Raw genomic sequence first — 72089 nt, forward strand, 5'->3', positions numbered from 1 at the left:
AGCTAATACACTTCTTAAGTGATAAACTTCTTTCAGTGTTGTTAGAATCCTCTTACAGCAAAGGCAGCTTCATTCTCTTAGCTTCTCAATAGCCCTAAAAGTCTTGTCCTACAAACAGACAAGTTAAGTTCCCTGCAAGGATTGTTTTGCCCAGACATGTTTTGAAAAGCAAAATTAAAAGGAACAGTTTTAAAATGAAGTAGATTACTGTAATTCTTCATTAAGTGACACCAAACTGGGGGCAGCAGTCAATATGCTCTGGGGCAGAGCTGCCACATAAAAAAGAATTAAACAAACTGGAAGAATGAGCTAGCAGGAACCTCATAAAATTCAGTAAGAACAGATGAAAATTACTGCCCTGGGAGTAAATAACCCCTTGCAGTGATATGCCAGACTGGGCAGCAGTATTGATGTGAAAGCCCTAGGGGACAGGGATGGACAATAAGCTAATCACGAGCAGTGTGCTCTGACCAGTACAAAGGCCAGCAATGTCCAGGACTAAAGGGATGGAAGTTTAGCCAATCAGTCAATGGATGGAACTCCCACTCTGTTCTGCCTTCATTAGACAATACTGAGATAATGTGCCCTTTTCCATGCTCTACAGTACAGGAAAGACAAGTTTGGCAGAAGACCACTGGGAGAGACAGGGGTGCAGAACCTGACTTATGAATGGTGAATGGCATGGTTGATGGACTAGAGCTGGTTCAGACTGCTGAATTGAATTCAGTTTCACACCTTTTCTTCATCCACACTTCTATGTCATATGCCATTCGATCAAACTGCCCCTCTGCTGCCATCTGTCACACAGCAACAAAATATAATGGTACTGGTGCTAAGGTCCAACCTCTACTGCTGTACCATCAGCATCTGCCTCTGATATCATGGGATGACACCATAAAATAGGAGGCATTACTTTTGAAGCAGCCCTTTTGTTTCTGAAAAAAATGACTAAATATATTTGGTATATATTTCATGTATTTCATTTTATCTCAGAAATCCTATAGTAAAAGATCCTAAATTACATAGGATCTAGTTCTGCTTGAATGTGCTTAATATCCCAGTTCACTTGTCTCCAGTGCGCTGGCTGTGAAGGCCAAGAAACCCAAGGTTGTGCTCTAGTTTTCACTGTCCATCTCTCTTCTGATGTGAAACCTGCAGCTTTAAGTTAATATGCACTGAAAAAATTTTGATTGCAAACCCTATATAAAAGGGGATATCACATTCACTGCAGCTTTTTCTGGTTCATCAGTCAACTGTGAGCCAAAGGAGCATGCTGCCTTTTCTGGTCCTGCTGTGTTCAATGACATTGGACTGCCATTAATCAAATACAGCTGTCAGAACAAACTTGCAAACTTCAGAGAAAACCAGTCTCATAGCTGACAACAGTCTGACCGCATGCCTTAATAGGAAGCTGTTAACAGAGTATGGGAAACTGTTAATAAAAAGGTGAAGAATTTGAGGCAGATACTGAGTGGTCATGCAGGCAGCCACATCACCATCACCATGCTAAGCTGCCAAGCCTGAGTCTCACTGGTACAAACCAGTTTGCATTTAGTCTTCAACTTTCATAAAAGCATTATGTCCGACTTCTGCACACTGCTCAGGGGAACGGGAAACTATTGCAACATTTATCTCACAGCAAAAGCAGTGAGCAAAATTGACCACATGTCTCAGGATGGAAGCAGCAACCTCAGAAGACTCCCACAGGAGCAAGTAACTCCTCTCGAACACCAGATATTTTAAAGATGAACAATCATCTGCAAGGCCTCTCTCATACATTCCCTTTCCACCAGGTCGTGTGGAGGCCTCTCCCTGCCTGAAGGCACAGGCAGGCTGCTGGTGGTGGCATGGTGACATGCAGGCTTCAGGGTTCAGGCCCTGCTGAGATGGAATGAGGCTCTGCTCAGAAGCATTTTGTGGCAGCCAGGGGAATATCTATCCCCGCTTGGCACTTTCTCACCGCAACACTGCTGCTGCTCCCTCTGGGCTGCAGTTTCAGCAGTTCCCAGCTGTGAAAGGCTGTACCTGTTTTGTTTTGTTTGCTGTTTATTGCATGTGCTTTTGCAAGGGTGTAGCTTGGCAGCAGAGGAGGCCACAGGCTAGTCTTGTCCTTGCAGGAAGGACAGAAGGATTCTGAAAGAGCCCTTCTCAAAGAACTTTCTGCAGGAGTGTGTGGATGGTGGAGAGAGAGGCACAAGGAAATGACCAAGCGAGGAGTGAACCCTCTGGGAGAGGAAATCTTGCCAGCCCATGGGAGGCAGGAGAAAGCAGCCAGGAACCTCTGATGGGAGAGGAGACAGACACAGAACCCAGCTGGGGCGGCACCAAGTCTGCTGCAACCCAGCCAGCCCCTGAGCTGGTGAACTGGAACCAGCCTGGGAGAAAGGACATGACCGCGGAGGCAGGGTGAGAGGATTTGTTTACAGTTCTTTTACTTCTGTTTCCTCTCTGTTCGAGTCACCTGGGGCCCATGGGGCGGCTTGCTCCAGTGTGTGCCTTAAACAGATCAGAATGGCTTTGGGGTGTGGTGGGGTGGGAGGGTGCTTAGCCTGAGGGCAAGGAGCTGCACTGCTGCAGCTAGGACCTGGGAGCTGCACCGTACACGTGCTGGCACCCCAGGGACACATGGAGCTGCAGCCTTACCCACCTCCAGCTTCATTCCACGTGGTCAAATGTGAAAGAGATGGGCACTGTTCTGTGGCAAACTCTACATCTTGTGACCATCAGCAACAGAGCTGGGCATGCAACTCCAGGAGGTTATGTGCACCACATTTTCATTTAAGTAAATAAGCTCGTATTTAGGAATTGCATGTACCATCATGGTGAAAATTTGGGTGAATAACCAAGACCAAACTTAAGTTTTTCGCCTCTTTGCCCACAGCCTCTCGTCTTTGTTCACAGTATGTTTGAGGAGAAGCACCCTATCTGTAACCAAAAACATCTTCAAAACAGTACCTGTATGGTAATAATACAAATAACAATTAAAAATAATCAAAACAAATATAAAGCCAAGTTTAAGCAAAAATTTAAGAAGTAGTTTATGGGAATCCTAAAAAAAGGGAAGTTCAACATGGGAAAAAATATAGGGCTTTGATGTTGCTTACATGGTGGTGTATTATGCTCTTCTGCTTCTTACCTGTCTGTAGTTGTTTTGTTCAGGAGTGAATCCATAAAAAGGAGAATACCAGAATAGTCTTCTGCAGCTGCACAGAGCCTGAACTCTGCATTCATACCTTAGCTGACAGCATTTTTCAGGAGCAAATGGAAAGCTACTTTTACAACCCACTAATTCAAGGCAATTACAATTGCTGCCTCATAGAACTTCATATGGATGCTCAGCAACAGTCTGTGTAGGTGCAAGTAATTAGCAGATTCCCTGCATGCTATGAATTGCTTATGTCTCCAAGGGCTGTAAAATGGAGTGTAGAGAAGAGCTTGCTTGAAAATGAAGTTTTAATTAGATGCATGATAGAATGCGTAGGGAAAAATCATCAACCTAAGTTTTTAGCAGTTCAAATAACCTTAAATTTTAATGAAAGTCTGTATGGGGAAAGAGGGTATCTAGAATATTAGTTATTTGTATTAAACTGGCTCTGAATTAATGGGAAGTGATTTCAATGGATTTTAAATGAAAATAGGTATCTGAAAACAGTTTTAATTTATTTCTTCATAAAAATGCCTTGAATAAATACCTGCCACATTTTTAGGCTGTCAGCTCTAATAAGAGCAGAGTTATAAGATCAAGTGCCACAGAAAATATCTGCAAAGAAGTCCCATTAAAGCAGAATCTGTGAAATATTTGAAAAAGTAATAGGTGCCAGAGAGGTACATTCCGGCATAGCTAGCTTAAAAGAACCAAGACTCCAAGTTTTAAAATACTCAAGCACTGTGAACAAACCTCATTTATAGTAGCTAGAGAAAAATAGAGAGATTTGTGCCAAATCATTTCTGCCTAAGGTACATGTAGTCATTCAAGGACAGTGTTGCAAAAACTAAATATTTGTCTTCCTTGAGACTAGCTATGTGATATTTCCTGCAGAACATTTGCACAAAGAATCTAAAGATCCACTGTTAACTAAAAAATGGTATGACTAATTCTACACATGCAGCTTTTTCAGTCAGGAATACTCTTTTAAATATTAAAGTAATATTTCACAGCTGCAGAGGCAAGTATTTATGAGACTTCCAAGGAAGACTAACTTAAGCTTCAGAAAGAGAGACAAGAGAGGGGAGAGTCTAGAGAGAAAAAGAGAGAAGCCATGCTTTTAAGCTGGGCTCGCAACCTGGGAAAGATCAGCAGGACATGTTTGAGAACAGATTAATTTATCCTTAGCTAATTATCTAGTGAGTTTCAGTTGAACTGCCAGCGCCACTAACAGTCAAGACATATCACAATGGATTGTTCTGTCTGCTTGATAAACTCATTTACTAAACAAGTAGATTTCTGGCACTGTGTGTGCAATAAAATCTAACCAGTCAATAGTGCTGTTACTGATCTCATTCAGATAATTTTCTTCCTTTTTGTTATGGCTTATTCATCCTGCTTCTTGCATCATTCTCTCTAGTTAGAGGAGAAGCCTGGCAGTCAAGCCCAGCATGTTCTTGTTCTTGCTTTTCTGCTCATTATTTATATTGTTTTAGTAAGGCTGACTTCAGTTTACCCATCCGCAAAGTTGTAATAGTATTCGGAAGTCTTTGGGGATCTTTTAAAGTAGAAAATAGTTTTCACAATGAAACCTACACATAGTTAAAAGAGATTTAAGAACTGCAGCATTAAAGAAATACGCTGCATACTCATTAAATTAACTTAATGGAAATTTTCCAGGGGAAGCATATAGTTTAATTCTGATTTCAAATATGTACAAGAAATAGGTCACTCAGAAGAAATCAGTACTATCATAGAATCACAGAACCTAGTCCAACTCCTCAGCAATGAACAGGGACATCACAGCTAGATCAGGTTGCCCAGAGCCTGATCCAGCCTCACTACCAAAGTCTCCATTAACAGGGCATCGTCTACATCTCCGGGCAACTTGTTCCTGTGCCTCACCATACCCACTGTAAAAGACTTTTTTCTTATGTCCAACCTAGATCTACCCTTTTTAAGCTTGAAGCCATTTCCGTTTGTTTTGTCACCACCAAACCCTGCTAAAGAGTCTGTCCCCTTCTTTCTTGCAGTACCCCTTTTAAATACAGAAAGGCTGCTACTGAAGGCCACCTCGCAGCCTTCTCTTCTCCAGGCTGAACAGCCCCAGCTCTCTCAGCCTGTCCTCCTAGGAGAGGTGTTCCATTCCTTGGATCATTTTTGTGACCCTCGTCTGGATGCACTCCAACAGGTCCATGTCTCTCCTGTACTGAGGACTCCGCATCTGGATGCAGCACTACAGGTGAGGCCTCACCAGTGCAGAACAGAGGAGTAGGATCACTTCCCTCACTCTGCCAGCTGTGCTTCTTTGGATGCAGCCTAGGATACGGTTAGTTTTCTGGGCTGCAAGAGCACATTACTGGCCCGTGGCTTCCCACTCACCAGGATCCCAGGATCTTCTTCAGCAGGGCTGCATTCAGTTCTTATGTCCCCCCAGCTCATACTCATTGTGTGGGTTGCCTCTTCCCAGGTGCAAGATCTTAAGTTTAACTGGTTTATTTCTTCCTAAAAAAACCCACAACCCATAGATTCACAGCACCATAAAGCCTTTTCAGGTTATTTTTTGTTCTTGTTGTCTATAAGGTAAAATTTAAAACAATTTGTTTAAACTTGAGATAAAATATAGCTTTATAATGGCAGAATGGAATCAGCAATATTCTGTCTTTTTAGTTTAGCAATATATTAAAACTAAAAAGAAAACATGCAAAAATCACAGCAAAAAGGGTACTTTAGAGAGATAGTTTAATCAGGGCAGTGTTGAGGTTGAGACTCGGAATCTGAATTCCATTTACTCATGTAATTACTAGAACTATACTTCCAAAAATTCTAGTGAGAATTTGAGGCCTATTTATTTACTACAGCAGACTCTGGCTTTTAAATGTGTAGATATAAAAATTTTCCACAAAGAACTTCAGCAGTTACAAGAGGGTTTCCTACACCAATTCCTTCTTTCCTCATTATCTGTTAAAATAAATACCTTTCTAACAGGTAAGAGTGTAGTGCAACATAGGGTTGGAAGAGATCTCAGGAAATAGTATATTATTGTCATTCTGGCCTATCACCATCTCTTGATTTTTAACAGGTACATGTTCTATATGCTGTGAAGAGAGGGAGTATTACAGCTGGTAGAGCAAAGTATTTCAGATGTGCTCCACTGGAAAATTTTAGTGTGATAGGTTTCGTAGGCTGCGGATTTCTCAAAAATTGCTCTTAGTATATTGGGGAAAAAAAATAATTGTGCATTTAAATGAACGTGCATTCCTGGATTAGTACATTTTTAAAAATCCAGCTAATTATTGTTCAGTGAAGTCTGCTCCAAGCTACATCACTTTAAGCCTGGAGAAATGCCAAGGAAATCAGTCCAATAACTCAAGAGTCATGCAGTGTAGAAAAGAGCAGAATTTGGTACATCAAGTTCTTTCTTTCCTGCAAGGACACCTATTTATAGCTCCGTTTTCATCTAGCGGTCCCGACTATCATTTCAATCAAGAAGTCCACTTAGTAAATATCTTTCCCCCAAGCAACATAGTATTCTCTCCAAAGCTAAAGACAAGAGGAAAGACACAGACAAAATAGCAAATACTTTCTGTAGTCTTCTGATTTGCAAATTGTCCTAATTTTTTACAAAAAAAGATGGCCGTTCAGAAAGAAATAAAAACCTAATGAGCAGCTTAAAAATTTCTCTGTGTAAATAGGCTGTAATCTGACTGCTGCTTGATAGCGAAGAATGAATATTTGAATTCATAGTTTGGTTGAGGCAGTGGAGTAAGGAGTGGAGCCGTAATAGAGCGAAGCCCTCAGTTGTACCCACCTACACTACATTGGTTTGATTCACAGAGAATCTGGTATGTACAGATCCTGGATTCTTTTCAAAAGGAAATAGAATGTAAGCTCAAGATATGTCCCAGCCTAATTGGGATGTACAGATTGAAATTAACAGCTGTGTAACTTTGTGAAGCTTATTGCTGTAGGTGCACTGTGCACATTAGATTCAGACAGCCAGAGCAATTTTAGTCTGAAGTAAAATCCCCAGTCTCCATACTCTGTTGATGTTGGGGCTCTCTGCATCATCTCTGAGCTACTGCTTGACACCTGTTGTGCCAAATTTCTTGCCTAGAAATAGCAATATTATCAGTGATTCTGAATAATCTCTCAAGTGTTACAGAGTTAATGCTGCTCTTACAAATCCCTCAGAATTGTGGTTGCTCAGAGGAGAAGTCGCTGTTTAGGCTCAAATTGTGGTCAGAGTCTTTTGTGACATTTCAGTATGCCTTGTGCAAATTTCTTGCTTAGGCATTGCTGGAAGCTAGTGTTGACTATTTTAATATTTTTTTTAGGAGCAGAATACTAGTGTTTCATCACATTACGGGACAACAGTTGCATTTCGTTAGCCTCAGGAGCCATTATCCAGTCTGTTGACATTGTCTTTTAGTTATATATAGCTGATTTCATATCAAACAACGGTGTTACATAACATGCATGTTATATCATTACTCTTTTGTTATTAAAGTTCTCATCTGACCTTGTATATGTGAGTACTTACCTTTCAGCAGGTATAAAGAAAGCTCTCAGTTGAAGCTTTCACCACATTTTCAGGGGCTATGTGTTCATTGCTGTATTAATGCAGCTGGTATGCCACTGGGGTTGGACACCTGTGGTCTGCCACAGTGCTAAGCTGTAGGGAAGTCACAATATCCAAATGGCATTGTAATCATATTGTTTGGGCAAAATATGTCTACATTTTACCAGACCATACAGGCTCATTTACTCCAGAGTCCAATGTTCAGTAGTCACAGTCAGGGAAAATATAATTACATTTTATATCCATACTTCCCTAATATTTCTGTACTACCAGAAATAGCTACTTCAGGTGCCACTTGTTCAGATGCACCATAAAATATGGAATTTTGTCACTTCATACTTTTGCTCATTGGTTTTTACTCTCCTTTTTGACTAAGTTTCTGGCATGGATGTACAGCATCCTCTGACAATGAGTTTCACAGCTTCAGTATAAACACAACAGCAAAAACAGGCAAACAAACCAGCACAAAACTCTACTTCTTTTTAACTGAGTGCATTTTTGTTAAATTTAATGCACCTTCAATCTTTTATTAGGGAAGACAGTAAATAATCATATTCTATTTGCCTTTTCTGATGCATGGTTTTATAATATTCAATCCTACCCCTTCTCAGTCACTTGTTTTCCAAGATGACCTATCTACACAGGAAAGTTGTTACATATTTCATATTACATCCCTTCACCCATTTCTGTATAATCTTTAGTACTTATATATGCTTTTAAGATTATAATATCTTAAGATCTTATCAAATCAAAATAATATTTCAGCTGTAAGTATAGTAAATTACATTATATATGGTAAAACAGTGAGACTTTCTGTTCTGTTTCCCACTTTGCTTTTCTATTACGGAGAACTAATATACTGTTTCCACAGAACTAGATATCATTAATTTACAGTCCAGCCCTGACTTTTATTGTTCAAATAACAGTCTTTTTTGTATATATAATTTTAGGATTACTTTTCTTCACATGCCTTACTTCTGTTCATTTGTTCCAAATTTCCTCTGCTGTTTTATTGCCCAATCACTGTTTTCCACTTCCTCATAGCTTGTTGTTACTGTCCAGAACAACCATAGATTAAAGAGCAAACTTTGTCACCTCAATACCACTTTTTTTCTCAGATCATTTATTAACGTGCCATGAGGACATACCCTTCTCTTCATAGGAATAGGAACCATCTGTAACTGTTCACCACTTCATTGTGACATACATCTCTGGTGTCACACATCTCTGATGTCTCAGTAGGTGAAGATACTGGGATCCTCTCAGCACTGAGTAATTTCATTGCAGGAATTTCATTGCAAAGCCAGTGGTCACCAGACCTGTTCTAGGTTTCACTTAGTCCCCAGGTAACATTGCTTTCTGGTCTCAAACATTCCGCATATTGCCCTTGAATTGTAAAGGAAGATATACAAGACCTGGGGCCTTATCTGGCCGTTGTAGTTTGTTATACTATCAGTATAATGGCTCTGTGAATCAGCTTTCCCTATAAAAGACTGGCATACTTCAAACAGTCTCAAGCGTTTAAGTGTTTGATACAAAGCACGCTTTGAAGTGTTATCATGACAGTAAACACTTACTGCTTTCCTTACTGCATGTGTGTTCAAAGATCATGTGTTACATATACAGTGCAGTGGAGAGAATGGGGACTTTTTGTCCTCCCACACTTGTTTTTAATCTATCACCTGCAAAAATTTTCTGCTTGCTAGAGTATACTCATTTATTTTTGTCTTGGCCTGTGAAGATAGAAACTGGGTTGGAATCTAGAAACCAGTGAGCCTAGTAATGAAAAGCAGATTAGTAGGCATGGAGAATGGGAAAACCGGTTCCCATTTCAGAAAGTTTGCTTAAATATTTTAAAGCTTATAAGTTCCTGTAAGTAGTCTAAACAAACAGTAAACACATACAGTGGATGTATGTACAGGTGATTGAATTAGTTCTTAAGTTTTCTTTCAGATTTGCTATAGACGAACTTTGAAAATGATGATTTAAACACAACACAAGAACTGCATAAAGGTGTTATTTTTTTCTCAAACATACAAACTAGGAGTCTTTAAGAGGCCTTATACACTGGAATAATGTTTTCAAATTAACTATCCAGTAAATAACTGGATGGATTTTAAAACATACAAACAATAGAAGAATTCAAAACCGAGGAAGCTTTCAGTAAGCCTCAAGGACAGAAAGTGAATTACTTATTCACAGCACTTAGTAATTGCTTACCTTTATAAAGAGAAGATCTAGTTCAGGGCTGAAAAGATGTGAAGTGGGAAAGACTGCCCGTAGTCGATTGAGAATATGTATAGAACAGCATGCAGTTGAAGTCACTTCAGCTTCAGCCACATATTGATTTGCCCAGAGACTCCATATATCTGAGCCTCTGAAACTTCATGATATGTATATAAATATATTTTTATTTTTGGGTGTGAAGATATGCATGTTATTATCATATTAATTCTATTTTTAGTGTTTTAAAAACTCAGAATTGGTAGTTGTGTTACTTTACGTATTTATACAGTCACTGATTTTTTTTTTGTTGTTGTTGTTTTTACAAAGGTTTTTAATAGTTAAAATTTCATATCAAGACCGAGGGTGGAATAGCTATATGTCTAACTCTAATTAATTAATTAATTAATTTCCCCTTTTTACTCCATATTCTGAAGTTTATCTTTCAATACAGTTGTACACACACTCAACTGTCTGATAATATGTAGCACTAATGAAATCATCAAATACTATAGAAATTTTGAACTAAACTTATTGTGTGATAATCCACAGCTGTAAAATAATTTTGGTATTATAGTGGTGGTAGTGCAGACTGATAAAATTCTGTCATATAGAAACTCCTAAATGAAAAACATCAAAGTCTGGATGGTAGAACTTTTTAATGCAATCTATAAATGTAGGCTCCACTCTCTGAAAGGCAGGTGGCCATCTCCTTTCATTTCTGTGAGGTATTCATTCAGAAGATAAATGAAAGCATGCTATTTTGAGATACAAATGTAGGACATTTTTCACACAGTTTCTCATTTCAGAGAGTTAAGAGTGTTCTGACTGAGAAGAATGGCATTTTGATATGCTTGCAGATTGTGCCCTCATGGTCCTTTGTCACATCTGCAATTTCTTTGAAGTCCTAAGGGCAAATTTACCTTCTGTTTTACAAGGAAATGAATTTCACATTTTTTTAACTGAATGTTCAGTAAGAACACTAACAGAATTCCCAGAGCTGTGCAGATCAGGAACACAATTGTCTCACTTCACATCAGAATCAAAACAGACAGCTGAAAAGTCCTAAAGATGTGTTGTCTATGTGGCTAAACTGCAGTTCATTCTTGGCTTAACTATCAATGTGTGCCACAGTTATATATGTAACAGAAGGTACAGGTCAGGAGTATTACCCACAAAAGAGAAGATTATGAAAACAGTAAACTTACTTGCGAGAAGCACTACAGGAGCTCATGCAAAAACAGAATATTGATCTTTCAGTTCAATTCATTTTAATTTTTTTTTGTTTGTTTTTGTTTCAGCAAGCTTCCATATAAGCAAATATATAATCATAGATTCACTTGAAATTGAATAGATAATTGATCTAGTCCAATTCCTCTGCAATGAACAGGGACATCTGCAGCTTGGTCCGTTTGCTCAGAGTCTGGTGCAGCCTGACCTTGAGTGTCTTCCGGGACGAGACATCCACCACCTCTCTGGGCAACCTCTGCCACTGCCTCACTACCCTGATTGTAGAAAAACTTATATCCAATCTACATCTCCCCTTCTTTAGTTTGGAACCATTTCCCCTTGTCCTATCACAGCAGACCCTTCTAAAGAGTCTGTTCCCTTTTTCTTTACAGCTCTCCTTTAGGTACTGACAGGCTGTTTTCAGGTTTCCCCAGAACATTCCCTCCTCTGGGCTGAACAGCCCCAGCTCTCTGTCTGTCCTGATTGAATAGGTGTTCCAATAATCGTCGTTACTTTATATACTGAATTCAGTGGCAGTTCAAGGAAATCTGCTTCACAAGTAGTAAAAATTGAGTGGTGGACTGTTTGGAAAACAAGGGAATGAGTCTTTTGATACATAAAGTGGTTGAAACTGTGCTAATTAGGAGACTGGAATTTGCATTACTTTTTATGCCTTAGAAGTGGCACAAGTTTGGAGAGTGATGAATGCAGGATTTTTATATTTTTTTATTTTTTTGTAAAGAATGCAACAATACATTTTATCAGATAAAAGTCAAGTTAGTTTCAACCAGACACCCCTGACAAAGACTCACTGTCCATAGATGAAGTCTGTAAATTTAGCTTCTCTAATTTAAACAGGCAGTGGCAGTGCTTTTCTTTTGCATTTTGTGCAGTACCAGAGCTATAGTCAAGGTTAAAGGCTGTAACTTCTGCTGTGATGTTATTAACAAGAACAAAGAGCAATGTGGATATTACAAACTCTGCTGTCAAACTCCTTTAGTCTTCAGACTGCTCTAATCAGAAACAGTTATAAGAGGGCAGTTAAAGCTGTTGGATGGCGATTTAAAGCCTTGATTAAGGGAGAGAGGGAACTCAATTCAGTGCTTTTGTTTCTCCGCTTTAAGCACCTTTAGAACAAAATGAGTGCAAATAAACTACTTCCAAGGCACAAATTAGATGAGCTAGGGAATTAATGCATCCTGCAATCAGATTTATGTGTGGAATTGTCCACCCACTGCACCATCTCCTTTACTGTATTAACCATCTACATTGCCAAGAGAAACAAGAGAATATGATGAATAATATTGCTGTATTCATTGGCAAAAGAGCTGCACAATTATTCATATTACTGATAAATTCTTTAATCATCTTTTTTTTTTTGTTGTTCAAATTGCTTTGACATGCAGTGCATCTTCTGGATTCTGTAGTTTTCATTACTGAGCCATGATGTGAGAGATCAAGAAATCCATTTTCTTTTAACTGATCCCTGCAAAGGGCTCTCAGGCAAAACTAAAGTGAGCTCTGTGTTTGCTGTTGCTTGATGAGATTTGCATGGTCAATTCTGTAATTAGTAAGTCAGTATTTATTTCTAGTTCTCTGCTTATTTCTCCAAAAAGTTATTATGGAGTTTTGATTTAAATACTGTTTTGCCTGAATGTCAGTTATGCAGAAGTGCTCAGGAGATGATTTAGTTAAACATGTACTACATATAATTAATACTTTTCTACTGCCACTGGATCCTGAGCAAGTACATGAAGCAGAGGGGCATATGTGGTGTGCTTAGCCTTGCCTTGTTCTGTCTGGACCGCTGTTATTTGCAAACACTTTCAAAGTATAAGAATCCTCTCCTGGCTCCAAAATATACATGCTCATAGTGGAAGGAGAGCCTTTGCAAATGACAAGCATGTTTTTTTTTCTGAAATTTCTTAAGCTGACACAATTAATTTCAGTTGCTAAAATCAACTAGAACTTTTCTGGAAAGAAATCATTGTCATATTTACTTCAACGTCACTTGGCAATTTCAACATTCTGTCTATCACAACATCCTTATCTGTGGTTGAAGTGGCTTATCTATGCTGTGCCAAAAACTGTGGAACATTATCTCTACAAGATTTTTACAGAAGATAGCTAAAGTGTAGATCACTTCCCGTCATAAAAAGTACCTCTCTGGGGGATAAAAACAAACTTTCTGATTGTAGTAAGCTTAGTTGAGTGAAAAACTATGGTATAAATACATGCTAGAGTTTCTAATTTCACGTTTTAGATGTGTACTTTCTTTGTGTCTCACACACACCCTATTATGCTGTAGTTTGCTTAAGAAATCCTGTTTGTTTTCTGATGTGGAACTGTACCCCATGACTTGTTAAACATAAAGAGTTGTGATGCTGAATCAAGGAAATTCCAGAGTGTCTGGTTTGGCTGTTAGGGAGTTGCCACGCCATTTCTGTGTAGCTTGAAGATAATGTTATGCTATTGTAAAACACTTATATTACACTTATTTATAGTGTTGCTGACATTTGATTTAAAGCAAAATTTTTGTTAGTTTGGAGTATCTGCATAGCGTACAGCTTTCCCCAGACCCCAAATTTTCATTATTTGACATAGAGGGTATCACAAATGCAACTTAATCCCCACAATAAATGTACCCCTGTCTAGTAAAAGGTACTTGAGCCACTAGACATAGGAATATTTGTAGGGTTCAGTGTTACATTGGGCACCTTCTACTTAGAAAATTCTGCATAACTGCATTGCACAGAAGCCAAGTCTGACTGATCACATTATATAGGTCCCTTTAACACACGAATGCCAGTAGGGTGTTTGCAACATATTGAATAGAAAACTCTGCTTTAGTAACATGATTCTCTTGAAAGCACAGGTCGAAGAAACTCTTTCCTTTGATGAAAAGGGAGGAGCTGTGGGAAGGCACTGAAAATCTGTTAGTACCTGAGTGATAAATCCTCCACGTTCCCTGTACACTTGACTAATGTACATAGTTAGAACACTATTATATGTCCAGTGAGACCAGTTAGCCCAGTTTGCAATGCTGCTTCACCTTGACATGAAACTTTTAGTTGAGACTGGAGAGACAGAAGGGCACTATCTCTAATTGTATGAAAAGAATGAAATAATTCTTACCCATATCCTCTGATTGAACCATAGTTTACAGTGGTTAAACATAACCACAGCTGATTAAACAGCAAGCAAAGTGACATCTAGGAAATCTTTATCAAGCAAGTGTTTAGTTCTACCAGCATGAGAATGAGAGATTTCGGAAGAGAATAGTTGGTCAGAGGTAGCTACTGTACATTTAGAAATGAAATTAATCACTGCAGATATAGTGATGCAGGTAGTATAGTACAGGTTCTATTAAGCTCGCTTCTCTGAAACTGCATCTTAAGATATATGTTGATTTTTGTAAATGTGGGAACTTTGCTGATTACAGGAGAAAGCCCCGCTTTTTGCAATGGAAAGTGAGAACTGAGCAGCATGTGACTGGGAGGAGACCATAGAATGGTGTAGTTCTTCTATCTTTGCATTTTCTTAACTTTAAGCAATCCGCTTCATCTCTGTTTTTAAAACTGAAAACAAACAAGCAAACAAAACCAACAGTGAAAGTCAAGTAACTATGGGGAGTTTCTCAGGACAAATATTTAGTAGCCATTGTCAGAAGCCCTGTGAGAAATTTGCAGCAACAAAATCATAGAAAACAGCTTGCACTGAACAAGTGGTGTAACAACATTTGTCATTAAACTTCTACAATTTTAGGAAAGGGCTTTGATTGATCTTAATTATTTCTCTTTGAAATCACTGAGAGTCTTACACTGATTTTGATGGGAGACAATCTGTCTCCCAGAGTAGCAATGAGTTTTTGGCAATTGGTTTTTAAGATGTTGTCCAATTATTGAATTGTGGCCACTAGGACATCTTTCTGTCCCCTCAATTTTATTTTTTTTTTTAACAAAACTTGTTAGGCCAACCTAGTTTTTGAGTACTACTCTGCAAATATAATGTACTGCATTATTTTCCATATTCCTTTTTCAACACAGAGAACTACAACTCAGGATAATTTCATTAAAGTTTTGTTTTCTGACCCCAACATACAAGGATTAAGTAGACTTTGAACATCAAATTTATCATGGTTAAAAATGTATGGGAACTTAATTGGGGATTTTTAACAGTGTTATGATACTGAGAACCATGTGAAGTGAAACCTACTGCAAGTAAAAAATGTATCTATTCAATTTACAAATATTTTTGACGTGTAGTTTGGGTTAAATGCCACCATGACTTATCCATTGTTGACTGAAGTACAAGGATAGCATTTTTGCTGGTTGAGATAAATATAACTTTCCCATTCTTGTCATCATGACAAATAATCAACATCACCTTTGCTCTAGCAAAGGGCTTATGCATTTAGGTCATCTGAAGAATGCAAGTTCCATCAAATTAAACTATTTACATTCTTAAAGTACAACACGTGAAAGTGCTTTACAGAACTGGACTACAGTAATTACTTTTGATCTCTACCATCTGAAAGAAAGAAGGGAAGTCTGTAACCCCTATCCAGTCCACCAAGGTATCCAGTAAACTTGCAGCACCCTTAACTCTTTCTGTTTGCTGCTGTTTGTTTCTCTGCTAAAACAAGTTCATAGTCTCAAAGAAAGCAGAAATACATTAGATGAAAGCTTTCATTGTTTTATTAAATTTTTACATGAAGAAAATGGGTGCAGTTGTAGTTTCTGTATCCTTCAACTCATTGCAACACAGCATGATTAAAGATTGGCTTAAGTGTAGAGACAGTAATGCCTTTATGGAAGGTTCAGGGAGGTTGCTCTACACTTACACGCTTAAGGACTCTGTGAAATAAGATTAATGTGCTTTTTTTGGTTGTTTTTTTTGTTTTTTTTTTTCCCTTATACTAACTCAGGACCACTGCAGGACAGTTCTTTGCCAAAATAGTGCAATCCTTTCTCTATAGCACACTATATAATAAAATTCATCACATCAAAACAATGTCAGGTGACATGTTAGTTTTTAACTAGCAGTATTAATCAGTGAAGTCTGGGTGTCACAGGCAGAATACGTAAGGCATAACTTCCACACAAATAGCTTAGTTTGTATGTATTATTCTGATAAGGGACTTGATTTAAATTATTTGAGCCCTAAGAAGTTTTAAGGTGTCATGTAGATGGGAAACTTTCAGGTTACCAGGACAGTAGATGTATTACCTTTCTTCTCCTAAAAGTTTAATCACTGTAAAAGAATTAGGTGAGGCTAGAAGAACTTGTTTGGCTGCAAAGCACTGTCAACACTGCTTGTCTTGTTATTTTCCATACTGGACAAAGACAGGCAGGAGTAGATCAAATCTTTTGTTATAGGAACTTACACAGTAGTACAACAATTTTTTTCAGTGGTCTCTTCTTTTCAGGTCAGTTTCTCTCTTCATTTGAAAAGGCACTAGATATTTTTAACATTTGCATTATTTTAATTGTGTAATTTTACACTTACAGGGAATCTGTAGGACCTTTACCTTCTGTTCACCTAATGTAGTGTCCTAGAAATGACATAAGTTTGGGGCAGTTTGAATTAAAAGGAAGAGGGGAAGGGAAGGGAAGAGAAAGGAAGAGAAGGGAAGGGAAGGGAAGGGAAGGGAAGGGAAGGGAAGGGAAGGGAAGGGAAGGGAAGGGAAGGGAAGGGAAGGGAAGGGAAGGGAAGGGAAGGGAAGGGAAGGGAAGGGAAGGGAAGGGAAGGGAAGGGAAGGGAAGGGAAGGGAAGGGAAGGGAAGGGAAGGGAAGGGAAGGGAAGGGAAGGGAAGGGAAGGGAAGGGAAGGGAAGGGAAGGGAAGGGAAGGGAAGGGAAGGGAAGGGAAGGGAAGGGAAGAAAGAACAGAAGCAATTCTCATTTTGCTCATAGTTTAAGCATAAGAGATTAACTTATAGTCACTTGATTAGTCTCCTACTGCTAAAAAATTATATTTGAAAGGTGTGAACTGTAACAATTACTAGAGATTAAATCATATGTATGCTATTCTGTTTTTTTCAGTTTGATCCCCATCATTAACTAATTTATTTGGTAATATTTTGTTCAGTAAAACAAAACAGATTCAGTTCTGGAGTCCCAAACTTTTTGTAGGTACCTGATGCAGGCTTACCTGTCTATCTTACAGGTTTTAGTTTTTGAAATTGCATTCCCTCTTGGAAGGTGTCAATAGCTTATGCTAGATTTGTGTCCTTGAAGTAGTAAAAAGAACACTGTCTGAACAGTTACAGGGCTGCTGATGAAAAGGGTTCAGAAAGAAACACTAACACCCTCATCAGGATAAGAGGCTTTTAAATTTGCCCATGATGCCGCAACTAATACTTGGAGTTATTGCCTTTCATGTTTTGTACTTTAAAATAATGCCCAAAAGATTCTGCTAATGTGGGGGAAGAGTATTCTTTGCTATCTGTTGCCTCTAACTTTATGTAAATTATAGATACCAAAGAAAAGAAGAGGTAGGTTGAACACTAAGACTATAAAGCCCTTGATTCTCACTCACTGCCTTTTAGGGCATATTGTGGAGCACATCTCCCTGGACACAGCATCATTCCATTGTTATCTGTATGTCTGCTCTATCGTTCAGAGAAGAGCTGTGAAGGCATCATTTCTCTGTTATCTACAGAACACAGAGGAGTCTTACTCTGTATCTATCCACAGTTAACAGTATCCCTCAGGCATGGAACTGAGTCAGGCTTCCCCCTGCCCACATTTGAAGTTCCTGTGATGTAGTTAGCTGATGAAGACACAGTAATGTGTTAAAGACCTTGGTCTCTGGGATACCTCTCAAAGAAGACTCCTTGAGGTTCAGTGATCATTCATTGACAGCTGACATAACTGAAAGGAATGAGCATTGTACTCTAGTAGGGGGAAATTCTTAGATGTGCAACTAAGTTGGTCATTCCAAAAGTTATGCCTCTTATCTATTTTTGTGGAAAATAAAAAAGATAAAAAGAGCACAATAAAGCTTCTTGATAAAGAAAATTCTCTGCTACAAAACATGATCTTTCATACAGTTATCACCATCAGCTTTGCATTTTCACCAGTGATGAACAAAAACCTGCATGCCACACTCATAACAATCTGCATGGCCATCCTGAGCGCAGCTTGTCATTCATGTTGTTATCAGCACTGCTGAAAAGCACCACCCACCACCTCACCGTGCTCACATTCATTGTTTGGTCTAAATAAATGTTCAGTGTTGGTGAATCTCAATGTGTGCCATTTTTCTACATGGAGGGATTCAGTGACACCCCTTTGCTTCATGTGCATATCCATGTCAGATGCCATTTGGTCAGTCTGCCCCTTTGTTGCCATCTGTTGCACAGCAACAAAAAGTAACAGAATACTGGAACATTAGGAACATTCAACCTCTACTGCTGTATCACCACCATCTGCCTCTGACACTGTGGGCCAACATAATAAAAAAGGAGGCATAACTTTCTGAGCAACCTTTATAAATGAAGTGCCACTATTAGTAACCTACACAACTATATCCTTATAGTTGTTACATTAGGAGAGGTTTCATTTGCAAAATGAAATCCCATTATGAAGCTAGTAGAAAGTTTCCTCTTTTAATGAGTTGTAAAATTGGCCCCTACTGAAGCATAGTAGATAAACTACTAAAAGCAGGTGACACATAAATTCCATTGAGTTTTTCTGTATTTAATATTATCCTGTTTTATACAATTATTTTTTCTACCATCCGGTGTTACTCTTAATACCAAGAACTTTTGCTTACATTGTAACTTAATCATTCAATCAGGTTTTACTGCCTTTTAATTACTGGTGCTTAGTGGTTACCCAAACACGCTATTCTTTCTCCAGATCTGGGCAGATTTTTTCATTGTGAAACTTCTAAAGTTGATGCCAAGTTCAATACACTGCATCATTCAGCCTTGGAAGACCTTGAGTTCCATCAGCTTTTGGTTCTGCTCCTCATTCCCACTCCTACTTCACACCTGCAAACAAAACAACTAACCTAGCACTGCATTAATTTTAACTCTTCTTGGAAAGGTTTGCTGTGGAAACATCACCTAATACTTCATTAGTAAAGTGGAAAATTGAATTAAACATCCAAGAAAAAAAAACCATACTTCTAATGGCCACTGGCCAAAGAATTCTGTAGCCTTGGCAGCATGAAATTCATGATCCACATTTTGTTCCAGTCTTAAGCAAGATGCTCACAGAAGACTCTTTATGTATTGTTTAAGGAATACAATTGGTCTGAAAAAGCAGTCTGGTAAGATACTCAAGGATCATCCAGCCTAGGCTGTGCAGTTTGCAATGTGCTCAAAATCATAGAATCCTTAGAGTTGGAAAGGGCATTTAAAGGTCATCTAGTCCAAATCCCCTGCAAGGAAAAGAGATGTTCAGCTAGATTGGTTTGCTCAGAGCCCTAAGAAAACAACTTTCATTAGGGCTTCAGACCAGCAATGCTAGGACCTGCCCTCAACCCCAGGTTCTTGAACTGCTGATTCTTCAATAGCTTGATGGATCTGATGCACTTGATTCTGTGTTAAAGTCCTCTCTGGGTGAAGGTAAAAGATACGGTAGCAACTGCTGACCTTCTTTGTCTTTGGATGGGTATATTCATCCAGCAGCACAACTGGCCTTGAAAGTTTCGAGGAACAGGTCATACACCTTGTCATACATCTCTGGGAAACCCATTACTGTGCTTCACCATCCTCACTGTTAAAGACTTCTTCCTTATGTCTGTCATAAATCTTGACAGTTTGACTCAGTTTGACTCAAACTTCAAACTCTTGAAGTTTGAAACTATGTCCCCTTGTCCTATCACCACAGATCCTGTTAAAGAGTCTGCCACTTTCTTTTTTACAGCCTCCCTTTGTATACTGAAAGGTTGCTAACAGGTCTCTCCAGACACTTCTCTTTTCCAGGCTGAACAGCTCCAGCTTGCTATGCTTTCCCTGTTTTGACTGAAGAGCTGGAAATCTGGGAATATTGTGATGGGCTTAAAGATAAAATTCACACTCAGTGAGGACTCTTGTACAGAGGGCCTGTCCCAGAGCTGAGTATAGAGGTTCCCATGTGGGTGTGATGACTGAAACCCATTTCCAGACTACTGAACACAACTTGCCTGAACTAGGTCTTTCCACTCAAATGTGCTTTCAGCTAATTCCTGCTCCATGTAATAGCTGTGACTTCTCTCCCAGAAAATGTGTTCATTGATTCAATTTAAGCTATGAGTGAAAGACAATAGTGGAGTAGGAAACACTTAGGTTTTAAGTTCAGCTCTCATCACTAGGACTAATCTCACTAAATAAAAGTCTTTATTTCAGCAGTTTTAGCTACAGATGGGATTTACCTTATTTTAATGCAAAAATAATTAAAAAACAAAACAAGCAAAAACAAACAAACAAAAAAAAAAAAAAACAGGAAAAAACCACACAAAACAAAACACTGCTATGAAGTTATTCTAGGATTTGCAACTGCTTGCACTGTAATACTGCTACTCAGTTCCTTGTCCTATGGTAATAGGCAACTTTCTTGGTAGTTTTGAAGCCCCCAGACTTCCATTCCTTTTATTATTCCTCCTGTAGTGAAGGCAGGCAGCTGCTGTCATGCTTCAGATTTCACTAGAGCTGTACACAAAGAGATTTCTAGACAGATAGGTCTTCTGCTGTAATTCCACTGTACTGAATAGCCATTCCTCCAACAAGCTTCTGATTTCGTATACAGGAAATGAAAGCCATGACTTAATACCACTGTTGTGGAACAGAGAATCAACAGACTCTGTCTTTCAGAAAGGGGGATGGGAAGGAATCTTTCAGAGTTTTTGTATATCATAAGAGTTAGCAGTGACACATGTATATTCAGTTTGTGTGGCTGATGGTTGAACTAGGAAGTATATGCCCATGAGAGAAAGGAATTGTTTTAGCGAGATGAGCTTTTGCAGGGTGCAGATGAAATTGCTGCTTTGTGTATTTAAAGTGTTAGCCAGCCAGCAGCCAAGCCAGTGTGCCAGTGTATTTGTTTCCTTTATTGTTTAGTACAATGTTGTGCCAGCAGTGATTCTGGAGGCTGACTGAGTCAGCAGGTGCCACAGATACAAAATAATGGTGAAAAGGATAAAAAAGGACTCAAGAGTTGCCAGGCTTGATGTTATCTTTTAACGCCCCTCAAGACAGATTAAACACATGTGACACCTTACTTTCACTTGCTTATCAAAGAGTCCTTTGCTTTTGCTAGAAATATTTACATAACCCTCTGAAAAAAAATAATAATAATAATAATCCTAAATGGGACACTGAATTTTGAAGTAAGCCAATAGGAATTACCATAAGAGATCTCTGTAATTGTATAGGTTTATGTTTTGTTTCCAAGTGAAAAGTTTAACAACATTACCTCTGTGCTAAAGTGATGCTATTTTTTTTCTTAGCGATTTCATTTCAGATTTACTACAGATGGTTTAAATTCAAGTTTATCTTAATTTCTCAAGTTAAATTAATTTGTATTTAGCTTTCCAGTTTGCAGTGTTAAAACAGAAAGTGAAAATAGGCATATTAATTTATGAAACCTTTTGTATGTGCACTTTAAGATAAAGGAACTATCCAATAAACAAATAATAATTTAAAAAGCCATACAAACAATCCATTGAACAGAAATAAAACCAACCAAACAAAACCAGTTACAAACATTTATCCAGCAGCTACTGAAGTGTCCAGAGTGCTTTTCTGAACAAGTTTAATTTGTAGGTAACCTGAAAGGTTATTGTGCCTTAAACTGGATTATAATCATCCAGTGACACTAAATTTACAATGACAGTATCAAAACAGGGACAGGGATGGGATTGTCCCTCTCTGCTCTGCCCTTGTGAGGCCCCATCTGCTGTACTGTGTCCAAGTCTGGGACCCCCAGTGCAAGTAGGACACAGAGCTGTTGGAGTGGATCCAGAGGAGGCCACAAAGATGCTCAGAGGGCTGGAGTGCCTCTGCTATGGAGAAAGGCTGAGAAAACGGGGATTGTTCAGCTTGAAGAAGAGAAGGCTCTGGGGAGACCTTGCTGCAGCCTTCCAAAACCTTGAGGCACCTTCTAAGGAGGAGGGAGACCAAATTTTACATGGGCAAATAAAGACAGGACAAGGGGGAAAGGGCTTTCCTCAGGGGGTGGTGAGGCCCTGGCACAGCTGCCATAGAAGCTGTAATGCTCCATCCCTGAAGGTGCTCAAAGCCAGGCTGGATGGGGCCCTGGGCAGCCTGAGGCGGGGGGAGCCAGCCTTGCCCATGGGGTTGGGTTGGGGGGATTCAAGGTCCTTTGCTACACAAAGCATTCTGTAATTCTGCAATCTGTGTTGCATTCAAAATCTTTATTTATAATGTTTGTACTGTTGACATTTCTAGCATTAGTTACAATTCTCAGTGGAGAGAGAAATGTATGAAGACAATTATTTTTAATCTGACACTTTTGATCTCTATTACTTTTTTTTCTTCAATCTGATATTTATGTAAACTTTATTATCTAAATATCTTACATACTGCCCTATATCTGCTAGACATTAATTGAATTAATCATTCAGTTCATCTTTAAAGTGACAATAGCAAAAATTATCATCTTCCCTTTTGTTTATTGTTTTTGTTTTTTAATCAAAATGTCATTGTAAGCTAATTTACAGTTGCCATGGCTCTGGAAATCACTATGTTCCACCATCAATTTTCTTGTGCATCAGTAAACAATAGTATTATCACAGAAGTTTCAGTGTGGGAGGTGGAAGTGGTAAGCGAAACAGAGTTAGAAATCATTTTGGATATTGCAGGAACAAGTTGTACTAAAATAATTGCAAAGCATTGTGTACAATCTTCTCTTCATAGAAAACCTCACTGAACACAGTAGTAACAAAAGAAGCCAAGAACATTTCTTGCCTGGTAGAATGACAAAGATGACCTTATAGTAATTCTGCAGCTTGGTTAAAGAAAGAGATCTTAGTTCTCTCTCATGTGCACGCCCTCTTTAAGTAGGCTCTTATTAACTCTGATCTGATTTGGTGTTAATTTGCCACAGAAACATCAATAAGCATTTGATGCTTTCAGTATCCAGTTAATTACATTCGGGCTCTTCGTTTTGGTGAAAGCTCCTACAGTTGAAAAGTGTAAACTTTGTGAACTAGACTTTAAAACTTTAAAAGGGAGATTTGTGCATTTTCTTCTCTTTGGTTTGGAAAATGGATCAATCCAACCTTCATGTATATATTACTCCCCTTTTACCAAAAGAGGATAAAACCTCTGTATCAGTTAGTCATTGTGTTAAGAATCCAAGGGTTGGGTTTTGGCTGCATTTACTTGATTTTGTGATTGAAACAGTGCTGAACTATTGTGAATACTCCACAGAAACACTTAATTTGTCAGAAATCAGCTTTTTATATTTAAGAATACAAGGCTGTTTCGAGGGTTTGGTCTACAAAGCAGGTAGGAGAATTAATATCGTTCTTGCCAAGGCAGAATTTTTTCTCTAATGTACTGAATAAGATATGGCATATTTTAATAGGCAAGGGTTACAGGCAAACAAAATCTTAAAAAGAGAAAAAAAGCAAAGAAGTGTGTGTATTTTAATGTATAAAAATTAAGCTAATATGGGAAAAGATTCTGTTGTACTGAGGCTGTTTGTTTTGGCTACTATTACCAAAAATATTCCAGTGATGAAATCAAAGGTTAAATACAACTGGCAGGAAGTTATAAAGGTGAATTGCGTAAGATACTGCTGAATAAAAGGAGTTTGCAACTCTATTACTTCTGTTCAGAGTTCTTTGATGTTTTGTACAACAACAGTGTATGAAAGGTGGATTTTTAGTTTGTTGTGATAAGCCTGTCAGATTGAGCGGCACTGTTTACAGGGATATGTTTCTTTTAGTTGTATGGATTAAGACATTGCACCAATTTTAACAGTAGGCTAATATATGTTGCTTCTTATAAACTTTTTTGCAGCCATCAAATTAAAGTAGCTTGGAAAATAACTGAAGAAACTTATGTATGATTAGTACACCTGATTGCAACTATAGCACAAAACACCTAGGCACACTTACTGATGTTGCTACTTATCTGTGGTTTATATCTTGCTTTTTTTTTAAGTATTCTGTTCAAGCTTCAGTCAATAATGATTTATTAGTATTATATATTAAAAATATAATGAATGTATTCTGTATCTCTGCTTTTTTTAAACAGCATAACTACAGATAGGCGGATTTTCTTCAGGCACAGGTAATCCATGTGCAGAATACCCACTGACATTTTTTATATTAAATGTTATCCTAAGGTTTGTTTTTTTTTCTTTCAAACCAAGTGCATGCACACTTAAATGTCTTTTCAGTCTTAAGACATTCCACATTCAAAACTGTCACTCAGCTTCAGATGAGAAAAGGAAAGGAGCAGGAATAACCAGGTCACATGTCTTTGAAAAGAGCAAAGGCACAGTGTTGGCTGTTTCAGGAACAGACCATCACTGTATAGCTCACCTTTAACTACAGTATAGTGTAGTGCTGATTCATGACCCATTTGCTCTATGACACTGCTCTAAAAATTGTGTAGTGCATTAGGATCAGGCCATGCTGCGTGTTGCAAGGGGGCCTTCTCTTACTTCTGGACATGACTTAGCTAGCAGCTGGGCATTAAGTAGTGAGCTGAAAAGCCATGCCTGTGACTCTGCCTCTCAATGCAGGAGATTTATTAAGCTCAAATGACAAGTAATTTTTAAAATAAATGATTGAAGGAGGTTATGACATTGAGAAGAATGAACCTTTTATGCTGTGAAATGTGATTGCTCCTTGTGAGATGCATAATAGTTATTTAAGAGCTTTGAAGACCAAGAGACCGAGAGAGGTAGAAGGAATTCAGCTGAGGAAATTCGGCATACCTACTGGTCAACTGTAAATAAATGAACTAAAATTGCTTAGTTGTGTTCATTATTAATGGTAAAATCTTCACATTCATTTTAATTCTGGTAACTTAACACTTGCTTTACTTCTATCACAATTGGCTGTCCTCCATTGTATATAACACTTTTGTAACTCTCAGATTTTGGGGATCTTTCAACAAAGAAAGAAGACTATCATTCTTAACTTCAGAGATCTCACTGAGGTTGAACTGAGATTGGTTAGATGTAACTTTGCAAACACTACATTTCCTGCTTCATTTTCTTTCAAATTCCAAGTCCACTTGCTTTTCCACTTTTCTTTTGTGATTACAGCACAGACAGATAACAAGTTATCAAAGCAAAAAAAAAAAACAGCAAAAAAAACACATTTACAGAAGTAACTGTAAAAGGCTGCAATAAAAGCAATCAAGGCATTTTTGTCCCATGAATATTATTTCAAGTGCATCTTAATTTTAGATGTTCTTTGATGCACTCCCTTCTATATATTCATATTTCTACATATATATATCTATATGCTTCATTCACATATGCTGAATGAAATTAATACTCTCATCAATGTCAGTGGTGATATTAACATAGCTACATTGACAAAAACTTTGTCATTACTCAGTGGGACCAGATCTCCCTCCTGTTTACAAGCTCCTTAAAGTACTGGAAGGCTGCAATGTGGTCTCCCCAGAGCCTTTTCTTCTTGAAGCTAAACAAACCCAACACCCTCAGCCTTTTTTCATAGTAGAGGTGCTTCAGCCCTCTGAGCATCTTTGTGGGTTCTTCTGGACCTGCTTCAACAGCTCCCTGTCTTTCTTATATTGGAAGCCCAAGACCTGGATACAGCACTGCAGATAAACCCTCACAAGGACAGAACAAAGACAATCCCCTCCCTATCCCTGCTGCCACCCCTCTGTTGATGCAGCCCAGGATACTGTTGGCCTTCTGAGATGCGCACTGCTGGGTCATGTCCAGTTTTCCATCCATTTCTACTATTTACTATTCATTCATTCACCATTTCATGGCCAACTACTACTCTCACCCAAACAAACAAAAAGATGGAGAGAGAGTAATTCTACAGAATTTGAACACATACTTTATTGCATTGAAGCATGGTTGGCTGAAGGCTGAGTACTGAAAGGAGGCACATAATAACAAATATTATGTATTTAAAAAAGAATTAAAGAAAGATAGAGTTAAATAATTCTTAGGACTCAGATGTAATACTTTTTTCCAGCATACATGCTGTATATGTGTAATTTATTAAGCTAAATATGCCCAGCTTTGTTCAGGACTGGCTTTGTCCTGGTCATTGACTGGAAGAGTTAGTTAATAAGTATTTACATTAAAGCACTTCGCTTGCGTAGCAAAACATACCATAAAAATATAATTTAGATAGCAAAACAGTATTGGTATTTATCATACTACAATGTGTTTTGTGTACCTGTCATATCTAAAATGCTTTTATTGTGTGTTATGATAATAAGGTTTGTACTTTGCTGTGTTTTGTTCCCTTTTCCATCAGCAACCAGCTTTCAGTTGTTTGCAAACCATAGGAGCTGTGAAAGTGCATGGTGTCTTCCATTAGCTTCCCAGTAAATCAAGGACAACAGCTTTCAAGCTGCTCATTTCATTGCATCCGTTGATCACTAATTCTTATTTGGGATACAGAAACACAGGGAACTGGTTTTAAGCAGTATAATATTTACAGCTATGCACTGAATTTGTCCTCTGTTTACAGAGATAGTGAAAAAAAGAACTGCAAATGAAATTTGATTGTTCAATAGTTGTGCTACTTTCTTCTACAGCCTTTTGAAAAGTGCGTGAGTTTATTATACTTTACATAAAAGCACCTCTGATAGGACTTCTGTCCGATGGAGATTCAGTATGGCTCTGTAACTATATACCTGTTTTTTGTTTGTTTATTTGCTTGTTTTCATAGAATCACAGAGTGACAAAGCTGGAAAGGACCTATGTGATCATCTAGTCCAACTGTCCTCCCATCACCATTGCTAGCACAAGCCACTAAACCATGTCTCATAGCTCCTCCTGAACACTGCCAGTGAAGGCAACTCCACTACCTCCCTGGGCAGCCATTCCAGTGCCTGACCACTCTCTGAGAGAAAAAGTTTTTCCTTATGTCTAATCTAAACCTTCTCTGTTACAACTTGCTGCCATTTCCTCAGGTCCTGTTTTTTGCCTGGGAGAAGAGGCCAAGCCCCTCCTCATTACAGCCTCCCTTCATGATGTAATGTATGGAAAGAAGTTATAGGCAATTTTCTACCAGACCATTCAGGAAATGAACATTTTGTAATTGAATCTTCTAGAATCTTTGTAAAATACTGTAAATAAATGGTTAGCGGTGTTGCTTTTCTAGGTTACTCTAATACCTAACAAGACTTTCACAGAGTGTCTTTTTGAGTCCTTTCTGACCAGGAATCCTCATTTGTACTTGATATACTAATATTCATCCTTGGAGATAGGCTGTTATAGAACAGCTTCCTAACAGAGGCTTCTCAAATAAAATTTGAGAGGCAAAATAATCTTTGTTCAAAATTTATATGGGATTGAAGGAAATGGAAGGGAAGCGAGAAGCAGCATAAAAGGAACCTGAAGAGGGAAGACCAGGAATTTTAATTTGGTGAGCAAAATGAGACATGTTCAGTCCTTGTCTGGAATTCGGCATTCCTCTCTAGGTGTAATGTTCTCTGATATTACTGCCTGAGGCTGTCTTACGTGTGATTTATACAATGCCTAAGAATTCCATCATGCTACCATTGTAAACTACAATTTACCTGAGGCATCCCCTCATTTTGTTTGTGCGTTTTATTTTAATTTTCATAGTTTGAATCTTCATTAAAAAATGTATGTATATATAATTTTTATGTACTATCCCAAGTATTACTGTAGCTAGCTAGTATGTTTTTCCACAGTGGAATTCCCTGTTAAATGAGATGAAGAATATAGGATTTCCCATTTTCCACCAGAGGATTTCCTGATTACCTGGTGACTGCGGATGTACTAGTGAAAACAGAAACTGGGAGCATTTTATTTGGGCATGAAGCCAGTATGCTTTTTCAAATTTAGACAGTAAAGTTTTCAGCCTTGTTAGGTTCTATCTTATTGTTAATGCAGGCAGATAACTGGTGGTAAGATTTGCCAAAGCTGCCTAACTATGTTCAGCATAGGAGAAAGATTTAGACAGTGAGAATTATAATCCATGAAGATTTTCCAGAAACTCCTCCTGATTTGTTAGAGGTGGGGATGACTTGAAAATTGTTTTTCACTCATGTTTAATAGCCTTTGTGGGTTGCCAGTTGTTTGTTCTTTTATACAGACAAAAAGTAGAGTTCATTAGTAAAGAGATTATATACATGTCTGTGTTTAAAAAATGAATTATATGCATTTGAACATAGTGAATTAATTAAACATAGTCTCAGTGTGTTTCCAAGCCATAGGTCCAGCATCCAGTTCTTCATTTTCTGACCTATGGTTTTTACAGAAAATCCTGCTGCTGCAGTGTTAATATTAAGTATTTTCCTGGAAAAACTTATGCTGCTGAGAGGCATTAGTGCCATCATGTTTGTGTTTTTTGAGTGCATTTTCTTCTGGTGCACAATGAACGATGTTATAAACATGCCAAAAATATTTTTAGAAATATTTATATTGTCAGGATGCAGAAGTTTGGCACATAGAATTGGTTTAATAGCTCAGAGTCCAATTTTGAGTAATTTAAAGAAAGTGGCTTGTCTTTGTATAGTACGAATGCATATCTTTGACAATTGTCACTAAAAAGTTGTCTGAGTCCTTCTTCCTGAAAAAAAACTCTAATTACTTTCAGAGGGAACAAAGGTAACATTAATCTCATGAATGTAGCAGCATGAATACTATCTACAGCAAAACGTTTTAAAAATAGCACTGTTTTTTTTTGTAAGACTTCTTCTACTGGGCCTTCAAGATACATAGATTTTGCCCAAAGCTTTTCTTGCTGAAGGTACTGCTGTATCTTCTCTTACCTGTTGCATCTAGGCTGGGGCAATCCCAAGCACAGACACAGGTTGTGTAGAGAATGGCTAGAAGGCAGCCCTGAGGAGAAAGGTTTGGGAGTGTTGGTTGATGAAAGATTCAACATGAGTTGGCAATGTGTAATGCAGCCCAGGAGGCCAGATGTATCCTGAGTTACATCAAGAGAAAAGTGACAAGCAGGTACTCCTACCCCTCTGCTCTACTCTCATGGGACTTCACCTGCAGTACTGCTTCCAGCTCTGGGTCCCACAACACATATAGTACATGGAACTGTGGAAGTGGGTCCGCAGGAGGGCCTCAAAGATGATTGGAGGACTGGAGTATCTCCCCTCCGAGGACTGGCTGAGAAAGCTGGGACTTTTCAGCCTAGACAAGAGAAGGCTTCAGGGGGACCATATAGGGGTGTTGCAGTACCTAGAAGGAGCCTAAGGGAAAGCTGAGGAGGGACTCTTTATAAGGGCATGTAGTGATAGAACAAGAAGAAATGGTTTTAAAATGGAAGAGGGTGCATTTAGACTACATATTAGGAAGACATTCTGTACTGTGAGTGTGATGAGACACAGGAACAGGCTGCCTCATGAAGTTGTGAATGCTTCCTTCCTGTAAGCACTCAAGGCCAGGCCAGATGGGACTTTGAGACAACGTGGTGTAGTTGAAAGTTTCTGGCCTGTAGCAGAGGTGTTGAAACTAGATGATCTTAAACATCCCTTCCAACCCTAAATCACTCTATGATTCTATGTTATGATTCCGTGTCTTTTATTATGTGCTTTTCTGAATACTTGTCTCAACATTTTTGAAGTCACTTATGTCGTATTTTTTTAACATAGCTGCAATATCCAAGGAAAGTAGAAACAGAGTTCTATATGGCACAACCCAAGCAGAATGCTGCCCCTGCCTCTCTGTTCTGCAGCTAAGAGAGACTTCACGTCAAAAAGCACACCCCTAGGGGTCAGTATAATCATTGTAACATTAGCACTCAGAAATCAAAATTTAAGTGTCTTTAAATATAAAATTAACCAGCTACAGAAAGAAGCATACATTTCAATTATTATTTGTCCTTAAACGACCCCTCTAAAGTCATGGTGAATCCCGCTACTAGTCAGCAGTACAAACCAACACTGTACATCAGGACACAATGTCAAAAAGTTTACTGAAGTGGAACTGGAGCTCTGACCAACTTGGTCAACTTTGTAGCCATAAGAAAAGAATTGGATGAATTGATAAACTTTGCTTGGAGGTGGGGTGCCAAGGATAGGCTTGTTGCTGTGGCGGGCAAGAAGCACGTTAGACCCTGTAAAGTAAGAGGGATAACATGTAGGGAGTCAGCAGCTGGAGTGGAAGTGAGCTGGGTAAGGAGAAAAATAAGTAAAAAAGAAAATAAGTTAACTTGGATAAAGTGGCAAAGCTTGCTGAATATAATGATCTCCCATCATAATTAATGGTTGAAGACTTTATATTGGTGTCAGTTACAGAATAGATGCTGTGTTTTGTCTTTGTGTTTCAAATGCTCTCTCCAAAGATGCTTTCTCACATGTGAGATGAAAACAGCTCACTTGGCAACTCTCATTCCAAAGCATTAGTGCAAAATGTACTCCTAATATTTGTAATAAACACTTTAGCAAATGTAACATAAACACTAGATCCATCTAGGAGAAAAAGTATATTCCATCAGATAAACTAAATTGTTCAGAATCTTTTGCTTTCTATGCTGCATGTGTTTAGGAAGTTAGTTATGAAACAGACGCAACCTAGTCTTGAAAATGTTGATGGATCCTGCAATACTTATATTCAGTAATTTTATTAAGACCCAAATGAATTCACTACCAATTAGTGGACATGATATGAAACAGGAGCATTGCAAGTGTCATGGGGGCTGTATCTAATTATGCAATAGATGATTTAGACTTTGGGCTTTTACGTGGTTCACAACATGGTTAGTTTTGTCACCATGGGAATGTTCTATAATTTGCCAAATAGCATAACAAAACGTGTGGTATGAAGGTGCTGGTGCTTCACTATTCTTATGTTCATGCTTTGCTGACTGTGCAAAATTCAGGCTGGAAAGAAATTGCAGAAGATGCTTAAAACATTTAGTTTTAAACATGTCCTTTGTTAGCAAACATTAAATCTAATTTATGCAGCAGTGAACTAGGTGACAGGATACACAGGCACTTGGGGCTTGATGCAGTTGTCTCAAGAAAGCCCTCTCAGATACTGGACTGTTTGCATAGAACTGTTGGATATGAGCTCCCCCAAGAAAGTAGGGAACTCTGATGCGTTCTTGGATTTGCATGTGAATGCAGTGTGGTAAATCCTGGGGTATGTCAGATGTCACTGGATGTCTGTACATAGTAAGCTGAACCAAGCTTTTACTGTTCATATATTCCCACAACACTGAAGTTCACTGGCAGCATATGAAATAGTTCATTTTTATTTCTTTTCTTGGTATGGACACAGTCTTACTTTGTTACAGCAGTTCTTTGTGTTAAATTCATTGAGTTTTCAGCACTACCTTTGAATACAAGGAAAATTCCAAAACAAATTGTATAAGAGCTTAGATAACAATGGCTTCAAAAGAGAGCATTAATCAAGACCTAGCCCCTGGTGCCTGAATAACTTTCAAAAGGAGACAAACAGTGTTTGTTTAGCCTTTTTTTTTTTCCTCCCTGCTCAGGCTGTCCAAACTGAACCTAAGCCCGAGGCAAAACAAGCTTTGGGAAATTAAAATAAAATAAAATAAATAAAATAAAATAAAATAAAATAAAATTTAATTAAGGAGAATAAAGTTAAAGACAAGTTAAAAAAAAAAAAAAAAGAAAGGAAGATGAAGAAAAGGTCTCTAGTACTTACAAATAAAAAGATTTGTATCGTATCAGCTTTACAATGATGTAATAACATTGAATTCTGTGTGATTACATTGATGTAACCACATCAGAACCCACAGAATGTGTCACAGTGCAGGAGGCACTGAATATACTTCACAGAGTGTTTTACAGTAATCTAATGTGTATATCCTGTTTGTTTTTTTTTACAGCACAGACATGCAGATGTTTGTTCTCAGTACTATGAAAACAGTTTTGTTGAAAATATTGTATATTGCCCTTATCTATATAAAGACCTACAGGTGTCAGCAACTGTGTGCTTGTGTGGCAAAAAAATAATAATCATGTATTGTAACAGAATGCTATACAGAACATTTCAACAGCAGAGTAATTGATCTTTTTTTGCTGACAGTGGGCACTTTCTTACACAGATGTTCACTCAGGGAAACAGTGATTATTGCTTTAGAATGAAAGACAATGATTGAAGATTTTAATTCTTCATTCAGTATTGGAGTTATCAAAGAGACCTGAAAATCTTTGTAAATGTATGCTAGTAAACTGGTGCTATCAAACAATACACAACAGGGTGCACCTCTGAATTTCTATATACAAAAGTACCCATTACATTCTGACAAAGCCATATGCATTTTAGAAGAGCCTCAAGGATTTCTCCGATATTTATAAGTCTTAGGAAGGAGTTCCTCTCTAACAAAATCATCGCTCTTTATTTCAAACAGCTAGTGTTACAGTGGTTCTGGCTTCTTTACTGCTCCCGATAATGATAATTATTATAATTATCACAATTACATATACATAACCATTACTGCCCCATTTTATCAAGTGAAAATTATGAGTAAATTATGCAAAAAAAAAAAAAAAGAAAAAGAAAAAATTGCTGTAATGAACTATACACAGCAATCTGTGTGTAGATACACCTGACCAAAACAGTAACGAACTTGCTTTTGATATTGCAGCATGAGAAATGGTGCCCCAGGCATTTTATGCCCGCATTATTTAGACCCTTATTTCCCCAGCAGACCTGCTGTTTAGGTAGAGCAGATCATTTTAGCACCTCTTTAGTGGAGTTCAGGGATGATCTGAGTTGCACAGAAGGGAGTAAAAGCAGGTTATTCTCTGTCATGTTTGTGCATGAATAGTCTGCAAGTACTCACTGAGACCAATAATTGTCTACTTCCATGATTAGCTTTACAAATGTTTTATGTGGTGGCATTAGCACAGTTTCTCATACGAAATATTATTCCTGTTATTCCCTGTTACTCCTTTTCTCCTGTTTGCACTTCTTCCGTGTTTTGTCTCTATCGCTTCAGGAGAGGTTTGCCCTCCAGAGAAGTAAATTGACTCAAAACAGGTCGACTGAAAACAGATGCATTGAAATGCTGCTGCTGCTTGCCTTGCTGAAGGTCAGTGGCAATCATAATGCCTGGGAGAGTAAATTCCCAGGCCAGCCATTGGGTGACATTTCTTCTGTGTATTTCTTTCCCACAGTTTATGGAGCTGGATCAGAGCTCATGGAATCGCTGGGAATCTGCAGCTATCTCCTCTGTGTCTTAGGTCAAGTCCCCCAGGTCTCCAAAGAAAACTGCTTCTGACTAGTGCACTTTATTTCATTAAAGCACTTGTTTCTTGTGTGCTGGCAGCATGGCATTACTGACTCATGTAGCATGATCGGGCAAGCATCTGACAGCGGCAGCAGGCCAGGAGGACTTTCAGAAGCACCTGCTGCTCCTGCCACTTCCCCTGCCTGCTGGTGACATCAGCTGTGACAAGGAGACAGCTGCCTGCATCTTGCTGTGTGACTCTGACAACGCTTCAGCCATCAGAAGCTGGGTGATGTAAAAGCTACTGTCTTCATCCCGCAGCATCTGCCTCCATTCTGACTTTCCTGCAGTTTTCCTGTTGTTATTGTAGTACTGCAGCAATATCAATGGAATGTTAGCCGTATGGGGCAGACATCCTGTTTGTCTGCATCTACAGTGTAAAATATTGGCAGAGCTGATAGGAGCTGTATTGGTCATCCACAGGCACTCTCTCTGACTTCTTAGCACTGAAAGACCTGCTTAGGGAGAAGCAGAAGAATCACAGAAAAAAATCCTGCTAGGGAATTGTTATATTTCATTTTTAATATGTTCAATAGATCTTAATCTGAACATAAAATGCAGACTCTTGGAAAGGGTAAACTGCTCAGCTCAAAACTGTGGGATATTTAGATAGACCAATATCATAGGCAAATGGAATGATCCCCTCATCCCAGAAATCAGGGCTAGGGAATACTGTTATTTTTTTCCCTAACAGTTTTATTTTTCTTGAGGTAACATCTTCTGTTTTACACTTGTTTTGAGGCAAACATTATTTGCACTTGCTGCTGTAACAATGACTAGTGCCACTTATCTGCAATGAATCTCATTTAGAAAAGAGTTAACGGCTCAGGATACATGATACACAAAAAGATTCCTGAGCTTGCTATTCTTTGGGTTTTTCTTAGAGTAGAAGAAATATTGTTTTGTTTTGTTTTTGGTACTTAAAAAAATGAAAATTAATGTCTTGTTCTTGTTTTTCCAATGTTTGTAGGAAGTCTCTCAGTGGAAAGGCATGGGTTGTATCAACTGGAAGGAGAATATCAAACTCCATCTGCCCCAGATGTGAAAATCTTGTAACCATTCATGGCACTGAACAAGAATTAGAGACTAAAACCCCAATAAACATTTTTTAAATCAGCCAATTTAGCCAGTTGCCTCCTACTCCTGAACTAAGTTGCAAACTTGTCAATGAAGGAGCTGGATAGTAAGGACACACAGTAAAATGTGAGCTGGAAAAGAAGTGTTACCATAGTAAGAAGCTGATGAATCTCCATTAGAGGATCTGTTTTGCATGGGATTGCATTTATTTATTTATTTATTTATTGCTTAATTTATGTTGATGCTTAGAAACAGAGGGCTAACGACAGCTTTTGAGTCATCTCATCTAGTCCTCCAAAAAAGTAGTTCTGAAAACCTGAAAAAAGGTAAAAGCAAGAAAGGAAAGGGCTGAGAAGGGCTGAGTAGAAGAGAAGGGAACTTTCTCTTGCATTGGAAAGACAGTTCTGGCTGCTTAGAGCAGATGAAACATGGCTCCTCCTTTCCAAACTTTATTTTCTTTGGGGAAAAAAAAGCTCATTGTATTTATTACTGGAATCGGAGCTCCATGAAGTATCCAAGAGCCTATTAATCTAAGCTTTGGGGAAGTCATGTGGAGCTTTAAAATAAAACGTTCTTTTAAAAGTTTGAAGAATTCCACAGTTATTATGAAAGTCTTCACCATATCTGTTTTCTGATGCAGTAAATGAGCTAGATGTATAGATAAGCCATGGTTTTTAAAGTAGTGGCAGTTATTTAGTGAACTGGTACAGAGAATAATTCCAGTGATGAGAAATGTACTTACTTTGTCTCCATTCTGGGGATGCAAGGGATGTTGTAATGGTAATAGTATGATGTATGTTTTTCTTTAAGTTGCAAACACCCTTTGTTTTTACACAATTGTTCAGTAAGCAACAATAAAAAAATTCTACACTGGTCCAGACATCTAGGCTGGAAGGCAAACTTTCTTGTTGGTTCTGGACAAACTGTTCAGAAGGAGCTCAATTACAAAATAAGATGGTAAATGTAGGTGGTTTTTTTTTTTTTTTTCTCCAGGCTTATCAGATATCGAAGAGTAGGTCCCATTGATCCATTGACTATGCAGGTCATTTAGAGTACTTGCTTTCTTTCAGATGGGATAGGGAGGCTTAAAAATAGTCAAACGCAGGTAAAAATAAATTTCAGAAAGCACAAGAGAAAGTTGCTTCTTATACAAGTCAAAGGTATTCTGTAATATAATGAGACATGACTTGGCCTTTTCTGTAAAGCAAAAAAAAAAAAAAAAAAAAATTATTTTCAGTAGTTGTCTGTAGAAGGCTTTACTTACGTTTCCCTAGAAAGAGGATAAAGCATCCACTGATGAGTAGGCACGCCTAAGCAGCAAAAAATGGGAGAAAAAGAAATTACAACTTGGAGTAATATTATTTAGATTTGTGGCTCACCTGTTACAGAATGAAAGAAGCTTCACTCACTTTGGGATTGTGTAAAATTATGGTGTATGATGAAGTACAATTACATGAAACTGCTTAAGATTTTAAATAACAGACAAAAGACATTAATTCGTCTTTGCTTCACATCAGTAACCTAATGTCCAGAATTGGTTCAAGAGACAATGTGTGTGGAAGAGTAATTGGCAGTTTTTTAAGAATATTTTTTCTTTGTTTAAGGAAAAGTAGGATAGGAAGTTCTAAGCACAGTTTATGAAGTGCTGCTTCATCTGTTTACAGTGACATATCCTGTTAGAATTAAACCTCCAAAAATATGTTCCCCGAATATATGAGATTCTATACTTATTCATATTTGTCCACAATAGCTGCACGTTGTGAAGCAGGTGCATGACACATGGTTAAGCTACCACACTTCATAGTGTAAGTTTTGTGTATATGAAAACCCTTTATCTGAAAATGAAAAAGCTGATAAGATAACATGCCCTTCGCTGAGGTCTTGTATTCCAGGACTTGGTCCATACAGCCTCAGGTTTTTAAACAGTAATACTTTCCCTCTTGATTTAATTATTGATAGAAACATTTAAAGACAAAAACTGAATAGTATTTATGTTGGTTTTTTTGTTTTTTTTTTTATTCCATAGCAATTATGTAATGAATGCATCAATTCCAGAGTTCACAGTGGAGGTCTAGGGATGTTGTCAGTATAATGATCACTGACCAATTAATGACATGGTAGATATTGATGTGAGCTGTACCACATAATACCTGTTTGTTACACTACAGTAGGAATGTTATGTGCAAGACACAGTGTACTAAAAGCATCTCTGCTCCTACAGTTCAAGGCAATACTGAATCACCAAATTCAGCAAGCACAAGACATTAATTCTGTCTGAAGATCCGGAGTTTTGGAGAGTGTTTATTTCTAAAATTCCTACATAGTCCAAAGGTTTATGAAGGGAATGGAAAGAATTCCTCAAAGAGATTGTGCAGAACTGTGAAAACTGAAGATTGTTTGGCATCAAAATAATCTGGCATTAGGTGATAGTTCACAGGGGTTTATTAACACAGGTTAAGGACAATTTTGATCGAGACAATCTCTGTAAGCAGCTAGTCTGTTTATCACACAAGGTGTTCTTCCTCCCAAAATACGCTGACTTCAATCTTAATATACCAGGTACTGGAATCTAAATACACGGTGCTTACATGTGCCTCAGATACAAAATAAATGCTTGTCTTTCTTTATTATTGTCTTCTTCCTTCAGTACTGCAGCTTCATTTACATGTATGTGAAATCTAAATACAATCTTCCAAAGTGGGCTTTGTAGCATGGATGCTCTGTATTGCTTCTTTATGTCATGTTAGTGCAAAGTGACAGTAATCCGTGACTGAGAACTCTTGATGTAAATATACCCTAGAGTTTAAGGTTTTGTTTGTTTGTTTTTTGAACAATAGTGAGAAGGCAAAGCCAACTCCATTAATTTTAAATAATCATTGTGTTCTGGAGGAAGGAGAAAACAACTGACCTCCAGGGCAAATGCTTTTATATTTTTACTTAATTAAGTCATACATATATATGCAGAAGACTACTGGTGATCTATATACGCTGTGTTATAATCTAAGGGTTTCATCTGAAGGAGGAGAAATCCTTTAAAGGTTAATGTCTCTTAATAAAGTCATGCTCCCACTTTGTTGAATGCTACATTATTTGATAACAGTTCATAATCTCCTTTCCTCAAATCTAAGTGCATTATTAGAAATGATGGATTATATGGCTTTATTATGAGATTCATAATAAAAGTATTTAGAATACTCACGATGTTCTCAAGACCAAGAATACATTTTGAGGAAATATCTTCATTTCCCCTCTTTCCTCCTGGCCCCTGTCTAAGAGTGAACTTTCTATGCTGTTTTCACTACAAATGATGCTCTAAGACCTTCCATGCCAAATATATATATATATAAAATAAAATAAACCACACCCTTGTCCTAAGCATTTTTACTTCAGCTGTATTGCTAATTTGAATATAGAACATTCCCAATTGAAACAATACTTACATGTATAGTTTACTTATTTTTAAACAATGATGTTCTTTTTTCATGACTGTGTGAAAATTCTCTGTGAATTTTCCTTTACTAGTGAAAGACTAATTCTCCAGTTAAATGTTCCATATTTGTTATAGAAAGTTTCTGCTGCCTTTGAAAACATCCCAAGATCAAGCTGCAGATGTTAATGCAGTGAAATGCTTGCCTTGTGCTCGAGGTGTAGCGCTTCCAACCTATGCCAACTTTTCTATGAGTCCTCTCAGGGTAAACTGGGAAAAATATGGACGGACAGATAAATGGAAATGGAGGTATAACTAACAAAGCTCTTGATTTGTAAACCAGGACTTTTTGAGAAGGTTTAAATGGAAATACTATGCAGAGAAAAACCAAAACTACCTTTTAGATTTATTTTTCAGAGCAGATCTCACTAGTGAACAAAGAACTTCCCTTGCTTCTGAGACTATCAGCTAATCATGACATGGAATTTGTAGATTTCTCTAAATGGTGTATACAGATGTGTGTGATTTGAACACTCATGCATGGCATCTGCATTTCTCATACCCTATAAATGCATAGGAGGAGGTAGGAACTCTGCCTTGTGGCCCTCGTGTTTTCTATGCCTAGTATTTCCTCAGAGCAATTTTCAGCTCTATGGATCTGTTGTTCTTTATTTCATGGACAAATAGATGAAGCTATGATACCATGTCTCCTTTTCTCCCACATCATGTGGTTTCATCACTGTTGCTTTCTAATGTTCCTGATAGTCAATTTCAAATGTACAGAGCACTGTTTTCCACTGGAAAACATGACTGTATGACAGTTATTTACAATGAGATTTGTATTTTTCAGAGTTCTGTCTGACTGAGCATATTTGTCATTATGCTTTTATTTGTATTTTCAACAAGAAAGACTTGTGAAATAGCAGACAAATGTTCCTGGTGAAGCACTACCTCTTGTTTTGTGTGCAACAATTTTATCTGATCTTCTAACTTATGCTTCATGAGCAATAGTGAGTAAGTTATCAGATTTCTCTTCAGCTCTGTCTGGACCACACTGATTATGATCTCTTCTTGTGACGGTAACTCTTAGAAAGCAGCTGCAATCCTTCACTGCAAAACTTACCATACACCATCCAATGACTTGATACATTCACTGTCTGATTAATAATCCTTGGTGCATGGCTATGAGTATTACATGTTTGTTTGTTTGTTTGTTTAACATCATCTGGACAGCACTAGCTAAAACCTTTATTTCTTTTTTATGGTCTCTTTTGTTATTTGTCTCATAATCTACTTTAAATGTACCACTTCATTTTCATTAATATTTTAGGAAAAATGTGCCTGTATATTTCTTTTCTGTTTTACCTTCTTTACAAAACCTGTATGTATGAAAAGAATACACTCAAGTCTGATTCAATAAATTCCTTCCATTACTGGTCACTCCCTTACGTATCTCAAATAATATTATCTATCATTGTATATTCCTATTTTGTACAACTCTTGATGTCATCTTGCTGAGCCTGATATCCTCTCCAGTTGCCTCTCTATACAAAATGCATGCACAGTAGAAGTCCAGCACAGCTGCTGATCTGCAAGGCCTGCCCCATAGGCCATTATCAGACAACAGCAGACAGTTGCTCTGAGGGGTTAGAACCTACACACTTTCACTTCACACTCAGTGTTTCCACTGAAGACCCAGTTCTCTGGGGCTAAATGCCAAAGAAAGATGCCAGCTTTCCTATGATGTATGTATCTAGCTGACATGGTTATGCAGGTGAAGTTATTTTGCAGGAGAAGTCTGAAGCACAAGTTGTTCTAGACGTGCACAAGTCAGAAAATATCTATAAAGCCTACATTTTTTTCTAACATCTTGGACAACTTGGGATTTTTTAAGGTAACAGACAATACCGTGTACTTGGCAGAAATTTCTGGAGGTCAGTTTGGAGCCTAGTGCAGCAAATGATTATCTGTGGCTGTTCCTGCTACTGGTGCCTGTGGACTTCAAAGAAAAAAATCAAGGTATGTAAATAAATCATGGGAGCCCAAGCTTTAGATTATAGAAAGAAAAGGGACAAAAACCAACACTAAAGCCTTTCTGTTATGAGTGACAGGGCCTTTTCACACTTCATCATCCTGAATGCTTGGCTAGAAGAGCAGCTGGGCTTCAGAAACATGTCATATACTTTCCTTCCCTTGTTCTTTCTTAATGAAAATATTTGGATAAAAAGGAATCCTTGTTTCCCAAGAACTCATCCGCCTCTCCTGTTTATTCTCTACCTGGTGTCATAGTCCTCTGGCAGCATAATAATTTCCACAGCAGTCCTGCTGTGATGTCACAAACAGGGGATTAGGATTTCAGATTTTTAATAAGTAGAAAAGGAGAGATGAATACTTAAACAAAGATTCTGCCTTCAAGTAAATTTCCTTGGTAATGTACCATGAGGAAAGAAAAATAGAGGAAATCTCTAATGTAAAGCTGGACTGTTTGAGAACAGTATGGCTTTTTCAAATTTTTCCACACTCCCCACTGAACCTCAGACTGCCTTTTGTCTTTATCCTCCATTAAGAAGCTGGCTCTGTGTTTCTAGGCAGAAGAACGCCTCTGGCAAAATTTCAGACTTAAGAGAATTATATTCTGATGACCTTTTTGAAATACTGAATGGCAGAATCCTACTTTACAAAGGCCTGGATTCCCAAAAAAGTGCTGAGAGGGTACCCTTCAGATGGACATGGAGCAAAGTGGGTATGACATGGCCTGGGAAGAGCAGGACAGCACTTCTGTAAAGTATATTCTGGCTTGGGGCTGTAAAAATCATGTTTTTTAATCCCTCCATTACAGGGAGGCCATTATTTATATCTGTCTCTAAGGATATTCTGACTTGTACTGTGGATTGCACTTTCCCTAAGATACACGGGTTTGTCAAATTGGGTGAATTAGTTAAATACATAAATAATTGAGCTTGTACAATTTTAATTAAAAGTACTGTGAAGCAATTAGAGTTTGAAATCATGAATACAAATCTCTAGGAGTATCTTACATATCTCTGATGCAAGTTAAAATAATCACTCAGAGACAGATTGTGTCATCAGTCTTTCCACAGAGTAGCTGTTTGTTCTCCAAGTAGTGCCTTTAAAATAGAGCGCGTGAAGAACAGCAAAATCTGTTCTACAAAGCTATCAGCAACTGACCAGGTGGCAAGTAAGAACCCTCCAGAAACTGTAGGGAATGCTTCCTTATTTTCTCCTGTCTTTTATGTCTCTAAGAAGTATTTCAGTGGTAGCCATCTAAGACATGACATTTCTTGTGACTTCATAGATAGGATGACTGTAACCAACAACTGCAGGTACAGTGTTAGCCCTGGGGAAATCCACTCTCATTCCTAATGGAAGATGAAGCTTGCCTGAAACATAAAGATACTGAAATGAGAAGATAAGTCTGAAGACCTGCAAAAAATAATGTGCTGCTTTTCATGTGGCATAACAAGGACACATTCAAATGTGTTCTTACAGTAGAAACAGAATTTAATTTTTCTTTTTGCACATTTGAAAAATACTGATATGTTACATAACAATTTTTATTTCTCAGCAATGACAATGTCTTACATGAAATACATCTCACCAAATGGGGGGAATGGTTTACTCCACGTGTGCATTTCATACATTCTTAATTTTTTTCTTCTCTTAACTTATACTGGAGTAACAGAAATCTACTACAGATTTACTATGAAGAAAAAAAACATGTCCTTGATATTTAGAATCTTGCTGTGCTCTGTGTATGTATATATAGTATTTGTAGCATATACAGAGAACTGTATGCCAGTTCATGCCAGCTCTGAGTTCAGAACTCAGAGCAAGGTGTAAGGACAGTATGTTCTGCTAGCATGACTAACCTCCATGACTCTAGTCAGCCTGGAGATAGAAGCAAACCAGAACCATGCAACACCAGGGGCTCCCTCTTGTATCCCTCTGTATCACTGGGCCAGGTGGTCTGCATAGCTGCTTAGCTCCATTCTTATTTCCAGTTTGGAGTACAAAATATACATGCCTGATAACCTGACTGCTACTAAGGAAATGAATCCTAACTTTCTGAAAACAAACCACAACAGCAGAAAGTAGCCCCTGAGTGGACTGGATAAATGGACTGCTACTATCTAGTTAAGCAGGTTTTTAGGATTGCATTTCCTGTATACATTAGTATTATGTGGACAAATTAGTAATACTATGATGTGTCTATTTATGCATGCTTGTAGCAAGTTATTGTGTAATATGTCCATGCAATGGTTTCATCTGCATATACAACAACAATTATATTTGTAAATCGTGTCTTCAGGTACACATGAAGGATAACTGTATACACATTTCCACTACTTAGCCTACACATTTTTTCCTGTGATATTTTATCCTATCATTTATCCATTCAATTTACATGAATCTACCTTCTGGTGAGACCTTTTGTAGCCTGCAAATTTGTTCTTATCTACACTGCAAGATATGTTTGCTGGCAGTTGTACAGCTTTATCTATACATTGAGTTGTCTGATCTGGAAATGTCATGACACTCAAACCTTCTCTTCTTTACAAGTTCTATTCCCAGCACTCAGAGTGCTAAGCCCTTCTTATCTGAGATATTTCCTCCAGCAACTTAGCTATGGCAGAAGGGGATAATCAGACAAACATTTCCATAGCTTTGGGGGATCCTTTTCTGATTTACATCAGATCCTGATGCTGCTGTAGCTGAATTAAAAATGGTTAAGTCTATTAGTTAAATGTTTGACCATTTTTCCCTTCTCAATGCTATCATAGCGGAGAGCCTGAAGTTGGGGAAAAAAAAAAAAAAAAAAAGTTTATGAGAATATAACTTACCTGTCTTTCTGTGTGATGTACTTGTATCTGTGAAACCACCACTACAACCATCAAACATCGCATATAACCAAGATGTATAGTTGAAGCCCTGAGCTACTACTACCGAGGTTCTTTAGCTGAAGGAAATTCACTGTAGAACATGGGAATTATTTGTTCATATTAACCAATTTATCAGACAGTAGTGAAATAGTTGTGTTAAAGTCTTCAACTTTTTATAATCAAACCTGGGAACGAAGATATGGGATTTAGCATGCTGAGTCGTCAGAAACACTACATTTTTTTCAGATAACACAAAAGCTCTGCAGGTGCACATGAAGAAGGTCTTTCAGTAGCAGTCACAGTGTAGATTTTTCTTAGCTGTGGGCAATGCAAAAGTATGTGCTTTAAAAGTCATTTGGGCTTCCATAATTTTAGAGTGGTCTTGGCTTAGATTAGCCTGCTATCATCAATTTCTATGCCATCAGGATTCATTAAACAGATTGTTCCCTAAAAGTTAGGCTTCAAAACCACTGCTGGTGCCTCCATGTGCAACTGAGGTGCTATGTCAAATAAAACGTTAACCTCTGTACACGTGTACTGATTCACTGCAGGTTAGTATGTGAATTGTATTTGAGTAGGAAAAGTAATTACTGCAAGCTATGTTTCAACTCTGAATCTGCACAGTGCCATTAGAGGTGTGCTTTGAGAGGTCTTGGAGAATGGGGGAAGTGCCTGAACTGGATGATAGCCAATGTCACTCCAGTCTTCAAAAAGGGCAAGGAAGATCTGGGTAATTACAGGCCTCTGTCCCTGGAAAGGTGATGGAATAGCTCATGCTGGATGCCATCTCCAGACACGTGGAAGAAAAAGAGGTTATCAGGAATAGTCAGCATCGGTTCACCAAGTGGAGGTCATGCTCAACAAACCTGGTGGACTTCTATGATGTTGTCACTGGCTGGGTGGATGTGGGAGAGCAGTGGATGTAATCTACCTAGATTTCAGCAAGGCTTGTGATACTACTGTCTCCAACAACATCCTTGTAATAAAGCTGAGGAAGTGTGGGATAGATGAGTGGACAGTGAGGAGGGCTGAGAACTGGCTGACTGGCAGAGCACAGAGGGTTGTTGTTGGCAGTGAATAGTCTGGTTGGAGACCTGTAACTAGTGGTGTTCCCCAGGGGTTGGTGCTGGGTCTGGTCTTGTTCAACATCTTCATCAATGACCTTGATAAGGGGATAGTGGCCACCCTCAGCAAATTTGCCAATGATATGAAGTATCATCACGTAACAGTAGCTCAAGCACTTGCACTGATTCATAGCACACAGCTGTCTCCTACATACATATGAAAAAAAAAGAATATTAAAAAAGCCAAATATCCTCATGTATGTTCCATTACTTCTCTTTACTGTCCAAAGTTCTACATGAATTTAGTCCAATTATGACATTCTAAGGCACTGGATTGTGTTTCTTTTATAGGTAAGTGACATGAAGGCGGTAATAACAACAATTAGGATTAGAATGTTAGTGCACTTTAGTGAGTTACCCACATATCCAAATAACATGTAGTTAAGGAATTCATAACATGGTCCGCAGAAAAAAAGCATAATGCCTTCAGTTATAAGGAATTTTGTAGTATGGAAATGAGTCACTTTATAATGGAACCAGCAGTAATACTAGACCTTTAAGGCTGGTCTTTTAAGATGTTAAGTGTGTTTATCTCAAAGTTGCCTGTGGTAAAGGAGTTTTTAATGTATTTATGATATGTTTGATTTGGAAAGACTACATTCTTCTACCCAGCTACCAGCACGAGGCTCTTATAAAGAGACATAGAATCCAAATTTGTTTCTCCACTTTTCTCCAGGTAAGGAATAAATGAAAGTGATTTCAAATAATTAAAGATATACAAATTATGGAAATCCCAAGTCCCTGGCAATAATACTTTGAAAAACTCACAAAACTTGCTATGATAACCCACAGGGCTGTTTCTGAAGGTAATTTGGATGCCTCAGCGCAGGTAAGAAGACCAAAAAATTGTGTTACTTGCAGTAATTTAGCTGCATACATCCCTTTAAAAATATGGCCTTCAGTCATGTACACTGTACTGGGGCTTTCATACCCGCAGCCCTTCCATGTTTAGAGAATGGTGGGTTGTTTTGTTTTGTTTTGTTTTGTTTGTTTGTTTGTTTGTTTGTTTTCTAGTTAACTATATGCAATAAACATATTAGGTAGGACTTTTTAGTTTGATATTAAAGATTAAATTTACTTGGAGAAATCTCCATTCCCAACAAATAGCCTTGCTTCTTCAGGCTTGAACAAATCAGTTCTACCCTTTCTTCCCTAACAGAAGCTAAAATAGGATGTAATGAGTTTCGTAAAATTACAGAATCACAGAATCACAGAATGACCCGGGTTGGAAGGGACCTCAAGGATCATGTAGTTCCAACCCCCCTGCCTGGCAGGGCCACCAAACATACGCCTTTACTAGATCAGGTTGCCCAGGGTCCCGTCCAACCTGGTCTTGAACACCTCCAAGGACGGGGCATCCACAGCCTCCCTAGGCAGCCTGTTCCAGGGCCTAACCACTCTCCTAGTAAAGATCTTCCCCCTAACATTCAACCTAAATCTTCCCTCTTTTAACTTAAAACCATTTCCCCTAGTCCTGCTATTGTCAGCCCTTTCAAAGAGTTTACTCCCCTCATGGTTGTAAGTTCCCTTCAGGTATTGAAAGGCTGCAATGAGGTCACCCCACAACCTTCTCTTCTCCAGGCTGAATAAACCCAACTCCCTCAGCCTGTCCTCATAGGGGAGGTGCTCCAGCCCCCTGATCATCTTCGTGGCCCTCCTCTGGACCCTTTCCAAAATCTCCATATCTTTTTTGTACTGAGGGCTCCACACCTGGACACAGTACTCCAGATGGGGCCTTACAAGAGCAGAGTAGAGAGGGACAATCACCTCCCTATCCCTGCTGACCACCCCTCTCCTGTTGGAGCCCAAGATCCCATTTGCTTTCCGGGCTGCCAGAGCGCACTGCTGGCTCATGTTAAGTTTCTCATCTATCAGGACCCCTAGGTCTTTCTCTGCCGGGCTGAGAATTCCACTCTAATACATAAATAAGACTGAGTAACCTGACCCTAGATCCACATGTAATTCCTATCAGAAATATCATTTTATCAATCTACATACAGTAGTATAAGAAGCAGCAATTACAAGTGTTTTACCAAAAATGCTGCAGCAAAGCAGTAGTAGCTAATAGTCTGTATTAACTACTTGAATTTTTGTTGTATCTATTTTGTCTTGTTTTCTCTCTTAACTGGTAAGTAGAATATGAGTGATTTAAAAATCCATGACATAAGGAACTTTCCTATGTCAAAATCAGCTTTAGTTTGTGAGGTTGTCAGAGATGTAAGTACTGTATGTTCACCATTTTTGTGCTTTTACTGTTTAGTGCTCCTTTGTTCAACAAATGCTTTCTGGATTATGGCTGCTAACAATAAAGCATACTTCTCAGATATGTTACATTTCAAGTTATGTTTTACTGAAAACAGCCTTAGCTTTCCACTGCAGTTATGTGATCTATTTATATGATCCACAGAAGATGCATTCTTGATGCACTTGTGTTCTTCATCCACATTTGGAACAATAACTTTCGTTATATATTTTTTTCTAAAGCTCTATAGGATACACAGTTGCTGCAGACACTATACTTACCATATTTCATATCCTTTCCTTCTCCTTGCTTTCCCCCTTTTATTCTATATTCTTTTCAGAAACAAAGTAAATGTCATGGAAAAAAGCCTGGATACTGGTTTGAAGATCTTAACAGTTGCTGCCCTTTGAGAAGCTAATAAGTTATCAGATTTGAATATCTGCAATCTGCTGTAAGCCCTTGAGATTCTTCAGTATCCACTCCAAATGCCTCTTTTGCCTCACCATAATTGTTAGCTGCTTGCACTAGTGGTAGCAACCTGTCTTCATACACTCGGTATCAAAATACTCAATTGTAAAAAAAACAGGCAAAAAGGAATTAGATCTCCTCAGATACAGGTGATGTATGTTTAATTTCAGCTTTGTTTATTTTTCTTTTCCCAGCAGAAAGCTACATTTGTCAGTGTGGTTTGCAAGTCTTTAACCTGATTTTTACCTTTCTAAGAATATGAGTAAGAAAGTGGCCAGAGAAAAAGAAAACTTCTTATTTATGCCAACTCAGCATAAGGTTGAATTGACTGTTTATTTCTAAGGCTTGTTTTAAAGGAAAGTGTTACAGGTGAGCTCTGTAGCAACTTCAGGTCAGTGGAGAATAGGGACAGTAGACTGTGTTTGATTCTGGTGTCATCTACTCAAGTTTCATTGCCGCATGAAGAGATAAAACAACTGGAACAAACTTTAGAGCACAGTGAAAAGAAGATGCAGCAGCTGGTAGTAGATATTAAGTCCCGGACTATTCTGGTTGCTAATATCCCTCGAAAGTACCAAATGGCCATAGTGCCATGATGGATTCCAGAGAAACTTCTTAGAACTGGAATTTTCTTACTTGAATTTGCTGAGTTTACAACATAACACAAAAGTAGCTGAAGTTCATACTGCTCTCAGAATGAAAAGTTACAGTAGTGTACTTCCCAGGACTAAACAGAACTTGCTCCTTTTTGATATCATTTTGACCAATACATTTCAATGCCAAATCAGAAAATGGAGCCTTAAAGATAATTTTAATCACAAAATTAGCAAGGTATCAATAACCTTGAGTGAGAGAGACACAGTATCGGTTAAAGCGGAAAGAATCTGTCAGTCACAGTCATTAAAGTGAGTGATGAAAAATAAACAATTATGCTAGAGTTCAAAGTTACTAAGCAACTGTATTTAAAGGAAGAAAATCAAACTCCATGTCTATTTGTTAGGACATTCCAGTTACTGAAGTGACTGCAGGACTATTGCAAAGACATAAGTTATCCTGGGGCTTTTCTTTAGATGTGTTCTCAATTTCGGTTCCTTTGTTTTTACTTTAATTCTGAAAGATATTTCATTGACACTAGGCAGAAAGCTCTGGCAAGAAGGAATGTGGCGACTCAGACAGAGCACCTAAAGAGTACCTAAAGAGGTGTGGCTCAAGTCTCTGCAGTAAGTGTCTGAGCCTGCTGCTGCCTCTGAAGGGCTGCAGGGATTCCACCGGCATGAGGTGTGAGCAGGAGAACGATCTGCTCAGTGCACTGGTGGAGCTCAAGGAGGAGGTGGAGAAATTAATGAGTATCAAAGAGTGCAAGCAGAAGATAGATTGGTCAAGTAACTCTGCTGAACTTCTGAGGAAGACACTGGTGTGATACCCCACAAATGGTGGTGGACCTACTTCCCCTGACACCATTGAGCAGCGGGGGGTGATTCATAGAAGAGGATGAGTGGAAAACAGGTCCCAGTTTGGCATCAAAGGATACTCCAATCCCGACTCACCTCATTTCAGTAGGTGCCCTACGTAGTAAGTTTGAGGTTCTGGAATTTGAGGGGAGAGGTAAGGAAGATCCACCCATGAGGTTGTTGAGAAGGAGGTGGTCAACCCCTCACCTTTAGACAACCATGATTCAGGTGGAAACAAAGACCTACTACTCCAACTGGACTGCCACAAGTCCACAAGGCCTAATGGAATCTATGTGAGGGTGCTGAGGGAGCTCGTGGAGGTGATAACCAAGCCACTTTCCATCATCTATCAGTGTTCGTGATCAAAAGGAGAGGTCCAGAGGTTTGGAGGCTTGCCAGTATGATTTCCATCTACAAAAAGGGTCCTAAAGAGAATTCAAGGAACTACAGGCCTGTGAGCCTGACCATGCCTAGGCAGCATGGGTTCATGAAAGGCAAGTCATGCTTGACCAACCTGATCTCCTTCTATGATCGAGTGACCTGCCTGGTGTGTGAGGGAAAGACTGTTGATGTGGTCTACTTAGACTTCAGAAAAGCATTTGACACGGTTTCCCACATTATTCTCCTGCAGAAGCTGGTAGCCCATGGCTTGGACAGGTACAGTCTTTGCAGGGTAAAGAACTGGCTGGATGACTGGGATCAGAGAGTGGTGGTAAATATGGTTAAATCCAGCTGGTGTCTGGTCATGAATGGTGTTCCTCAGGAGATGGTACTGGGCACTGTCCTGTTCAATATCTTTCTTGATGACCTGGAGGGGAGATTGTAGTCAGGTGAGAGCTGGCTTCTTCCATGTAACTTGCAGTAGGACTAGAGGGAATGCAAGTTGCACCAGAAGAGATTCACATTGGACATTAGGAAATACTTCTCTGAGAGAATGGTCAGGAGCCGGAACATGCTGCCTAGGGAGGTGGTGGAGTCAGTGTCTCTAGAGGCGTACAAGAAATATTTAGATAGTGTACTGAGGGACAACATATGATGTGTGGATGGTTGGACTGGATAATCTTACAGGTCTTTTCCAACTTTGGTAATTCTATGATTCTATGACACTTGGTAAATGTTTATAGCAGTACAAATCACAGCCTGGACAAACTGTGAGTGTGGCAATTCCTGTCAGGTGGGAAAATTCCCTGAGAGGGTTAGATTGCCACTCCATGGGAAAGCACAAGGTCCTTCATTAATTTCTATCACATCAGTGGATGACTAAAAATGAAAATGGAGACATCAATCAGCGTTCCACCTTTCTTAGAACACATGGTGAATTATTTCTGTGGGAGAAAGGATTTTTTGAAAGAGAAACTCTGGTGAATCTAAAACCACATTGTGTCTGACCTCTGTACAGCATGCCAGTGAGCTGACCAGCAGTCTTACAAATGCTGTGTGTCAGTCAGAACTGCATTCTAAGCACTTTCCTTCTTCTTCCTTCAATGATAAAATCCCTCAGGCTGAGCAAAGATATGGCTTTAGCCACAGCTCATCATCAGCTTGAGAAAAGGAGAGGCATGTTACTCTTTTCAGAGCAAGGTCTTAATGTATGTGCTCAGGGAACAATTTTGATTCTTGTATGATTATTTATAATTTAAAACATCAAAATATGAAGCCATGTTCATATTCTGCTATCTGTATGGATGGGTTTCATCTTGACAGATAAGAGTCCCTTCTCACATCAGCTTAAATGTATTTACTTTCCTAAAGGGATTCCAGTTGATCCACTCCTAGCTTGAAGTCTTTTTTTCAAGTCAGTATCTTCCTCAAGAACCGTAACTTAAAAAAAATAAGGAGCTATTTAATCACAGTAAGATGGAGAAGAATTAGGTAGACTGCTTATCATTTTAGGACACACAGAGTGAGCTGTGGGAAGAAACACATAAGAGAACAAAAGAGAAGTCCAACAGAGAAATGGCTCGTGCTTGTATGGCAGTTTAATACTGTCACACGCCAACAAGGCGATATATCATAGAATCACCAAGGTTGGAAAAGATCTCCAAGATCACTCAGTCCAACCATGCACCCACCACCTGTATTTCCCTTCTATACCATGTTCCTTAGTACAACATCTAGCATCCATTGGCCGTTTGGACTTTAAGGCTGCTGATACTGTATAGAATCAAACTTAGGGTTATCAATTTTACCCCAAAGAAAACTGCTGTTACAATGACACCAATGACTGGATATATATATATATATATATATATACATATCCAAAGGCCCACTTTTAACATTTTTATGTTTTTAATTATTTTTTTTTCTTATTTCAACTTCAGTTGACCAACTGTGATCTTTCCAGACATGTAAATTTATTAATGAGTAAGAGAACTCAGTTTCTGACAAGCCATAACAAAGCTTATGATAGAAAATAAGATTCATCAACTTGAAAAATTAACAAGATCTATGATCTTGCAGTTAGTAACTTCAGTTAGTCATAGAACAAGCATCATATAGTCATGTTGGAATTTCATAAATATACAGGAAAGTAAAAGCTATTGCAGAGTCAGCAACTCTGCTTCTGGATAGATAAAGCATTTTTTTGAAGCCAGCATCATCACTATATACTCATCACTTGAGTACTTGATGAGTATCACTTATACTCATCATAATGGAAGGCTAGAACCTGCAACGCCATTTGATAGTTCTTGTATTGGTTTCACTGATCTGGAATAACAAAGGCCCAAGGTAAGCAAAGTGCACAGAATAAACAGATCTTCATTTTCCTATGTACTTTACAAAGATAAACAGGAACTAAGATTCATACTTGGCAGATACCAAGGTTATGAATTGTCTAATGCTACACAGGCAATCTGGCAGTCATAAAGATGGGGAAAGAACCCAGTACTGATCTGTTCTGAAAGCCCTATCTTCCACGTTACCCACCAGAAATGATTTGAGAAATGAGATCTGAACAGCTTCTATCTGATTTTTGTACTATGTGCATATAAAAAGAGGAATTAAAAATTTTTAGATCTACTGAATTATTGTTATCACTTCAGTCCTGATGAATCAAGGAGATTAAGGATCATTGTTAAACCCTTTGACTTCACCAATCTTTGAATGAGTTGCTTTTTTATATGCGTACCCTTTATTGTAAGTGTTTTGTGATGCAAAATAGAGCATAAGCTGGTAGCATTGCCTGCTTGCATACTAAATGTTGTAGCTGTGTGAAAAAGACTATTTTTTTTTTTTTTTCTTTATGGTTACTTACCAAATCCAGAGGCATGGGACTTTTCCAGAATATCTAAAGCAGTTGGATTATATTGCACTGCTTATTAACTAACATCTCACATACACAATAAAACATATGTGGGGATGTGATCTTGCAAGGAATTTAGTACTCTTAAATATCATTCCTTCTTCAGAGCTGAATATAATGAAACCTCTTTGGAACAGCTATATGGAAGAAATACCCTACCTGAAGAAATGCAAGAAGTCCTTGCTATAATTTAGAAACAAAATATGTGATCTTTAGACTGTAGTTTCTCCTGCATTTTAAACTAGCATATTATTTGTTTTACTTGATACAATTTCACCAGAATAAACTAAATGTTTAGTTAACATTTACAGTTTTAAAAAGGCGATGATACAAACAAACAAACAAACAAACAAATGCCTCTATGTATACAGTACAAGAACAAGAACAACAACAACAACAAAACCTGCAGCAAAACGGAAACCAAGGAAGAAGTGTAGATAATATGTAAGAAAAGTATTCATGAAGAACTGAGGCAGCTTGAAAGTTAACCTTAGCATTTCTGTATGTCTATTAGTATCCTGTTTCACATGCACAAATAGCTGAACATGTTACATGTGTTTTCCTCTATTTAGGATAAGCAATTATTCTGATTTCCCTCAAGTCCTTATCATTTAGTTCCTTTTCTATGTTTCTTTACCTCAGAAATATTTATTGTTAGATGAGCTCATCCCATATGTACAGACATGCTAATGACTAGTTTCAACACTTGAAGAAAGAAAATCTCAAATGAAAACATTGCATAAACACAAAAGGGTTTGGCAGTAGGTCTTAACTAGAGCCATGTAGCTGTGAATTTATTTGCGGGGAGGAGGAGGACTGCTTTTCATCAATACTTGGCTTATAATTGGAATGTTTTTCACATTATTTTCACTCCAAGTAGTTTGCAACAGAGTGAGAATGTTTTATCAGTGACCTGGTAAAAAAACTAGAGCGCTCATGACAACTATTTCTCCTTAATTAAATGGGATAGACAGCACCATTTCCCGAAGAGGTATCTGGATAAAAGCTGTGTTGTGGGAGTATGGAGGAGAGACAACTGAGACACACAAATAAAAGAAATTGATACAGTTTGATCTATTGTCTGAACAACAACAAAAAAGTAGTATTCACAATAATGCTGAAATCATATAAAGGTTTTTAGATATTTACGAGAACTATGGAAAAAAAAAAAGATTAAGCATTTCATAAGCCCTGAATCAAAATTAAAAGAAAAAAGAAAAAAAGTTGTTCATTTTTGAAGATTTCTCTCGTTAGAAGGACTTGTCTGTACAAGGATGCAGATTGTCTTGTGCTTTACTGTGGTTTGGTGTTCTATAAAAAAATAATAAACCATGAGAATATATCAACTGTGAGAAAAACAGAGTAAAAGCAACACAGGAAGGAAGAAGGGACCCAAAAATGTATTTATTCTTCTCCATGACATGTGTAAAATGAACTGTTTATATATAAAATACCAGATGCATATTGGTGTACTTACATTCTGATGACATGTATTTTGCTACTTATTCATATAACTTTATTTCTATTAAAATAAATGGATCTGGGCACTAAGAGTTCCAAGCTGATGCAAAATCAACCCTTTTTATTTTCCAGTCTCTGGTCCTCCTTAATAGAGAACAGGAAATATAGTATGTAATAAGCTCGACACAATAACAGTACTTCTACAGGGTTATATGAATTTTTTTGGTGAAGTTTATCCTGCTCCAGAAGGATTTCTCATAAACCTCCCTGGAATCGGGGAAGACTCTGAAGACTTAGCTATGCTGCCCAGCCTCCCCAGAGATCTATCCTCCACATTCTGCAGCTCCAGTGCCCTGCACCTCACCTGAGCTAAATCTCACCAGGCCTGTGCTCAGGCCTTTCCTGGACTTATTATCTTGACTCATAACACTGCAGTTGTTAAACCTTCAATCCATCACCACCCACTAACCATGTCCCTCAGTGCCATATCCACACATTTCTTGAACACCTTCAGTTAACCATCTCCTTGGGCAGCCCATTCCAGTGTCTAACAACTCTTCCGGAGAAGAAAATCTTAATATCCAAATTGTACCTCCCAAGCGCAATTGGAGGCCATTCCCTTTAGTCCTATCATGGTTACCCAAGAGAAGAGACCAACACCCACCACCCCACAACCTCCTTCCAGGTGGTTGTGAAGAGCTTTAATATCTCCCCCGAGCCTCCCCTTCTTTAGTCTAATCAATCCCAGTTGCCTCAGCTCCTCCTCGTAAGACTTGTGCTCCAGACTCCTCACCTGTTTCATTGCCCTTCTCTGGAAACACAGTAGGGCCTCAATGTCTTTCTTGTAGTGAGGGGCCCAAAACTGTACACAGTAGTCAAGGTGCATCCTCACCAGAGATGAGTACAGAGGGAGGATCACTTCCTTGGTCTTGTTCAGTACATTATTTCTGACAAAGCCATGATGCCACTGGCTTTCTTGGCCACCTGGGCATACTGCTGGCTCATGTTCACAAAGCATCAACCAAATGCATCACCCTCCAAGCAGTTTTCCAGTGAACCATATGTCATTTTGGTATTTGCTGAGAGAAAGCAAGGTAGAAGCCTCAGAGACAGCAATCTAATTTGGAAACAGCATGGCAAAAGAGACACATTTTTGCCATTTTTGCCTTCTTTGGTTAAGGCTGTTGAATCTTAAGTTTTTAGCCTTCCTTGAAGTAAAGGGTGAGGAAAGGTTACAGGAGAAGCAGGTAGTAGCCACCTTAGATAGCAGAAACAGTATGTACTTCATCTCTAAGGAGGTAAATGTTAGCAAAGTCTAAGAAAAAGATAATCACACTGATGTGATTATTAGAAACTGTAAAACAGCATTTTTAAAAAGTTTTTTTTGTTGTTGTTTTTGGTTTTTTGTTTTGTTTTGTTTTTTCTTTCCCTCAAATCTTTCTTGACACTAAATCTAACTGAGCAATCTGGAACAAAAACTAGCATCACATTTCCACAGCCATGGTAGAAACAGTGAAAATGGTGGAACTGAAAAGGAGTACCACTGATATAAATAAACCTGATGTATCTGAAATATGGGAGGGCTGGTGTTCATGTGAATCACAGGGACTTGTTTGAGAGCTGGCAAGGTAAAGTCTTGAATGCAGGCTCTCTCCCAGCCTATTTCCAATTCGTTTGAAGGAACTGAATGCTCTTCTGATTGTGTTTGCAATAATTTTCTGTAAGCATTCTCCTCTCTGTTCTGTATTCAATGTGGTACTGCTTAAGCCATAGCTGATGCAGCAGCTTAATGTGTGCATACTTTAAGCAGATTTATGGCTCCTTTTTCTTCAAGGCAATTATCATCTGGGAAAGTTGCAGTTTTATTTCAAAGTCACCAAAATAACTGAAGATGTGGTTAGAAGCGTTATGGAGACTTCCAGAAGCTGCTAAATTTAATTTTAAATAAATTAGATGTGCAGAGGATTTTAGTTCTGCATAGGCATCTAAATGTTTAGGTACCCTAATACTTTTAAACATCAGTACCTTGATAATGCAAACTTTCAAGGACACCTTTCCAGTCAGAAATAAAGCACCTTTGTAGAACAAAACCATTTTTTATCTGCCATTTACTTACTGCACATACTTATTAATTTAAAAAGCAAATCAATCGTTTCAAGCTTACAGTGTAGGCAAACTAAAGAAGCTGTTGTAAGTGCTACAATCTCAGTTTCTGTAGGACATAAAAAGTACATTCTTTATAGGTAGTTTAGCATCAAAGTATTTAAGTATACCAATCATATGCAACTGATTATTATTGGTGTGTACTGGTCAGCAATGGGCTTACAATCCATGGGATGTTTCATCTCCCTGTATAATTCTCCTGCCCCAAATTTCGCAGTCTCAATTTTGGCATATTTTTTTTTATTTCAAACTTACAGAAAGTAAAGGAATATTTACAGTACTTGGTTTGTTTCCCAGTTCATATTCAACTGTAATTGAAGTTATTTTTTGTTCTATCACTAGTGCCATGCAGTTCAATTGCACACAGCAGTGTCAATTAAGAAATTTTTCTCTTTGCTACATGTTTTACAAGGCAATGGTTTCCTCTTTGCCCAAAACAGGAGAATTTCCATGCAGCTTTACTCCTCAGAAGGCCACCGTTTCCCACATGCTGACAACAGTAAGTGCATAATCACCTTGTGAATATGTATTAACCCCATAGGGAATGAGGACAAATTCTTTGACCTTTCTTTAACCTTTTAGAGCAGTTTTGTTCCACTGACTATGGACAGTCCTGCCTCACCATTCTCTGCACAACTTTCTGGGAAACCACTTTTAAAGGACAACATTTAGAAGTGCTTACTCACTCATTAACTTCTAAAACACTCACAATTCAGGAATCAAGTCTGCAAGCCATGACTTTAAATATAAACATTTTATGATTATTTCCCTACTCCCAGCCCTTCCCCCCTCCTATCCCAGACTTCTACAAAAAACATTTTGGTGGCACGATATGAAGCCAGCAGCTGCCTCACACTGATATCTGCACATGGTTATAAATTTTCCATACTGAATAGGGCATAGAGGGACTGGAAGAGGTTCATGGGAAGCAAAGCAGATCAATGAGCCAGAGTGTTGTGGAAGAAGGGAGAAAAAGTTCACTGAATCTCTGTCTTTTGGAGACGATTGAGGAGGATCACGAGACGGCAAAAAAAATCATCAGTGATAGGGAAGAGGTGGACAGTGAATGGCTGTTCACTGACTCTTCAAATATAAGCCTTAGAAGACACGTAGTAAATAAAATGTCTGGCATGTTCATTTAAAACAAAATGTTACCTGAATTCTTGCCTCGGGAACTGGGAAATTATGACATATTTCATCTACTCAAAAAGGGACCATGCAAATTCAGTGGAATTAACAAACAGCATAAACTGCTTTGACTCAGGTAGTTCTTGGAGTGCCAGTTTCTGGAGGCTATGACTTTTCTGGGAAAGTATTATTAGAAGGTGATGTTAGTGTTCCCTCTTCTTAATTCAGGCATCCAGTTTGGCATCTACTTATTGCACCCTCTTCCCTTCTCTGTTTGTTTTCAGGCATCTGTGTACATTTTGAAAAGAGAACAGTGGCATCACTAGTTGCTGTCATATTTTATTTTTTTTAATTTCTGCAGTTATCATCAGATATTGCCATGTTGATGGCAGCATTCCACCACTAAGAGTACACTACACTGTGCACTCCTTTCTAAACAGGGGCGTGGGGGTTACCAAAGCACAGACTTGATTCATTCTGCCTTTTTGGCACTGGCCATCCTTATCCCCAGGGATAATCAGGAAGTCTGTATTTCTCTTCCTCCTTTTGCCACACTGCAATTATACTATATATAGCAAAATCATTGAGGAAAGTTTCACAGACAAGGTTTGTCAGTTGCATAAGAGCTTTCCTTTCCAATAAAATAAAATGAATTTATCTAGCATTTCTTTTTCTAATACGTTTCATGGACATTTGAAGAATTCCACACATGTAGACATTTCTTTGAATGTGCTACACAAAGGTTAGCTCCTGTTTGCAGATCGGATGCAGCCAAAATATGTTTCCTTACATCTCCTTGGTAGCTTCCCACTCAGTCCTATTAACTTTTTCGGTTATTGACCTCTTGTCCACAGTAATTTAATCTGCCACGGAAGTGTACTGAATAGCTTTGCAATGAACTAGGAGGGCTCTGTGACTGAAGAAAGTTCTACCAGTTGCTGGTACTGTTTTCATCTGAGCTTCAGTGCAGCCATAGGCCTGCGGTGCAGAGGAAGGAAAGACCTGAAGGCTGGATCCAACAGAGCAGCAGATGCAGAAATTTGAACTTAAGACATCTTACCATACAAAGCCCTGAGTACTGAACACTACAAACTCATCAAGTGGCAGAGTGCAAACCCACAGTAACAGCACAATGAATCCTACTGAATTTCCCCACAAAATGCCAAGGGGAGACTTCTCAGACTATGTTTGAGGTGACTGGATAGGATGTAGGCATTTCAGGTGGCATATATGCACAACAGAAAGCTGTCCCGTACGAAGAACTGCAACCTAACTACATACTAAAAGGGAAATTCACTTACCTGAAGTTCAATGCTTTGATGATTTAGCATAGCAGTGAATCCTGCTCTTAATGTTATGTAAGGTTTGTGCAACTCCTCAGTTGGTACCTTCACATCTTGAAAACTTTATTTGCCATATACAAACACAGCAATCAAGCTGACCACTTTCATCTCCTAGTGATATGAGGAAGAAAGCACACCGACTAACCGACTTTAAAGGGCAAGCCAATCACATTACTTGCTGCTGGGAAAGACAGAAAAGCCTCCTCACAGTCTTTGTTTCTGTATGGGATGATTTATTTTTTCATATTTCTGTGAGGTAATTAAAGAGTAGTAGCCCTCTATTTATACATGTAATGAGAGGGGCACAAAGAGATTTGCAAAATCAGGTCAGACTGAGAACAAGCTCCAGAGTTCTGACTTTGACTTCCCTGCTCAGGCTAGCAAGGAACTGACTTTCTCACATGCAGATTACTCTGTTCCTTTGAAAGAGAAATCTAAATAAACACAGAGAAACTGCACCACCATTTATAGGTGCCGTTTTGTGATTCTAAAAGTAGCTGCAAGCAGAGCCTCTAAAGCAGGCATACTCCCTACAGGATAGAAGCAGAATTCCTATGGAGTCCTCACAAATTATATTGTGCCTCTGAGTAACCTCCTCTGCTGTGGGACTCTATCTCAGCCTCGCTGTGCTCTTGAGACACCCAGTCATGGGAAACTGTGATTAAAACCCTCCTCCTAACACACTGTGGGAAGAGTCCTTTCAGGCGCTGCCATGGCTACGATACATAGGCCAAGGTCATTGTTTGTTATGGTTGTAGCTGTGCGAAGCCTGTTTTTTTCAAACCAACAGCTGTTGCGTATCAGTGAAATTAAATTGTTTGAGGCAGATAGATAGCACAGGATTATTCTAATTCAGGTGAATCTTGCTGGAAAGCAGTATCTCAGTCCTGTACGGAGATATTTTTATCTTCTCCGTGGGCCAGACTCTAATCTTCATTATCACAATCTTTGAAATATGGAGTAACGCCTTTAATTGTTTTGCACTATTAATGAGATCAGTTTGTATTACTGTAGTTGATGCTTCATCTCCTTAATGGTGTAGTACAATTTTATATGGATAATTTGAAACAAGCTGCTCATTAGAGAAGTGATTTAATTGCACACAATTGTAAGTTTGCCATGTTTTAGAGATGCCTTTTCTAAAACCAATGTCATCGCTGTCAATCTGTACATGTGCTTCATTTAAGTTGTATTATCCTCTGACTTAATCAGATTTATTCTGGGTGGATCTGGTATGAAGCATTCACAAGCCATTTAAAAAACAAGATCAACAAAGAGCCATGGCGTTAAAAATAATAACCCTACTTTTTCTAACTCCAAGGCTGATTTAGATATTTTTATTGTTACTTCAGTGCAAATATGTTTCTTTAAAGTATCTGAACTACGAGACAATCTACTATGTACATCAAATGAGGCTTCTATTCTAAGGATCAGTTACAGACATCTGGTTAAAGCAGAGCTTAAGATTCAAGGACCTTGTGCAGTGCTACTCTTCTACTCTTTCCATAGTGGAGGTAAATGCAATTTCTTGTGTACATTAATGCAGATTCTGCTTTGATTTCTTGTAAGTGATGAGTGACTTGCTTCTTATATTGGTTAATGTTGATGCAGCAGTCCAAAAAGGTTTTAATAGAGAACAGAAGCCCAGGCTGTGAATGGAGTAATACTGGGTAAGACACACATTTTGGGTTAGTTCTTCCTAAACATAAAACCAAGATGTGAAATATAAGAAACCTGCTCATGCAATTCTTCTGTATTTTGCTTATTTGCTGCTCTTGAAAGCTGCTTTTAATGTGTATCTTTCTGAAATGCATACTGATAGTTATGACAAGTATTCATCACAAAAGAGGAATATTGCCAACGTGTCTATTTCTCTGCAGAGAATTTTCAGTATTTCTGCATTTGGCTTTGTAAATGGTGTATTACAACATATTTTGCATCTCTAGATCAAATGTCATGAAACAACATCCGCTTCCTTAAGACATGTGTATATACATGCATGCATCTAATAAAAACTGTGCTTATTGTCCATTCAGTGGGGACAGTCTTCTAACACATGTTCTCAAATGCGTCTGTGACCTTAGTAAAACCGTACAGCTTAGGCTTTTTATTTTCCATCGTTTCCTTCCCAACTGCTGGCAGTAAGCCAAGTGAACAGACAGAACCTCTATCTTGATATATGCTGGAAGTTTTATTAAGTGCATCACTTTTCCATGCTTGAATTAGTGCACAGATTAAAAAATAATAATAATAATAAAAATGAAAACAAAAAAAGCATATGGAATAGAACACTTCAGAAAGAATCTCTGAAAATTAATTATCCCTTTAGTCTTAAGTCTTAGCATATTGCAGTATTTCTGAAGATTTATTAGGAGAGAGAAAACCAAGTGAGAAATTCTTGGGTAAAATTATTTACAGGAAGATAGGAAATGAGTCAGTACCTCAGGAAAAAGTAGCTGTCTTACAGGCATCTGAAAAAATGTCCAAATCCTTTTTCTTTTCTTTCTTTTTTTTTTTTTTTTTTTTTTCCTTTCTTTTTTCTTTTTCTCCAGATGGACAAAGGAGGGGGAAATATATCAACAGGAGTTACAAATCACAAGTTCCCAACTTCCTTCTTAGCTGCATACCAGATTTGTCTTAATTTTTTTGTGTGCTAGGCACCAGCGGGTGAAACAGGCAAAGAAGAGAATTTATTTGGCTTTATTCTGTATATTTACAAAGGCTTGATACAGATACTGAATAGAACTGGAATAAAATCTGCTCCTACGATTCTGAAAAAATATTGATAGTACTATAAAAATGGATTCTGAAAGCTGCTGTGGAAATTTTTGTATGTTTTGCAGAATGAATTTTCACATGCTAAGTAAAACAAGAGAGTAGCAGTGACTACTGGAGGAATCCAAAAGACTAATAGAAAAAAAATGTTCACTTATTTCTAGGTTTCCTCTTGCTAAATAAAATACAGAAAGTATGGGGAGTTAAAAGAGTGGGCTGAATAGGACTAGGTCTGAGAACTAGAGAAACTATAGCTTTGTAACTCTTAAGTTTTCTCTAAGGAAAGTATCAGAGCAATCACAAGTAGCACAGTTTAACCTTAGATATCTATTTCAAAGATGTGTCTTTCTAGATGATGAGGGAAAGAAGACTTCAATAGCATCATCCAATACATTCTTTTGGGATGACTTGCAATTCACATGTGGCAGTGCATGAGATGGATGTCTTCCTGCAGTCTGAACTTTCTCCTTGGTATCTGAGACACTGAAGACTCTGTGAGTTTCTAGCTAGGACTCAATAGGAAAGGTGACTTTCTAGTCACACGTTTCAGCTGAATGAAGGACAGCACTGTAGTAGTTTCACACAGAGGGGCAGCTGAGCTCTCCAGTGCTGCTCACTCACCTACCCTCTTCAAAAGAAGAGGAGGATAAAGTATGATGGGAATGGTCTCAAAGATCAGGATAATGTCAGGAAGGTCATTTTCCAATTACTGTCATGGGCAAAACAGACTTCTCGTAGGGAGATTAATGTAGTTCTATTGCCTCTTAATAACAGCAGTGAGGACTAAAAAAAAAGTAAACTCACCTCTCTGCTTGCACTCTCTTCTCCTGTGTTTGCAGGGGAACAGGGAATGGGAGTGACAGTCAGTCCATAATGCTCTGCCTCTGCCATTCCTCCATGGTCCCTCTCTGCCTTTTGCTCTATGTGAGTCCCTCTCATGGATGCTGCCCTCCCCTGCAGAACCTGCATGGTTTTCACATGTGCTGCAGCACTCCCAGCGATGCCCCAGCACAGCTTTGTACCACTGGGCCCACCCTTCAGGCATGGCTCCACATGGGTCCCCACAGGCTGTAGCTTCCCCAGCCCTCCAGCCTCACCACAATCTCCTCCCTTGGGCTGCAGCTCTGGCCCAGGGCTGCTCTGTTGGGTACCCATGGGCTGTGGATGCATGGGGAGATCTGCTCTGCGTGGTGCCCATGTGCTGCAGGGACAGCCTGCTCCTCCCACACTTGTTCATGCTTCCAAGTTTTAATCTCACAGTTGTAGTATGGCAGGTATTTCAGTATGGAAAAGTTGGTCAGTTTCCAAGTGGAGAAGCTTGCATGCTGTAGAAAATAACTGCTTTAAAGGCCTTTTTTTCTAGATTTGGAAGATAGAAAGGATTTTACTATTATAATTTGTCTTAATATTTATCCCTTTAACATTACCATGTTCAATCCAACATCTTTATTTCCTTTTTAGCATGTCAACTTATTGCTCCACAGACCATAAATCTGTTCAACTAAATCAGTGGAGAAACATTTTTTTCTTAACCCTAGGAGAGCACCCATATTTATATCTCTAGACCATCATTTTCTACAAGGCAAGCTGTTTGAAAAACTGATGATTGCCTGACCATTTCAATACTGGGTGAAATGGAGGAAGACATCCTTACTGAACAGACTGTAAGTTTGTTCACACAGATTGAGCATGAACTGAGATATATTTGGAATAAGAACAGCACATCAATCACATCTCTCTTAGAGAGGTCTTTTCCCTAGAGAGCCTATAACTTATTTTTATTGTAATCCTCACGTACGCACACATGTCAGCAAAAGCAGTTAGCTCAAAGGGCAGTCCAGGCTCTGAAGAACAGTACACTCCTAACATACTAAGAAAAAAATATACACAGATGAATAATTAATTCTTTTTTTTCCACACAGCTTTTCTTAGATTAAATTACTAAGATCTTATTTACTTTTGCTCTCTGAAAGCAATGACAGCTTACTTATTTCATACTTAAATTCAGAGCATCTCATGCCTAAAAATCTCTGACTTTGACTGTGGCAGAAAAACTCTCCTCTACTATGTCATCATCCACAACAGCAGTTTTTCAAAACAAGCAGAAAATGACCTGAATAATTCTCTGCATTTTGCATAGTTGCAGTCTTTTTAAGACTGTAGAAAGGTATTTTAGATATACAGCCTGTATTTCAAACAGCCTCTGTCTCCTTAGAGCAACTTCTTATTGAAAATAAGTGCTTGAACTTATGACGAACTCAAAACAGTTTGTCAGTTTAATATATAATTTTCAGGTTGGGAGATGATGAAAAGCTGAATAGCCAGCCGTTATTGTTACAGTGCCACTTGGTGTGAGATCTTGTGCCCTTATGCATTACTTGCTGCCTATGTTTGAAATGATATGGTGCATGCAGAAAGATCAGTCTCCTCCTAGAGAGTCCTCCAGTAGTCTTGTGATTTTAAGACTTATTTAAAAGGGATTTAATCACCTTCCAAGGTTCTAATTGCTCTTGTGAGTTTTTTAATGCCTATTTCTTTAATTAATATTAATGACCTTTCTGGTGATTGTTTATAAATGTTGGTTACAGCTAAAATTGATTTGGAATTTTCAGCTTTATGAGACTTAAAATGTAAATTTTCATCATGTTTAGCACATAGCTATGTCTATCTGAACGCTTACAGCGCTTAGCACCCATGAAAACCAAGATCTAGACCGACTACAGAAGTTATTGTTAAAGTTTGCTGTGGATCAGACCTTTAAGTTTAGTTCCCAGAATGCAAGAAATGCATAGTACCTGTCTGGGGACATGTGACTTGGCCAGTATTGCATATCATTTTCATAAAGGAGGCAAAAATAAAACCTAGTTATTCCAAATGATGTTCAGTTGCCATGAGTATGAAACTATAGATTATACTGGCAGTGTAACTGCTTTTCAGATCTTGAAATGTTTAGCTTTGAATTGAATTTAGAAAGTCCTGCTATTTGGCAAGATATTCATTACTGGAATGTATTTGAAAATATTGACAACTAAATTTACTGTCTAGGGATTATTGGCAATGCACATTAATTTGAAAATTAAGCATGAATATTTTTACTTAAGCCGACACCTCTACTTCTATGAGGAATGATTCCCAAATACTGAAAATACTGGTTTTATTTGTACTTACATGCAAATGTGATTGTATGAGGCCAAAGTTCTTGTCTCTGAAATACCTACCTACATCAACTATTTTAGAAACTCTGCTCCTAAAACTGATGTAATGGATTACATTGTTCTTTCAGCTATGCAGCTTAAACACCAGTATTCCCATTACTTCATAATTTAATTATTGTGAAGGAGAAAGAAATAAAAGAATCAGCTTATCAACAAATGCAGTCAAGAGTTCAGCCCTGCCAAGTTTTTCTTACCACCACTTGATCCTTCAGGCTGTGAGGCTACAAGATGGAGAAAAATGGGCACAGATTTCATTTTAAGGGTCAATTACTGTTGAAATTTCTTTTCAACAGACGTTACTTCATCCCCTGAATTCTCACCAAGAAAGTTGAAACCTGTAAGCCAAATCAGGATCAAATCTCTGCTTTCCATGTCCATTTGGTCTATTGTGTGTACCATTTATGATGTTCATTTCAACTTCTGCTTAGGTAGTCCTTTGAAATTGGACAATTTCCACATACAAACATATTTCAGCTGAAAGTGCTATCGGTGAAAGACTCTTTCTGCCTCTGAATCTACAGCACATCCAGTTTTCCCACTGTCATTTTGTCCAGGTTTCATCTGGAACAGAGCTGGTTTTCTTCATCAAGTCTGGTACATAGCAGTGTTTTGGCTTTGGGAGTAAGATGGTGCTGACAGTGCAGTGACGTTCCTTTCAGCTGTTGCTGAGCAGAGCTGCATGGAGCCAAGGCCGTTCCAGTTCCTCATATCATCTGCAGAGAGGGGCTGAGGGGGCACGGGGAGATAAGAGGGGACAGAAGTGGGACAGCTGGCCCAAATGGCCACAGGGATGTTCCTGTTCCATGCCACATGGAGTCCTGTGGAAAAGCTGTAACTCTGAGGGGAGTTGGCTGTGGAGGGCAGCCACTGTGTGGGGGGAACTGGCTGGGTATCAGCTGGTGCATGGTAAGCAGTCACACTGCGTAAATATTTATTGCATCATTATCACTATTATTATTTTCCTTGTTCTTTCCTATCATAATAAATTGCTTTTTATCTTAACACAAAATGTACTTTTTTGCCATCCCACAGTGCGTTTAAAAGCTAGGGACCTCTATAGGCCAACTAGCAACTGCCACAGCTCTATGGAGCATAATGTCGGTTCTGATTTGGGAAGTGGGAAGTGGGCTATACTATAAATTTTACTGACATCAGGGAGTAAAAATGTAGCTTCTTTTTTCTTTTTCTTTTTCTTTTTTCTCTTTTTTTCTTTTTAATGTGACAATAGTATTAGAGGACTCCTACAGGGCAGTCTTTGCACAGGAATCATTATGGTTCAACCTTAGACAACACACAGCAAGAGTGTAGCCAGCAGAACTGTGAGGAGAAGTTTAAATAGTCATAGTGAAGATTTGATACCAAATTGTTATATAGCCAGCTTCTGAATATCTTAAGGTACTCATATTGTTCCAATTAGCTTAATTATTTTTTTCACATTACCCTTCTGTCAGTGTATAGCCATGTGTGTGCATATTTTGCTAATACAGGAGCACACACAGAAGCCCAGACTGCATCATCACTACATTGCAGAGCTATTAAAGGCCTTCTCTTGTCAGCAGTGGCTGTCAAAGAAACTAAGCTGTTTGACAGATAACTAATTAAAAAATGCTTAATTATGCTTGTTACTAAAATTTCCCAAAACACTGAAGGCAGGTTTAGAAGCTCATAGTAATGATTGTACTGTATGAGGTCTGCAATATATGTGAGCAGATATCTCCCATGTGACTGCAGGATGCTGACTGGAGCACGACAGTTTCATTTCTCATGCAAGGTAAGCCAGGAAAATTTGTGCAGATGGTAAATATATTATATATATACACACACACACATATATATATAATAGTGAAAATCCCTCAAGTTTTCTTTGGCCTTCTGCCCATTTAAGGAGAAAGTAACTGGCAACATGAAGTTCCCACAAAATGAAGATGTGAAATGAGCAGACTCCATGATTCACAAGAAATGCGGCTTTGTTTTTTAGTATGCTTTTTTCTCCCAGGCCTACAAGCTGTTGTGCTTTGGGAAATAGGATGCTCTGTACTCAAAAAGGAAACATGTAATTCTTGACCTCCAACTTAGGAAGTGATTAGAGCGGTATTTGCTTTCAGCAACAAAGCACTGGGTTAAGCATGCCCTTGATTAATAGCGCAAATCATCTGCTCCAGTTGGAAGAGTTAGGCTTTAGCCTGCAAATAACTGAGCACATTTTCAACATAAAAGAGTCTTGGATTGCATTAATTAATTCATGAGACCTCAGCTGAAGAGAATGTGTCCTGTTGATGATGTCTTGGATGGGAGTCAGCAGATTCATTGCATGGACATATTAACTTCCCAAGTATCAGCACTGTGAGATTCGTTACTGAGCACACAATAGATGGCACACAGCCGAGTGAGGTACACCCAGGCAGCCAGTCACTTGCAATTAATGTGCAGTCCGCTGTGAATCAGGCTGTTTGGTTGGCCTTCTTCAGAAAGGGAGAGAAGGGCATCCTCCAAGGTTGGAGGTTCCAGCTGACATCCAGTCTGACCTGACCTTTCAAGAGGCACAAAGCAAACGTGATAGGCTGCGGTTTTGTTTTGTTCAGTTCTAGAAACATGCTACTGTGATAAATAGTTGTGTGAAATGTTTGAAGATTGAAACAGGGGGGAGTAGGAAGTTTTAGTAGGTTTTTTTTTTAATTATTACTTTTTATTATTTTTTATTTTTAGAGAAATCAAATGATTTGACAAAAATATTTTTATATTTTTCCTTTGATCACTCTGATATTTTTGAAAATAATCTCAAAATTAGTTTTCGTATACATTTTCCTTCTCTGTTTTTCTTCCTTTTACAGTCATGTTGTTCTTTCCCTCGAATAAAGACAAAGTAATCTAATATGTATGTGGTTTGTCTTTTTTTTTTTCCCCTTGTTTCTATTTGTGTTCATTTATGTGAAAGTTTTGAAATGTTTCATGAAAAAGAAACTGGATTATTTGGAAGCTTTTCTTCTGATTTTCATATTTTTATAGTTTGGGGCTTACCTATTTTGCCAGACTCAGAGGTAAAATGGAAGAAAAAAATAAAAAAGAATAATAGAGAGGCAATTTAATTTGAATGAAAAGAACCATAGTACATGAGGTGTAATGTAAAATCATCTTGCGGAATCTCAAGACCCATGACATAAATATTGTCCTAATCTGCAAAAGGAGGGTTCTACAGTGGCATCCCTAGAGATGGTGATGATGGAGGTCCCTGTCAAACAGACTCTGGAGTTTGGAATGCTTCAAAACTGCAGTCTTAGTACACCATAGTATTTTGTTTTGTTATACTGAGTTTCTTGGTTTTGATTTTCCATTCCTGTCTATTCTGTACTGAAGCCTTAAATGTTCAGGCTCTATGCCTGTTTTCAGTGCTTTTCTTCTAAATTTTTGTTCTGCAAGTAGGAAAAAAAAAAATAATGATAAAAATGACATTGGTAGATTAATACCTTTTGAGAAATACTCCTGGCTTGCTATACAGATCATCAATGTAGTGGTTACTTCTGGCCTATATGTGTATATATGTGGCTATAGAAATGCTCTGTAGATTGTTGTGTCTTGCAGTTTTCTGCACTGTTCTCCAGAATGCCTTCTTTTGGAGCACCTGTAACCCGAAGCACAGGCTCCCTCCAAGCTGAGCAGAAGCCCACTTCAGACAGCTCCTTCTTCAACTCATTGTGGAGGTAGTAACATAAGCATCAGGTAGCCTGCAAGTCTAATGTGTCATTTTAACTCTGTGTGTGTGTGTGCCTGGATCTGTGTACCCATGTGCAGTAAAAACAAGCAGAGCGGGGATAACTCATACATTTCCCAAAGTGCTTCAAATTCCTCTCCAAAGACTGCAATTTCTAAAGCACCCTAAAAATATAGAAACTATTTCCTTCATGTTATTTGATATGTTGAATTGAGCATCTGGTTAAAGGTATTTTTCTCTAAGTAGTGGGGAGCGGGATCCTTGATATTCAATATGTGCATAGCATTAGAAAGACAGAAAGCACTTTTCTATTAACATCTCAGTGCACCTATTGGAAAACCCATCTGATGCCTTAAACTCACATTTCACATGTGCTGAACAGTTGTAAGTTTTTTTTTCTTTCCTTTGAAGCCGTTATACAAAAAGAATAATCACAGAATTTTTTAGTCTCAAATATTAAGAGCAGTTGCCTGTCTGACTCAAAGCATGTTAGCAACCATTGATAGAAGGCGTATCAGAAACATGTCAGGCCTTTATCTTACACGCCACCTGTTTCAGAAGCTGTCAGCCACCAGCCTTTTGAACCTACTTCATTAAGTCATGGAACTGAGAAGGAAGAGGAGCTGGGGGAGGACAGATAGATTTCAAGGAAAAGTTCCAAAAACAAGCTGTAGTTTCCTTCCACTGTAGGGAGTACCCCAGCAAAGTCCCTGCCCGAAACAAAGGGCCTATCCTTGAGTGGGGAGGGAGGAAGGGTGAGGCTGAATGTTGTGCTACAAAGGGTATGTTAGTTCCACATAAGAGTTTGTTATAGTGCTGTCCTGAAACGCAGTAATTGCTGGTATCAACAGGGACAAAACCAGTTTGTTTCAGATGGGATTTACCGCTTTCTAAAACAGTTTTTATCTTTCATATGTTCACTCTTATACTGTCTCAATTAGCCAGTTAACCTGAGAAAATAATTACAAAGCATCTCCATTTTCAACCTAAGCCTCTTTGACAGCAATTCTGGTGATACATTAAAAGAAATATGTACATATATATATGCATATATATAAAGTAACTGTTGTAAATTTAGGGTCTGAATTCCAAACTTTGTAACTCCACACTGAATGTCAGAACTGCACAATTAAGGTAGATAAAGTCATCTAATATGTCACAATTGCTGTTCAGGTGGAATCATTATTCTGTGAAGTCAGTGTTTATCTCACACAGTAGAAGGCAAAGGGCATTCTATGAAAAATGTGTCTAGTGGCACCAAATTGTGGAACAGGCTAACATCCTCATTCAAAGAACTTGTTGTGGGTCAGGTCTGAAAGCTACAAGCAATAGCATTATCTTACTTGTGCTTTTTTCTGGCACAAGTTAAGAAGTGTATGTGTACTGGAGTACCTCTTTCTCTTTTCTATTTCTCATTCTGATTACATGAATGGAAAAGCATTTGCTTTTCTGAGGAGTTTTTTTGTTTTGTTTTAGCTTGGTTTTTTGTTTGACAATAATGTAATGATGTGGCAATAATGTATGCAGCTTCAAAAACCTCAAAGAACTATTGTACTTGGAATCAAGGACAAGAAATAGGATTGACCTATTTGCTTATATTACTGTTGTTAATGTACAAGAAAGCTTGCTTGCTTTAGACTTACATCAGTAATCTGTTTGATAAAGTAAGAAATGGTATCTTAAGGACACTTGTACTGTTTATGGGAAAATAAATGCTGTGAGGCACAGCGGAGACCTTAAAAAGCAGCACTGGCATGTTATGATTGTAATTCATGTTTGCGTCACTTTCGTTGTCACAGACTCAGAAAAGCCAGACAAACTGAGTCATCCTGGATAATATCCAAAACCTCCCACATACAACCTGGAAAAGACTGTCCTTTTTTGAACTATATGTATATCTTTATTCTACGTGTATATCCATATTCTACCCATTTTCTTAAAAGTTACTTTTTTATATTCTTACATTTTCATGTTGCGAGAACCTTGATTGTGGACAGCAAATCATATATAATTTTCTACTGTTTTTCTAGTAACAGTTTAAAATCCTTCAAGTAGATAAAAAGCATCTGTTAAAAGATGTATTGATTACTGATAACAGCAAGGGACACGTGACTGCTATGCTGGCACATGGCGAATTACATGCTTCTGTAGACTGAACTTCAACTTCTGTTGTAGGTCTTAGTGAGTATGAATAAAATGCTCCTAAAGTACTTCATACTTCTAAGAGCTGCCACAGAGGTACAACTACATCTGCCCTGCAACTTTCTATCAGCAGCTTCCCGTAGGTAGTGGGGAGTTACAAAGAAACAAGACAAACCTCGGAAATCAAGGGACATTCACTATAAATCACCTATACTGTAACAGATGTTGGTGATACTAAAAAGACGTAATTTGGGTTTTTAGATCAAAGCTGGAGAATGCTGTGACCTGTTACATCTTTACTGTCCCTGGGAAAGTTGCTTCTGACTCACTACCAGAAGATTTTTTGTAAAATCAGAAACAGAGGCTTTATTTGTGTGTTTTCCTTGTACCACAAATGGCAAACCCTTCACGTGAAACCATCTGATGGTGAGCTGATCTGGATAGCACCTAAGAAGGCAAGCTTTGTAACTATACCACGTATTGTCCCCCTGCTGGGAACTATCAAATCCTAGTCTATCTTGTCACTGAAGGAAAATGAATGAAGTTTAAATGTCATGATGTTTGGCTTTGCTGTGTTGACATTCAGAGTATATTCAAGAGAAGTACTGGGATACATCAGACTTATCTGCACCGTACCAATTTTCACATGTTGTTTCCTGTGCTGGCATCTAAATAAAAGGAGCTTTTATTCTATCTAGAAGACAGCAGAGCACCACAGCAGTTTATGAACTGCTGGATTCTTTAAAAATTATACTGGCAAATACTTAAGTGTGGAGAATGCTCGTTTTAGAAACTTGTTTGCCCGCCTACCAGATTCTCATAATCTCTCTTTTAATTGCTGTGTATTTATTGCGTTCTGACAAAAAGTTGCCAAACATGCTTCTGGTGATTGCAGACATTCAAACACATTTAGATAGCACTTGCCTTAAGCAATCCATGCTGTGAAAGCAATCCTTATGTAAAAGAGATGAAAACCTCTGCAAACCAAAAAAAGACAATGTTCTGTCATCTCCAGAAACACGCAGTCTAACACTAATGCCAAGCATGCTAAAACAGTGGAAAAACCCCAAGCATTATACGTCAGCATTCCAGTATCTTTCAGAAATGGTTCTTGAAGCTCCAGAATGGTGCGACAAGAAGACACAAGACATCAGTCTCTCCCTGACTCTAACAGTAAAGTCACGTGACGATTTGGAACACCTAACTTATTTCCTCAGTTTTTCAATGCAAGGATAAATGTTTACTTGTGACTTAAAATGATCTGAACCGTATGTGGAGCAGTGCTGCATAAATGAAAAATGGCACTGGGAGGTTTATGAGAAGTAAGGTTAGTAACATTAGGTTTATCTCTTACAGCTTATTCAGCCAGCTGGAAAAAGGATTGGACAGAATGTTCTATTGTCTGAATAGTTGGCTTAATTGGCTTAAGAGGTATGTCATCTCCATTTTTCTGCAAAAAGATCAGCCTTCACCTATCACTTTGCTGTGATACTACTACTGGGACCTGGCTAACAGCAGAAGGAACAGTAGTGCCAGTTCTGCCAAGGGGAAAAGACAGAGGGGACAGAGTAGAACAGAACTGAGAAGAGACTAACATGATTGGAATAAACAATTCCTTAAGAAAAGAAAGCTCAGCGACCTAATTCTGTTACTAATTTTAATTGCAACAATACAGTGTTTTAAGCAGACATCGTATGCATAGCAGGTGACAGAAATCTACTCACAAAATGCATCAACAACGACATGCAAAAGCATGTGGCTGGCTACCCAAAGGTCTGAACATGTGACTTCTCCCCTCATACTGGCACTGCTTCCTCCTTTAGTAACCCAGAAGATTAAAGCTGTCAGTTGCATATAAGGGTTAAGAACTCCAAGGAGGATTTATGATCTCTGTGCAGTCTCCAGGGAGAATAAGCAGACTGTTCCCTGCCAAAACACTCCTAAACTGTCCTGCAGTGAGGAGCGCTGCAGGAAAAGTACCAGAATTAGACAGGGGGAGGGGGAGTGGTGAAGGAACAGGGTCAGCAGCTCACCTGCCCTGCTTATGCTTCGCTCTTACTTCAGTACACTTCCTTTTTCAAGAAATGTTCTGTAAAATTGACTGGGAATTATAGGAGACTTAATTCAAGTTGCAGATTAGCAGTATATATTCTGCTGCATACAGAAACTTCCTTAGAATAACAAACCAATCATCTTTCCCGCGAAGATTTCTCCTCTCTCCATTTTCATGCTCACTGATAAGGATCTAAGCCTCAGCTGTTACAGTTCATGAGTCTACTGATGCCTGAGACAATATGTTTTCACTTTGGTGCTCTCCTGCAGAGTAGTGCTTACTGACTGTAACTAAATATTGCAGTGTTTCAGTGTCTGAAAATATGGGAACACAGTTTGCTTTCAGCTCCTGTCATTTAGGAATTAACTAAGGAAAAAGAAAAAAAAAAGGAAAGCTTCTAGAATTATCACAGTAGAGCTTCTTGTCAGACCATGATCACTTTCTCTTCCTCTCCTTGCACCCAAATAACCTTAGCACAACTTCAGCAGTTGGAAGAAGTCTATGAGAAATTAATTTATCAAAGGCTTTGTAAATGGCCTGTTTAAAGG

At 38.3% G+C, this 72089-nt stretch overlaps 1 long non-coding RNA gene across 2 annotated transcripts; it reads left to right on the top strand.

The window, feature by feature from the left end:
- Window positions 1-1940: 1940 nt before the first annotated feature.
- On the top strand, window positions 1941-38013 carry LOC146753764 (uncharacterized). 2 transcript variants are annotated; one of them, XR_014939487.1, is made up of 3 exons: window positions 1941-2406; window positions 5179-5387; window positions 33446-38013. It is a non-coding gene; the product is annotated as an uncharacterized LOC146753764 (long non-coding RNA). The 2 variants fall into 2 exon arrangements; XR_014939488.1 differs by lacking the exons at window positions 1941-2406; window positions 5179-5387 and adding an exon at window positions 33273-33360.
- Window positions 38014-72089: the final 34076 nt, after the last annotated feature.

The sequence above is a fragment of the Coturnix japonica genome, chromosome Z (assembly GCF_054131305.1).
Source record: "Coturnix japonica strain WE chromosome Z, WE-NBRP24, whole genome shotgun sequence".
In the NCBI taxonomy this organism is placed as follows: Eukaryota; Metazoa; Chordata; class Aves; order Galliformes; family Phasianidae; genus Coturnix; species Coturnix japonica.